Source organism: Arachis ipaensis, chromosome B10 (genome assembly GCF_059453495.1).
Source record: "Arachis ipaensis isolate K30076 ecotype BB chromosome B10, ASM5945349v1, whole genome shotgun sequence".
Lineage (NCBI taxonomy): Eukaryota > Viridiplantae > Streptophyta > Magnoliopsida > Fabales > Fabaceae > Arachis > Arachis ipaensis.
Window position 1 is genome coordinate 141,668,979 of NC_142435.1, and position 60,948 is coordinate 141,729,926.

The 60,948-nt window shown below is 39.2% G+C and overlaps 7 protein-coding genes and 1 pseudogene across 12 annotated transcripts; 5 read left to right on the forward strand and 3 right to left on the reverse strand.

Annotated features, from left to right (window-relative positions):
• Nucleotides 1-19,057: 19,057 nt before the first annotated feature.
• LOC148581947 (uncharacterized) lies at nt 19,058-19,900 on the forward strand. Its single transcript, XM_088494616.1, has 2 exons — nt 19,058-19,609; nt 19,703-19,900. Exons 1-2 carry the CDS (start codon nt 19,058-19,060, stop codon nt 19,898-19,900), a joined length of 750 nt encoding a protein of 249 aa, XP_088350742.1.
• Nucleotides 19,901-22,851: 2,951 nt separating this feature from the next.
• Nucleotides 22,852-23,936, reverse strand: LOC148581948 (uncharacterized; annotated as a pseudogene).
• Nucleotides 23,937-25,564: 1,628 nt separating this feature from the next.
• LOC107623138 (uncharacterized) lies at nt 25,565-27,927 on the reverse strand. Its single transcript, XM_016325296.3, has 3 exons — nt 27,814-27,927; nt 27,099-27,373; nt 25,565-26,430 (listed from the first exon to the last, which is right to left on the reverse strand). Exons 2-3 carry the CDS (start codon nt 27,365-27,367, stop codon nt 25,872-25,874), a joined length of 828 nt encoding a protein of 275 aa, XP_016180782.1. The 5' UTR covers nt 27,368-27,373; nt 27,814-27,927; the 3' UTR covers nt 25,565-25,871.
• LOC107623137 (putative mitochondrial saccharopine dehydrogenase-like oxidoreductase At5g39410) lies at nt 27,857-30,256 on the forward strand. Its single transcript, XM_088484461.1, has 2 exons — nt 27,857-28,801; nt 29,075-30,256. Exons 1-2 carry the CDS (start codon nt 28,115-28,117, stop codon nt 29,762-29,764), a joined length of 1,377 nt encoding a protein of 458 aa, XP_088340587.1. The 5' UTR covers nt 27,857-28,114; the 3' UTR covers nt 29,765-30,256.
• Nucleotides 30,257-31,074: 818 nt separating this feature from the next.
• LOC107622835 (U-box domain-containing protein) lies at nt 31,075-37,115 on the reverse strand. The gene is made up of 16 exons (XM_088484458.1): nt 36,190-37,115; nt 35,495-35,699; nt 35,269-35,420; nt 34,899-35,181; nt 34,592-34,744; nt 33,786-33,989; nt 33,576-33,688; nt 33,333-33,447; nt 32,939-33,028; nt 32,629-32,832; nt 32,419-32,514; nt 32,167-32,289; nt 31,963-32,055; nt 31,698-31,862; nt 31,518-31,607; nt 31,075-31,427 (listed from the first exon to the last, which is right to left on the reverse strand). Exons 1-16 carry the CDS (start codon nt 37,038-37,040, stop codon nt 31,248-31,250), a joined length of 3,117 nt encoding a protein of 1,038 aa, XP_088340584.1. The 5' UTR covers nt 37,041-37,115; the 3' UTR covers nt 31,075-31,247.
• A 7,392-nt stretch (nt 37,116-44,507) lies between these two features.
• LOC107621408 (uncharacterized) lies at nt 44,508-45,607 on the forward strand. Its single transcript, XM_016323429.1, has 2 exons — nt 44,508-44,985; nt 45,081-45,607. The coding sequence occupies exons 1-2, from the start codon at nt 44,508-44,510 to the stop codon at nt 45,605-45,607; spliced, it is 1,005 nt and encodes a 334-aa protein (XP_016178915.1).
• Nucleotides 45,608-53,822: 8,215 nt separating this feature from the next.
• LOC107623519 (uncharacterized) lies at nt 53,823-57,187 on the forward strand. Of its 6 annotated transcripts, none has more exons than XM_016325832.3 (3): nt 53,829-53,963; nt 55,171-55,281; nt 55,972-57,187. In XM_016325832.3, the coding sequence occupies exon 3, from the start codon at nt 56,059-56,061 to the stop codon at nt 56,857-56,859; it is 801 nt and encodes a 266-aa protein (XP_016181318.1). In that variant the 5' UTR covers nt 53,829-53,963; nt 55,171-55,281; nt 55,972-56,058; the 3' UTR covers nt 56,860-57,187. The 6 variants fall into 6 exon arrangements, 5 of the variants coding, with proteins under 5 accessions (XP_016181315.1, XP_016181318.1, XP_016181316.1 ...); XM_016325830.3 differs by having other exon boundaries at nt 55,171-55,270; XM_016325834.3 differs by having other exon boundaries at nt 55,171-55,242.
• Nucleotides 57,188-57,919: 732 nt separating this feature from the next.
• Nucleotides 57,920-60,726, forward strand: LOC107623818 (lysine-tRNA ligase). Its single transcript, XM_016326201.3, has 6 exons — nt 57,920-58,279; nt 58,614-58,763; nt 58,930-59,188; nt 59,273-59,491; nt 59,578-59,720; nt 60,232-60,726. The coding sequence occupies exons 1-6, from the start codon at nt 57,968-57,970 to the stop codon at nt 60,529-60,531; spliced, it is 1,383 nt and encodes a 460-aa protein (XP_016181687.1). The 5' UTR covers nt 57,920-57,967; the 3' UTR covers nt 60,532-60,726.
• Nucleotides 60,727-60,948: the final 222 nt, after the last annotated feature.

Sequence of the window (60,948 nt, forward strand, 5' to 3'; positions counted from 1 at the left end):
TCACCAAAACTTAGCACCCAAAGTGCTGTCCTAACTTGGAAAGGAAATCTAGACAGATTCAAACTCACCAAGTGCTAACCCAACTTGGCAAGGAGAACTAATCCTAATTCAACAACTCAATTACATATGAATTCAGTGGCTCTTTTTGCATCACTCTTGCCTTTTCTCTCTTGACTTTTACAACTCACATGTTTAGTCTTTTCTCAATACAAAAGATGACACAAGACAGCCATAACAATAAAAATCAGAAATTAAGCTTGAGTAGAAGAAAAAGATTTCAGCTCAATAGTTGAGATGATACTCTGAATTTTTGCTCTCTTTTTCTTATCTTTAAACTGTTGGAATGAGGTCTCTTTTATATCTTCATCTTTCTTCTCCAATTTGCCTCTTCCATTTCCTTGTACCAACTGTCCGTTGGAATTGTCTCAGCTGGCATGCAGTCTTTCTTTATAATGCATCCCCTAACTCTGCTGGTTGAGGAGCCTGACCACCACTGCTGTTGTCCTTTGCTTTGCTTTCTTCCTTGGCATGCACTTCTTTTTCATTTTGCTCTATTACCCATGCTGCTACTACTTTTTGCAAGTTTGTGTTTTGCTCAACCATGATCCAAATATTGCTCTACTGATGTCCTTGGATTAGTGGGGTGTCCTTATGTCCTTCTTGCTTTACTAGAGCTACATCTATCCTTGCTTTGTCCAGCTGTCCTCTCATTTCATTTAACAAATACATAACCTTCTAATTGTTGAACGGTGCTATGATGAGAGGTTTTGGACTTGTTTATTTTCTTGAAACACTAAAGAACAAATGAGCTGCATTCTTTTAGCTCTGGTAGAAAATAATAGACTTAAGTATTAGAGCTGTAGCACTTTGAGTTGCTGAAGCATTACTAGAATAGGCTAAAATAACATTTGATTAGGCTTGCATCACTTGACACACACATTAAACACATTTGAGCTTTAATCCAAGAGATATTTATCATCATTTGTAAAATTTAAAATCAAACTAAGCTTAACATGAACAAATTATATACTCTAGAATAAAATCAACGTACACAATAAATTGGAATATACTTTTATTACTATCAATGTTGAAAATATACTTATGACAAATTTAAAAGGAAAACAAAATATTATTAATGTCAATTAAATTATATTGATCCATTAGTCTTCAAAGCAATTATCCTATTGATATTCATCCAATTAAATTCGCGACAAATTAATACTTAATCTATTGAAATAGGAGGTATTGTCAAAAAACCAAAAAAAGAAAAACAAAAAAAGCTTTGATTTTTATTCAATTTAATACAAGTAAAAGGAAAAAAGTTCTTTAATTCACTTTTCTGTTGAGTTTCTTTTGTTTAAAAAAAAAAATAACTTTAGTTATATAACTTAATCGGATGTTGATTTATATAAGAATTCAGGGTGATAAACGGTGTGTATCTTCTCAATTTATGACAAATCATAAATGATTCTCACAAATGTCTTTGAGGGTGTGTTTGTTTTTTAAGATTTATATAGTAATCCTATCGATTTGATACCATAGAGCACTTGATAAGTTGTTTAATTTAAAAGGTTCTTATTGAAAAGTTAAAAACTTTATACTTTTTATGAAATTACATACAATTGTTAAAGAAATTACAAAATTTATCATTAGTAATATATTTACTAACAAATATCTTTTGTGACCCCTTTTAGATGGAATTTTTATGTTAAACTTAGAAATAAAAAAGAAAATTTTAACAAGATTTAAATTAGAAAGTTTAATTATATATATTAGATAATAGATATATTAATATTATATAAGTTATCCAAATTAATAGCAACCCTATTATAATTAAATTAATTTAATTATTATGTGTTCTAATGTAATTTAAATAATATAAACTCATAAATATTGTTATAAAAATACTTTTAAAAGTGTGGTTGCTAATTGAGAAAAAGGAATAATATAATTTTATAATTTAATTTAAAATAAAAAATTTTACTCATTAGTTAACGTATCTAAATTAGTATTAATCAATTAATAAGGTTATTTATGTGTTAAATTCCTCAAAATTTACATGTCCACGATGTAAACAAATGCCAACCTATTTTAATTTTTAGCAAAGGTAAAATCTTCCTTTATCATTCTCACGCCTTAGGAAATCCCATCTACCCCATTCCTCTAGCCAATTTTTTATCCATCTAAATCTATTAAACAATTTGACAAGAGATCTTCTTTATCTTATGTCATCTCTGCAGCATCATGTGCACACATTGACGGATCGAGTGTAACGCCCTAACTTTTAGCACGTCATGATTGTACTAAAAGTAAGGTGTTACGGACCTGATTTCTTTTATTATAAATTTACTATTGAGCCTTTACATCGATATCGCGTTTCCGTTTTTAAGAAAATTTCAAAAAATAGATTTTAGTACTTAAAATCACATAACAAAAGGTCTTCGAATAACAATAATCACATAATTATTAATAATAATAAATGCCATACAATTAAATTCAATGTAAAACTTAAATACAATACATATCCCTCTGGATAAAATAAAAATCCTAAAGCAACAAGGACGAGGGAACTCTATAAAAATAACAGGAATCACAAGTAAATCTACGAATCGTCTGCAACTTCTTACTAAATCTCCGAACCTGTGTCACTGAAAGGGTGAAAGATTTGGGGTGAGAACAAACCACACGTTCTCAGTAGGGAATGGGAATGCCGTAAAAGTAATGGAATAAAATGCAAATAATTAACTTTACTCATTAAAAATATATTTTTATCAAACCCTTTGAAAATACTCTTGGTTCTACTTTAGATAATTAATTACCTCCTTTTAAAATCTCTTAACTCAAAACAAATCTTAAATATAAAACTAGTCACATTTTCTGTCTCTCAGCCACATAGTTAATTCTCAGTCAAATGTCAACTCGTAATCACTTTAATACACTCACAAACAAATAGTGCAAGCAAGAGATTCAATTCAATGTACAAGCAAGTTACAACAAGACAAACAATACAATCACAAAGTAATAAGACAAGCAAGCGCAATCAAATGCAAATGTGCAAACAACATGATGCATGTCTATCCCTAACGCAGGCCATGAGCTCATGTGTCGGTTGCCTACCCGTTCCCGATATTACCCGGGCACAAGTCCCAGATATGGCTTTCCAGATGCATCAGTGTGCTTATAAGTTGTACGGCTAGGCCGCATCAGTGTGACTTTCCAAATCAATAAGCGTACATCTGGAAAACAGTTCTCAGTGTGTGGGCGTCCCCACTTTACATTTGGCACTAAGACCCAAACAATATCACATCTGCTCTCCTGTGGCAGACACTTCATTAATTAATATATTTTTTAAATCCTTGTTCTCTGCTCTCCTGTGGCAGAGATTCCTTTTCTTAATAAACCGAGCTCAAATCTTTACTTAAAACAAAATCTTTCCTTAAAAGATTGGGTTTAAAACATTATATTTTTCTTAATAAATCAAACTTTAAAATAGAATAAATCTTTTCTTAACTAAATATATTTTAAATAGTTTAATTTTTCCAAAACCAAATCTTTTAAAATAGTATTTCAAACAAAACCTTAATTTCATCAAAATTTCGGCGACATTTCCTCTAAAATTCAGACTAAACCACCCTTACGGGTTCTCTATTCCTCAACAATTCTCAAATCAGCGTAACTCTTAATAATCAGAAACAGTCACATTCACAGCAATAATTCACACTCAATAACATTACTATTATTAATATATATATATATATATAGTTATATATATAGTTATATTTGTAATTATCCAATTAACTTTGTAGGCATTCTCATTCCCTACTGAGAACGTGTGGTTTGTTCTCACCCCAAATCTTCTACTCTTTCAGTGACACAGGTTCGGAGATTCAGTAAGAAGTTGCAGACGATTCGTAGATTTACTTGTGATTCCTGTTATTTTTATAGAGTTCCCTCGTCCTTGTTGCTTTAGGGTTTTTATTTTATCCAGAGGGATAGGTATTGTATTTAAATTTTACATTGAATTTAATTGTATGGCATCTATTATTATTAATAATTATGTGATTATTGTTATTCGAAGACCTTTTGTTATGTGATTTTAAGTACTAAAATCTATTTTCTGAAATTTTCTTAAAAACGGAAACGCGATATCGACATAAAGGCTCAATAGTAAATTTATAATAAAGGAAATCAGGTCCGTAACGCCTTACTTTTGGTACGATCATGACGTGCTAAAAGTTAGGGTGTTACATCCAGAAAATTTTAATAGTAGGGCAAAATATATATAACATAATAATAATTTTTATAATAAAAATATTATGTTTATATGAAATATTAGTTATCAAATTATCTACTATAAATTTGTGTATAAATACATATATCATTTAACTTATTTTTAATGTGTATTTTATATTTTAAAATTTGTATTGTAAGATTTATTCTGTACAAATAATTATTTTATGTATACGTAGCATAATTATTGTTATAATTATATTTTGTTATTATAAAATATGATTAGATTTTAAAATATTTAATTACAAATTAAAATACTAAAATATTAATCTAAATAATAACATATAATTTAAAATTTAATTTTTTATATTTCATATTTTAAAACTGTGACAATATAATTAAAATATCTTTTTTTTGTATATGTCGTTAAACAATCATTTAAAACTCAATTTTCATACAATTAACTCTTGATGATATTCATAGTTGAAAAAGTTCATTTAATTAGTGTAGTTTTTTTGGAAAAAACTAAAGCTAATTTTAAAAGAAGAAATACAAATGGATAGATAATATTCTTTCGAGTCGATTTCTAAGAAAGAACATCAATCTTATTTAAATTTGAAACTTGATCATTATAATAGACATCTAATATGAAATTCTCAAATTGGCTATCAAGTGTCGAAAGTTGAATAAAAAATTATTGTGGGGTCAAATTTAATAATTTAATGGGGACAAAAAAATATTATTATTATATACTACTCAATAAAATTTTAAATTGTAGTGGGGCGCTTGCTTCCACACCATAAAAAGTGGATCCGTCCCTGTGTACACATGTCACTTAGAATGGGACTAAAAAAAATTTGTAAAATCTATACAGATTTAAATATGTACCTTATAATTTATCTTATTATAATATTTTTAAATTTAAAAATTATTTATCAAATATAATTATTGTTATTTATATTTGTTAAAAATTATTTTTAATTTGATCTACTAAATATAGATACGATAAGTTTTAAAAAATTATATTTTAAAAGTTAATTTTTATAAATTATTTTAAATACTAAAAATTAAATTTTATCAAACTAAGTTATGCTTTTCTTTCATATACTTTTTTTTAAGGTAAAATATCATTTTGGTTAATTTTTTTTTCTTAAAATTAAAATCATTCTCATTTTTAAAAAATATTTGCGAGTAATTGAGTTTGTTTAGTTATTTCGTTGTTGGCATTTTTTTTTTCTCATAGTTAAGTTGGTTGTCTTACTCATATCCAGGCTTATGTGGTTAATTCTCTACACTATCATAACTGTTATGAAGGTCTAATGATTCATCTGAACTAGACAATGTCACATTGTCCTTGTCATGACTTGGGCCTCTTTACCATTAAGAAATGATCTTCTTAGAGTGTCATTAGCATCTGTTCTTGTTAAGAGCTTCCTAATATGTGTTACTACATTTTTTTTTTGAAAGTCAAAACAAGCTCAACACATTTGATAGAGCATACAAATAGATAATAGATTCGAAACAATTTCTATGTTATCTCCGGTATAGCCATCAATTAGTTTCACACCATTTTTTGGAGTTACAAAACAATCTAGCAATGCATTCTACCACAACCGTTGTCTTATTCTAGAAAATGAATTTATTTCTACACAGTCAGATATTCCATATAATTGAGAACCCCACTAACCATCTTTTACGCTCATCTTTTTTCATAGGCATCGTCTTCCAACTCTCAAAATGTACTCTTATGGATCCCGGGATGCACCAGGCCCAACCCACATGAGCGATCCATGCGCACCATACCTGCTAAGCAAACTCACACGTAACAAACAAGTGTTGGACAGTTTCAACTTCCTTGTTGCACATCACACAAACATTATCATTCTGAGCAATGATGCCGAATCTACTCAAGCGATCATTTGTATTAACTCGACCTACTAGTACAAACCAATTAAACAACTCAACTCTAGGGGGTACCAGTCCTTTCCAGATACCATTGGTGAACTTGTAGCTAAGGATGTCATCTGTCAGAGTCTGTTCCTGCAAAACCTGCACAAATGAGTTAGTAGTATAAACGCCTTCTTTGTCAAACTTCCACACCACTCTATCTTGTACACCTGCTATCAATCTCACAGCGTGCAAGATATCAAGCATTTGATTCAGACTGTCAATCTCCCATTGGCGGAGTTCTCTCCTCCATTGGAAGTTCCACACTCACTCTATCCCATCCCAAAATGCACAGTCCCCAATTACGGATCCTTTGTTATTTGAAACTAAAAAAAGCTTCGGAAAGGAGTCTTTCAACTTCTCCGACTATAGCCATGTATCCTCCCAAAATATGGTTGATCTACCATCACCTACTTCCATAGCAAGTCCATCAATCATCTTTTGTCTGACAATTTGCTCTTTTATTTGCAGGTTACATATATCTTTCCACGGGCTCCCTTTTGCTGGTAAAGCTTGAGTAGACAGTAACTGGCTAGGGTTCAGATTATTGCAGGAGTACGCAATCTTCTTCCACAGTGGACAATCTTCCTTAGAAAATCTCCACCACCACTTGAATAATAAGGCAGTGTTATGAACCATTGCATCTTCCACACCTAGCCCTTCTAGTTTCTTCGGTGCCTGTATCATCTCCCACTTTACAAGAGCCAACCCAGGTCTTCCATCCTCCTTTTCCCAAAAGAACCTCCGCTGTAGTAAAATTAATTTTTTCGCCACCGCAGTTAGCATTTTATACAAGCTGAGATAATAAATAGGTAGACTATTGATAACTGACTTGATGAGGACCAGCTTTCCTGCTTTATTGAGAACCTTTACTTTCCACAAACTAAGTTTCTCCTCCACCTTATCTATTACCAGCTTCCGTGTTTTTACCAGTCTTGGGTTTGCTCCAAGATTAATACCCAGATACTTCACCGGTAGAGTTGCCACCTGGCACCCTAGTAGTCCGCACATCCGATTCCCGGTATCAAGCTAAACTTTTCAAAATTAATGCTCAATTTGGACATCACTTCAAAACACCGCAATAGTCTCTTGTAATTTCTCACTGTTTCCTCCTCTGGTGGACAGAACAATATAGTGTCATCAGCAAATTGCAGGTGTGATAACTCTATATTATCCCTACCGACTAAAAGAAGAGCTATTCTCCTATTTCTAACCACCTCCCCAATCATCCTATTCAACACATCTACAATAAAAACAAACAGAAACGGTGATAAAGGATCACCTTGTTGCAGCCCTCTTTCCATCTTGAACGGTATCGAAGGTGACCCGTTAACCATTATGGAAATAGATGCTGACCTGATACACTCTGTAACCCATGTCCTCCATCTTTTACCGAACTCCATCTTTTCTAGTACAATATCAAGAAAGTTTCACTTGACTTTGTCATAGGCTTTTTAAAAGTCCAATTTGATGATTGTTGACGCCCTTCTTTTCTACTACATTTTTTCTATCTAAATATTTCTTTTTGGTGGATCAAACTTCTTAACTCCTTTTGGGTTGGACCTACTAACAGGTTTTGCAATGAGTTAGACCTATTAGTGAAAATTGTAATGGGTTAGGTCTTTAGTATAGGTTTAATATAGGTCCTGGACTGAATTTACTACTAGACTTTGTTGTGAGATTAATTTTAAGGTGAAGCTACTCACGTGTAGGTTGAAAATAGGCAATTCTAAATTTTTTCTTTGTCACCAAGTTATCCTCTAAGACCATCAACTCTTCACTTTTTAGGTATTGGTTCTTCTTCTTTGTTAAAAACAAGTTTATAGACTCCATGTTCATAATATACATGAATAACTTGCTTGTTCTTTTGAGCATGAAAATGCATTTTCATAATCACTTTATCATGTGTAATAATTTGGAGGCCACTCTTCAAAGATCTATTAGAAGCCAACCACTATCATTGAGTCAGTTTGTCACAAGCAATAGCCAATATACTTGTGATAGTTTGAATATGAGAAAATATGTATATCTACATCACTTTCAGATAATTCAAAAATTTGTCCATTTTTGTAAGACATACTTCCATTTTACTTTATGGTAATCATGGTTCTGAAAATCGGACCGGATTGGTCGGTTGAACTGGTCCAACCGGGAACCAGTGCTGTAAACGATTCGGTCCAGCACTAAAAACCGCTCATGATAGAACTGGAAAGGAACTGTTGAACCGGTCGAGAACTGGTCGATTGGACCGGACCGGTAACCGGCCGGTTTGCCTAATGCTACGTCGTTTTGAGAGGAAAAAAAAGAAAGAAAGAAGAACACGCGTTGTGTCTTTTCGTTCCTTTCTTACTTTCATTCGTTCCTTCACCCAAAGAAAATAAAAAGGGAAAACCTAGCTAGCCTCCGCCGCCGCTGAACTCAGTGACCCGCTACCACCGTCCGTGGCCATTCGAGGAGTCTCTCTTCGTACTGTCGGTGTTATCCAAGTCGAACCCCCGTTCTCTATCTTCTTCCTCGCTCGGCGCCCATCCTCCATCAGATTCGTCCTGCTCGTGGTCGTCTTGTTGCCGTCACCGTCATCTCGTCGCCCTCTCGAAGGTCAGTGGCTTTAGTGTGCACTTGTTCTTGTTTTATTCCCTGACTCTTTGTTCATAAATTAACAAATCATTGAATGATTATAGGATTTTGTATTTTTGTTCAAATCATTGATTTGCTCTGGATTTGGTTTGCTACTGTGGGTTCTGGGTGTGCTGTTGTATGTTTTGTGGCTCTGTTGTGCTGGGGTGTGTTTTGTGGCTCTGCTGTGCTGTTGCTGCTTGGTGTTTTTGTTGAAATCATTGAATGATTATTTGTTAAATTTTTTTAGTCAATTGTTAATGTGCTTTGAACTAGCTAGTTGCTGGCCATTAGGTACCCATTTCGCATTATGTTGCCATGTCACATGCTTGTAATTACTTTATATTCAGTTAGGTCTCAGTTTTACTTAAGCATTACTTGCTTGGTCGAGTAAGTATGCTCTCTGGTTCCCTAGAGTAAACAGTTTGTGAATTCATAAATATTATAATGTTTCTTGGAGACAAATCCACGAGGGAGTATTGCATAATCTCATGTTAACAACAGAGACAAAAAGTTCACCTCACTACACTATATAAACATGCATCCAGGCTCAGATATATTTCCAGTTAGTTTGTAGTTTTGTACTATAAGTGATTTGTACATATCATCGTAAAAGGAAAAAATAACATTGATTACATTGTTTGTTGAAAATGTGCAAACTTAAGTCATGAAAGTTGCTTGTATAATGTGAGATCTCAATGAATAAGTAGCTTTGTATTGTATTCAATGATTATTTGAACCTTTAGTGTTGTCTTCTTATCTATTTCTATGCTATTAATTCATCTCTATAGGTTGCTTGAGGTATTCTAAAATAGATCAAAAGACACTCTTATGTCATGTCTTACCTATTTGTCAAGTATATTAGTATATTTTGTAATATTAATGTATTTATGCAATGAATTCCTATTATTTGTAATATTAAAGAGATAGATTCACCATTAATATGTACAAGGTTGGTTCAATTTGTTTGATCTTTTTTATTCTTTGCATTAGGAAAGAGACGAAATAGATATTGTTGTCTGAATGACAGTGTTGTCATGAGACAAAAAGTGGGCTGAGTTAGCTACACCTAAAACCACACACTTTGATATACATGCTTGATTATTTATCTTTTAGTCAATGAATTTATAGAAACCACTGCAAGAAATTTAAGCCACTAAGAGTTAAGAAGAGGGGTATTTATGTAATGTTTTAAAATTTGAAAAATATTTTTAGATTTATATTATATTATAATTGTATTTTAGAATGTTTATTTATAATTTATTTATTATTTTATTTTAAAACAGTTTTTTCAATTAAATTACGGTTAAACCGGTTGGACCAATAAACTAATAAATCAGTGACTAGAGTAGTTCGATGATCGATTCGATTCTCAAAATCTTGATGGTAATTGATCCTCCATGATAATATATGATAGTAATGAGAGGAACATTTATCTATAAATAAAAAAAGGTTAAGTACTGAAATCGTTCCTAAGGTCTTGGTGAAAATCAAAATCGTCCCCGACCTTTTTTTGTTATTAAAATCATCCTCAACGTTACAAAACGTTATAAAATCGTCCTTTTCCACTTCAATTTTATTTTTTTTACCATATTACCCTTCATTATTAATAAAAATAATTAAAACAAACTTACCCCCCCCTTCTTTTTCCCTTCCCCTCCCGTAACTCCATGACTCCCGCACCCCACTCCCCTCACTCACCCTCCCTCACCCCCTCAGCCCACTCCCTCGGCCCACTCCCTCACCCCCAACCCCTCACTCCGTCATCCCATTCCCTCACTCACCCTCCCGTAACCCCCTCAACCCACTCCCTCACCCCCCACCCCTCACTCCCTCAAAGAAGAAGAACAATGCTAACAACAATAACAACAATCACCACGGCACAAACGGCGAAGACACGGTGCTTATAACGCCGGTGCCAAGGTTTCCGGACAAGAGCGACGACACGGCGGAGATGAAGATCTGCCTCTCGAAGGTGTACAAGGCGGAGAAGGTTGAGCTGAGTGAGGACCGAATGGTGGCAGGGAGCACGAAGGGCTACAGAATGGTGAGGCCAACGAGAGGGGTGGTTGAAGGAGCGTGGTACTTCGAAATTAGGGTTTTGCATTTGGGGGAAACAGGGCACACACGGTTGGGGTGGTCCACTGAGAAAGGTGACTTGCAGGCACCGGTTGGTTATGATGGGAATAGTTTTGGGTATAGGGATATTGATGGGAGTAAGGTGCATAAGGCTCTGAGGGAGAAGATTTTTCTTCTCGCCGCCGCCGCCGCCCTACTTATTCGTTTCTAGGGTTCGCCGCCGCCGCCGCCGTCGCATGGTCATCGGGAGGGGGACCCCGCCGGCGCTGCTTCTTCTTCTGTGACTGCCTTTACTTCTTGTTTTGTGACTGCCTCTGCTTCTTCCTCTGCTCTCCTTGAACGTCTGCATCTGAAATTGTAACTTGATGATTATTGAACTTTTGGATCTGAAAACTGAAATTATAGTTCATGATTATTGAATTATTGTTTATTGAAATTGATGTGATTTTTGTGTTGATTTTTGTTTTGTGAATGTTGCTGTTGATTTTTGTTTTGTGTTGCCTCTGCTTCTTCCTCTGACTTTTGTGTTGATTTATTTTATTTTGTGAATGTTGCTGTTAATTTGTTTTGTTATGAGTAATGAATGACTATGGTGGCAGTGGTGATGGTGGTGAGAAAAAGGAGAGGGAGGAGGTGGAAGGAGATTGGGTGAGTGAGGGAGTGGGGTGAGGGGGTGGGCTGGGGGTTACGGGAGGGTGAGTGAGGGAGTGGGGTGAGAGAGTGAGGGAGTGGGGTGGGCTGAGGGGGTGAGGGAGGGTGAGTGAGGGGAGTGGGGTGCGGGAGTCATGGAGTTACGGGAGGGGAAGGGAAAAAGAGGGGGTAAGTTTGTTTTAATTTTTTTAATATTATTTTTAATTATTTTTATTAATAATGAAGGGTAATATGATAAAAAAAATAAAATTGAAGTGGAAAAGGACGGTTTTATAACACGTTGAGGATGATTTTAATAACAAAAAAAGGTCGGGGATGATTTTGATTTTCACCCCAGACCTTAGGGACGATTTCAGTACTTAACCCATAAAAAAATGAATGATTAAACTCAGTATCTTTAACATTATCAACAAGTAAAATATAAACCTCTTTATTCAACATCAAATGCATTCAACTCTAAACAACATTACCATTAACACATCAAAATTAGGGGTGGGCATGGTTTGGATTTTTATAAATCCAAACTGGATCCATTTCAGAACTAGTTTTATGGTTCATAAAACCAAACCAGAATGGGATTGAAGAGAAAAACCAGTTCTAAATCGGTTTAAAAAAATAAAAACCAGTTTTAGAATTTAAATCCGGTTTTACTTACAAACCGGTTTTAAATCCAGTTTTACGTATAAAACTGGTTTTAAATCCAGTTTTACATATAAAACCGGTTTTAAATCCGATTTTTTTAAATCCAGATTTTTTTTTTTAAAATCCAAATCTAAAATCCAATTTTTTTTATAAAATCCAGTTTTAAAACCAGATTTTTTAACCAAAAATTCAGTTTTAAAACCAATTTTTGAAAATCCAGTTTTAAAATCAGTTTCTTTAAACAAAAATCCAATTTTAAAACTAGTTTTTAAAAATCCAATTTTCAAACCAGATATTTTAAAAAAAATCCACTTTTAAAAATAATGTGCACTAGGTATCAATGTACTAATATAGACATGCAACAAAGAAACGGATAGTAATTTTCTTTGCAACCTATTGGTTAATCCAATAAGGTAACTCAATTTAAAATATTTCTATTTCTTCCTAAACATTTTCTTATTAACATGAATTTGCACGTCAAGTAGTTATTGTCACCACATTGCAGATCAACAACATTAAGACTGTTTATTAAGTAAGCCATGCAAAGCAAACTTGAGCAGTAGCATAAAAGTGAAGATTGGATCAGAACAAGAGAAAAAATTGGATATGATAGAATGCAGGGTATAGTAGCGAATTTCAGAATATTGATTTGAAAATTACAAAACTTGCATTAACCACATACTTGGTGCTCTGTTTTGGAACCATCAAAGGGCACTTCAAGCCGGTGCCTCAAATTTCTTAGTCTTTCTTCCTACAAAAGGAATAAATAACAAAGAACAATAAGCAACATGTTACATAACAAATAATATATAAACTACAAACGATAGATAAAATTCTACAAAATACAATAAGATGTCATTCTTCAACATATACTAATATAAAAGATAGGCACACTCCAAAAATAAGACAGTGAAGGAATCAAAATACTGATGAATTATAAGTTTGAATATATTTATTAAGGCTTGCTTTTATCATGTGATAAATTTACATTAATATTTCAACAAAATACACATAATCAGTTCTAAATAAACATCCACTGCCTGCCTACGTCTTTACAAACAATACCTCAGACATTCAAGACACTGAGTCGCAATATCAAACTAACTCCAGTGATGAGACCATACAAGCGTATACAATGACAATCTTTTCATATTAGATTGAGTCGGCTACATATACAATGACAAAATTGTGCTATCTTAATTATCCTGAAGCTTCTTCACTTACTGAACCTCCTAATTGATGTGCACCCTTTAGTTTTCAAATGACAATAGTCGGCTAAGTTGGGGTTGGTGGGCATTGATTCAAAAGGCATGATAAAAAAAAGTCTGTTAAATTCATAGCTTATCAATTGAATTTTCACCTAGGATTCCAAAATATGTGGGGTTTAGAGAGAATATTCAAAAGCAAAAGCATTTGAATCTATTTGCCAAAGGATCAAGGTCTTGATCACTTGATTTACAAAACGATAAGTACATGATAATTCAAAATACAATAACACTACACATACCTGCAGAGAGCTAAGAGAAAGAGGATGCATCCTATTGTTTGGCACATTTAGAGCAGTAGAAGGTAAAGATAGAATACGCCCGATAAGTGATCCAGATCCTAGTACAATGTTAGCTGCAAATGCAATATGAATAATTAGTTACAGATCACTAAATCATTTGTGCACTAGAAAAGCTAATTTTTACAGAAAGCATGCATACAACCGAATGTCTACTATTTCATAGTAAAGCTTCATATGTTTTCCCCAAGCACTAAAATGGAGCTATTAGAAATATAAAAAGATAAATCATCATAATCCTATAAAAATAGGAAAATAAAAAAAATAATAAAGAAAACCATAGAAAAGTGGCATTAACACAAACACTTGATATGCATAACAGCATAAGCAATCAAACCTTGTTCAGTTTTTCAAATTGATGGAATGGAACAGAACAGAAAAGAACATGGAAGCACCTTTGGCAATTTCAACTATATAATCACAAATGTAGTAAATCCCTATCTACCACTCAATTCCTTTTCTCAGATGATAGATTCACTCTGTGGTTCTTCTCTATTGCTTCACAACATTTCAATCTACCAAATTAATTACTTAATGGTAAACCTATCTAACCTTGAGCATACCCAGAGAACGGAGAAGAACAGAGCTGGGTCACGGCGAGAAAAGGCGGACGGCGGAACCGCGGATGGTGGAACAGAGCAGTGCCGCGACGCGCTTGTGGTGGTGGTGGCAGCTACGAAACTGCAGTGCCAGTTGCCTGCTCCAGTGCGGCGGTGCTGGCTGCGGGCGAAGGAGAAAAGGATTCGTGCGAGTTAAAACTAGTTCACCAAATCAGAAATGAAGAATTAGGGTGTTTTTGAGATTTGGATTTTAATCTGGATCTGGATCTGGATCCAGATTTAAAACCATTTAAATGGATTGGATTTAAAACCAAATTATAAAATAAATTTGGTTTGGTTTGTATTTTTTTTATTTAAAATTGGTTTTTTTTTAATGGTTTGGTTTAGATTTGGTTTAAAATCCAAATTTTGGATTTTTTTGCCTACCCCTAAACAGCATAACAAGCAAAGCTCCAAAAATTTTGGGATAATAATTATGAAGGAATGGAACAAAAATAGGAAACCAGTCAAAGAATAATGATGAAAAATCAGTCTAAACCTCGCAAGAACAGGTCAACCATAATACAAAAGTGTCAAGGTTCAGATGAAACAATTGCAAATCAAGGTTTCGAATTTGAAGCAAAAATGGCATATTACCAGTTGAATTAACAACACATAACAGTAGCAACTTAGATATAAAATTTGAGACTAAAACCCCAAAGTGGTCCCTGAGATTGGGCGAGTTACCCATAGTTGTCCCTGACTTTCAAAATTCACTAAAAGCATCCCTGACATTTTGCTCCGGGACCCATAGTTGCCCTTCAACCCTTTCCGGCGCCAAGTCAGCAAACGGAGGGATGATCTGGCACCTCCAATGCCACGCTGGAGCTAAGTGAAATGACGTAGTATCGATTTGGCACCCAATGAAGAAGTAAACGACGTCGTTCATAAGCTCCATCCCTTGAAAACAGTTTGCCTTCAGTCCCATATTTGTTTGAACACTCTCACACTTCCTCTCCTCTCCTCCACGCTCAGTCTTCGTCTTCTCATTCTCTCATCAATGGCAGCGACCTAGCTTCGTCTTCCCCATCTCCTCCACTGTCACACCTAGTTTGAAGAGTTTGGTGTTCCTTAGTCAAGTGGTTTCTCTGTCTTCTGCGTTGTTGAAGGTATGTGTTGGTTGAAATAATTTTCGAATTTATTTCATGAATAAAATTATGATGAAGGTGTATGATTGCCTTGTTACTGTGTTGGGTTATCCTAGAGTTTCATGGCTGCATTACCTTAAAGGATCGTATTTAAGGATTTTTGTTAGGGCAAAGGGTTTGATGTGTATATGCTCTGTTTTTTGGCAATAAAACAGAGGTTTTTTCAATAGTGGGTTAATGCATGGTGGCGACTGTGATATTAATGTATAGGGATTTTAATCGATGTTGAAGTCGTGTGATATGATTGTGTGAGTTTTAATGGTTTTGATTTGTTGGTGCAGATGGATGTGTTGTTGGATATAATGTTTCATCATGGAGGAAACTTTGAGAAAGATGATGAAGGAAAACTGAGATATACCCCTGATAACTTAACCTGCCTAGGTGATCTGGATGAGGATACCTTGGACGTTTTCTTCATAAGGAATTATTACAAGGAGTTAGGCTATGACAAGATCCTTCATTGTTGGTGGTTAGTCCCCGGGAGGACGTTAGAAACAGGATTAAGGAATCTAAACAGTGACAACGAGCTTAGGGAGATGTGTTTCCTTGCTCACAAGAATAATGGAATGGTGGATGTGTATTTTGAGCATGGGGTGTCATCTCCAGATTATTTACAAGATGAGGAGAAAAAGGCGGCCATGGAAAATATAGGAGTGGTTGTTGCAGAAGAAGAAGGTGCTATGGTGACTCCTAATGACAAAACGAGGAACCCCAGCAGTGAATCCCCCCAAAATAAGCCAACGCCTGTCAACACCATTGACATTCCTAACCCTCCAATTAATCTGACTCCTCCTACTAATCCAACACCTCCAAGTATGCCAGAATCTGTCACGAATCCAACACAAGCAAGTCAGGAGAAGTCTCTTGCCAATTCAAATGATCAATCTCAGGCAAAGCCAAAACCTCCCACTAATCCACAGCCGGAGCCTCCTACTAGTCAAAAGCCAAAACCTCCCACTAATCCACAGCCGAAACCTCCTACTAATCAAAAGCCAAAGCCTCCTACTACTTCAAAGTCGAAGCCTCCTACCAAGCCAATTCTCCCCAAAAGTGTGCCAACTGCAACATCCAACTCCACACTAAAATCCAACTTAAAGAAGAAAACGACAACAACCACCCATAATTTTAGGCCTTGTACGAGGAGTGTTGCTAAGGGAAAGGCGGTGTTGCAAGCAGGACAGGAGGGAGGTGATGCACTATCCTCTGATTCATATGATAGTGACGAAGATAGTTTGTATAAGCCAAGGATCGAAGATAGTTCTTCGTCTGATGATGATGATTATGATAGTGATGTTTGTAAGGCTAACACTGTTAAAAAAGACGTCAGATTTAAACATGCTCCTGCTGCTGCGTTTGCTAAGGATAAAGAGCAAGTTACTATTGAGGATGATGCATTTGTTGAGGAGGTCTCAGATGGGGATGTGGACCTATGCTTTGTGGGTGGAACAGGGGATGATGCATATAATGCATATGATCCAGGGGCTGACTCAGACGGGGCAAATTCATGGCATTCTGAAGAAATGAAGACTCCCCCCAATTCAGAGGATGAGGGGGCAGATGAGGAGTCCGAAGATTTTTGTCCTGTGTTCAGAGAAGGTATAAGGTTTGGAGAACTGCAACTGGAAGTTGGCATGAAATTCAACACAAAATGGGACTTTAAGGAGGCTGTTAGGGAGTTCACAATCCAAGAAGGTAGACGGATTAGGTTCAGGAAGAATGACAACATCAGGATGAGGGCTACATGTCAGGTGAAAGGATGTCCATGGGTGGTGTATGCATCAAGGGATCATGAAGATACTTGTTGGAAAATAAAGACATTCCTTAATGATCATACATGCCCAAGGGAAGATAAGAACATGGCAGCTAACAGAAATTGGGTGGCAAGTAAACTAGTCAAGAAGGTTAGGAAGTACCCCAATTTTAAGCATTGTGATGCTGCCACTTACTTCAAGTCAAGGTTTGACTTGACCTTGAACAAGAACTCAATATCAAGGGCCCTCTTTGATGCACGAAATGCTGTGTTCAGGGATGAAAAGGAACAATACAAAATGCTGAGGGATTATGGTCTTACACTTCTCAAGACTAATCCTGGATCAACAGTTGAAATTTGTTGCACTCCCCAACCTGAATCTGATCCAGTATTTGATAAAATGTATGTGTGCTTGAGTGGTTGCAAGAGTGGTTTCAAAGCCGGATGCCGACCGTTGATTGGACTGGACGGTGCTTTCTTGAAAACTCAATTTGGTGGACAAATTCTTTCGGCAGTGGGCCAGGATGCTAATCACCATATCTACATCATAGCGTGGGCAATTGTTGGCATAGAAAACAAGGAGAATTGGAAGTGGTTTCTTGAGTTGCTACACCAGGACCTTGGAGACTATAGGCAAAATGGGTGGTGCTTTATCTCTGACATGCAGAAGGTATTCTCTAATTCATGAGTATCTTAGAAAATAGTGGATTGTTAGTCATGAGTGGATATGAAAATTGTATGCTTTGTTATATGTTCTATGCGTTGAACATCCATGCTGTTTATTCATCAGGGAGTTGTATGCTTTGTGTATATTATTAGTTATGAGTAGAGATGAAAATTTTCTGCTGTTTCTATGCTAAATTTTAAATTTTTAATAATGTTGATAAGCCCCGATAGATATGATGGACTTACATGAGTATCATTTCTCAAAAACAGGGACTATTATGTGTAAATTGTTAGAAGTCAGGGACTATTATGGTTACATTTTTAGAAGTCAGGGACTGTTATGGTGAGCGTCAATGAGAGTCAGGGTCTATTATGGTGATATGGTATTTGGTTTTGTGCACAGGGTTTGTTGCCGGCAATGGAAGAGGTGATGCCCCGTGTTCATCACCGCTTTTGTGTTTGGCACTTGTGGCAGAATTTTAACAAGCAATGGAAGGATTTACAACTAAGATCCTTGCTGTGGGAATGTGCACGAGCCACCACGTATCAAGAGTTCAAAGATAATATGAACAAGATCAAGATTATCAACGAGGATGCATGGGCATATCTATCAAAGTGGGGAGGAGAACACTGGACCAGGAGTCAATTCAGTCACAGGCCTAAATTGGATAGCATATGTAATAATGCGTGCGAGGTATTTAACTCAAAAATTAAAGAGGCCAGGACCAAGCCAATCATTACTTTGCTTGAAGGTGTGAGAATGTTTGTCATGAGAACAATAGCTAAGAACAAGGTAAAATTAGCTAATCATGTGGGTAAGTTGCCGCCAGTAATTCACAGTCGTCTGGAGAAAGTGAGAAAGGAGTCAAAACATTGGCACCCAATATGGACAGGTGATACTGGTTATGAGAAATTTGAGGTACATGGTTACCCAGCCAACCATGTTATTGATCTAGGAAAACACCTTTGCACATGTCAATTTTGGATGCTGACAGGTGAATTTTATTTTGTCCAAAGTAACATTCATTCATATATTACTACCTAACACTAAGTACTAACTTGATTCATTGCTGTTTCGGATGTAGGAATACCCTGTGTGCATGCCTGTGCTGCACTAGCTAGGGTGAACAAAAATCCAGAGAATTTTTGCCACAAACTAGTTACTATGGACTCATATAGGGAGACATATCAGCATCATATTAATTCCATTCCTGGGCAGACTTTCTGGGAGGTTTCAGAATCTCTTAAGCCCCAACCTCCAAAGGTTAAGAGGGGGCCAGGTAAGTTACAACAAAAAAGGCGGATGGACACAGATGAAGCTAAAGGTGGCCACAAGAAATCCAAACCCACTTCCACCAAGGACAGCACAAACCTAAAGAAGCAGCTTGCACCATTCACATGCAGCTACTGTGGGGAGAAAGGCCACACCAAAAGGGGTTGTAAAAAGAAGAAACTAGCAGATGCTGCTGCTGCTGAAGCTGCTACTGCTGCAAAAGCAAAAGCTGCTACTAAGAAAACAAGTGGAGCTGAAGTCAATGTTGTTGAAGATGGTTCGAATGCTGCTGATCCTGACCCTACTCCTCAACCTGATCGAAATGCTGCTGATGACGCCAATGTTGGTAAAGATGCTCCAGCTGACTCTATAAACACTAATGTCCAACCAGTAGAAGTTGAGCTTTCTCAACCAATTTACTCTGAACCAGAGGAGTCTCAGCAGGTAATCAACTTATCTTTCATCTAATAACAACTAGTAAACCGTTTAGTCTTATGTAATTATAAGGCATCCTCTCATATACTACAATTCTTGTAGGCTGCTGAAGTATGTACTATCACTAACTCAAGATCGGATAAGCTGCCACCTAAGAGAAAATCATCTATTTCACCAACTTCTGTCAATGCGCCAATTAATCCCATGCAAGGTGCTAGCTCAGGAACAGCTACAAGACTTGGCAGTATCCTCAAGTTCATTCCCACTCCGGGATTCAAGGCACCTAGGAAGAAAGATTGAAGAATTTTCTATAACATGCTTCTTGTATTGGGAGTTATTTTGTATAAGACAATGTGAAAGTAATTTGGTTTAACATGGTGTTCAGTTAGGTTCACTTTGTGTTTCATGAGTATTTTGTTACCAAACATATGGTTATGTTTATTTTGTTAGCAGCACCTTGCTTATGGCTTTGTAAGGCAGTCAGAACTTAAGACTCATGATTTTGTTGATTTAAAATGATGAATATATTTTGCTATTGCTATATTTTGCTATTGCTAAGCATCCAGATTACCTTGAGTGGTACAAAAAGTAGTTAATATCTCCAACAGCTTGGCTAACACAGTTAGATGTTCATCAACTTTTTTTCATTCATGCAAATATTACACATATGAACTCAATCACATCATCACTCAACATTGAGAACAAAGTTTCCAAAATACCACTACTAACAACAACAGCATTACAGAAACAACCAAAAACAATAATTTGATCATAAACTTTTGACTCCTAACAACTGATTCTAATTTTTCTAGCCTCCAATCTTCTGTCATCATATGTTCATCATTATAGTTAACACTTTCTGATTTTGCAGGCACAGCCTCTTCCCAACATCTGCCCAAACAAACAAACCACATCATCTTTTACCATTTGTCTGCAATCAACGAATGTTTCAATAACCAAATTAGAATTTGGAAAACGAATGAAAAATTAGGAAAAATCAACAATTACAACTAACATTATAATTTGGGCACCCAAAAAATGGCTTATTTGGGTTGGAATTTATCCCAGACCACCGGAGCACAGGTCGGCAGCCGCAACCACACCATTCTGGTACACGCGTAGCCCTGCTATGAGTTTGGATCTTCGCCCTATATCCATTGCTTGTTGACCGTATCGAGCTCCTACTAGCTTGCCCTTCACCTCCAAACATTGCTTCAGAGAGCTTCAGTAGAATCTCTGTTACATGACAATGGTGGACCAGAACTTTGGGACGAAGGAGAGGGGAAGAAGAGATACTAATTATAATGATTATTAGCTTTTAGGGTTTTAATGGCATTAGGACCACATTGGGTACAAAATAATGATTTGCCACATCAGCTGGCCGTCGCTGGCTCCAGCATGGCAAGGGAGGTGCCAGATCATCCCTCCATTTGCTGACTTGGCGCCGGAAAGGGTTGAAGGGCAACTATGGGTCCCGGAGCAAAATGTCAGGGATGCTTTTAGTGAATTTTGAAAGTCAGGGACAACTATGGGTAACTCGCCCAATCTCAGGGACCACTTTGGGGTTTTAGTCTAAAATTTGATTATTCAGTTCTGGAATGAGAAATAGTTGAAGTTCCAGAGTTCCTCTTACCAACAGATCGGGATGGCAACGATGTTCACTGCGCTTGAAGCATCAGGGAACGACAACGATGTTCTTCGCGGTTGTGGTGCTCGGCGGGGAGCCTGGTCAATGGCTGATGGTGCCGTCACAGCGATCTGCCGAAGCTGTGGGATGTAAAAATGAATCGGTGGGGGAGCGTTCCGCCTTAGAGGAAAGGATCCGCGCAAGCAACGGTTGACGAAGCGGAAGCGAGAATGTTGGCTTGAGTAACGCAAACGTTGGTGAGAATCCAATGCCTCGAAAACCTAAGAGTTCCTCCGCAAGGTTCGTCCACGGAGGGCGAGGTCAGGGCCTAAGATCAGGCCAAAAGGCGTAGTCGATGGACAACAGGTGAATATTCCTGTACTACCCCTTGTTGGTCCCGAGGGACGGAGGAGGCTAGGTACTGCACATGGAAGGTGGCAGCCAGCAGCGACGGATGTCAGGAGGTAATGACCATGAGTGGCACGGAAGAGAGAAGAGAGCGAATTTGCAGCAAAAACAGGGCAGCGGCAGAGGGGCACAGAAATTGTGCTTGTGAACCCCGCGGATTAGAAAAATCGGTAATATAAAAAAAAGAGAAACTCTTGGGACAGCAATTTTTAATATTTTTTGTTATTATTTAATTAGTATAAATACTAAATTATTATTTTATTAATTTATGTGTGTAAGTTTTGAAAAATTTTAGTGCAAATTGTGACTAAAACCCCAAAGTGATCCCTGAGATTGGGCGAGTTACCCATAATTGTCCTTGACTTTTAAAATTCCCTAACAACATCCCTCACATTCAGCTCCGGGACTCATAGTTGTCCTGCAACCCTTTCCGGCGCCAAGTCAGCAAACGGAGGGATGATCTGGCACCTCCAATGCCACGCTGGAGCCAGCAGCGGCTAGCTAATGTGGCAAATCTGAATTTTGTACCCAATGTGGTCCCTGGTCCCATTAAAACCCTAAAAGCTAAGAATCGTTATTATAACTAGTATCTCTTCTTCTCTCTTTCATCCCATAATTCTGGTCCACCATTGAAGCTCTGAACTACCTTCTGTACAATCAAGTGAATTAACACTTCTCCTGTGAATCATGAGTTAATTTGTATCACATAATAACACCAACAGAATTGCAAAGCACCATAAAAGCAACTTGACATAGCATGTATGATGCATGAAATTTCTTGTATAGAAATCCAAGACTTAGCATTACATCCATAATTCATTATATCCCATTCTCATGAATAAAGCATTATGTCTTGTATAGTTAAATGGGCCATTTCTTCAACTTTCATAAAATGCATAGTATTAGAACCACTATGGAAAATTATACTCTAGGTGCACCAGCTCAAAACTAATATCACAACAGAAAAGCATATATTAGAGTAACAGACATTTGAACAACTGAAACACATGATTATGATATGCTGTTAGTAAAACTTTACAAATTCAGCCAGAGTCATGCTCTAGATTAGTTGGAAGCTGGAAGTCTCAGCAAGCATAGATTTGAATAAGGTGGACATAAAGCAGTTCAAAAGTCAAAAGATATCAGCTCAGTGTGAACATTCTAAGATTAGTACCAAAACACAGTCATTTCTATCTCTGTTCATCCAATGTCTAAACTAGAGCAAATCACTTGCAAGTGAGTGATGAAACTGTCCCACTTTTGGTTTGAAGGATGACATGGTTTCTGTTATCCTTGAAATCTCATTCAGATCTCTAGCAAATGCCTCCTTGCATGCAGCCTCTTGTTCACAAATCGCTCGAATCCTTGCTTCAAGTGCCATTTTCTCTGTTTCACATTCTTCCAGCTCTTCCTCTCTTGCTTCAACGGCTCTCCGGATGCTTTCTCGCTTCTCTTTCAACACGCAACATTGTGTCATAATCCTGCTCGCTTCGAGAACATCTTGGAGTCTCTGAAGAAGCCAACCAACTCCAATCTTATATTCTTAAATTCTTTGACAAGGCCAATCATATCTTGCAGGTAATCTTGGTCGATTCTACCTAAATCCTTGTCCTGCAACTCTCGGATTATGTCGATTATCATCCCCAGGTACATCGAACAAGACATTTTCCCTGTTAGTGTACAATCCTTAGCAATGTCTCCATATTTGGCAAGAATTTTTTTCAATATTGGCATTGATTCCTCCTTCACTTTGTATCCGCTTTGAATATATTCATTCTCGTTTTTTATCTTGAAGGTGATTCTTGAGCATAAGGTGGAGCCTGACATGCCTACAATTAGGTAATTAAACATAAACTAGAGCTAATTAACAACGATCCTAACATCCGATTCTAATTTTTCCAACCTCCAACCTTCTGTCATCTTCTGCTCATCATTATAGTTAAGACTTTCTGATTTTGCAGGCACAGCCTCTTGCCCAACATCTGCCCAAACAAACAAACCACACCATCTTTTACCAATTGTCTGCAATCAACGAATGTTTCAATAACCAAATTAGAAGTTGGAGAATGAATGAAAAATCAGGGAAAACCAACAATTACAGCTAACATTATAATTTGGACATCCAAAAAAGGGCTTATTTGGGTTGGAATATGTCCCAGACCACTGGAGCACAGGTCGGCAGCCGCAACCACACCATTCTGGTACACGCGTAGCCCTGCTACGATTTTGGGTCTTCGTCCTGTATCCATTGCTTGTTGACCGTATCGAGCTCCCACTGGCTTGCCCTTCACCTCCAAACATTACTTCAGAGCTTCAATGGTGGATCAGAATTATGGGACGAAAGAGAGAAGAGATACTAGTTATAATAATGATTCTTAGCTTTTAAGGTTTTAATGGGACCAGGGACCACATTGGGTACAAAATTCAGATTTGCCACATCAGCTAGCCGTTGCTGGCTCCAGCATGGCATTGGAGGTGCCAGATCATCCCTCCGTTCGCTGACTTGGCGCCGGAAAGGGTTGCAGGACAACTATGGGTCCCGAAGCTGAATGTGAGGGATGCTGTTAGGGAATTTTGAAAGTCAAGGACAAATATGGGTAACTTGCCCAATCTCAGGGACCACTTTGGGGTTTTAGTCGCAAATTGTATTGATTTATGGGTATAAAATGTATTAATTCATGTGTACAAAACTCTAGTAAATATAGGTGCAAATTATATATTTTTTGTATGCAAAACGTCTGTAAATATGGGTGCAAATTATTGCTGTTTAAGTGCTGGTCAAAAATGACAATATTTGCTGGCCATGTAGCATTACTTTAATAAAATAAACATCACCCATACTATCCAGAATAACCATCCGGATACTAGGGATAATAAACATCTCATGTCATAAAACTATTTATCCCAAAAGCTTAAACTAATTTTGGGGTTCACCAAGGATCAAACTCTTGACCTTTCGGATCTAGAACTCTAATACCATATCATGAAACCACTCATCCCAAAAGCGTAATCTGATAGGACAATGTAACACTAATGGTCATATCTCTAATATTTCCTAATCCTCCATTGTACACATTGTACGCTTAGGCTATTGGCTCCCTATACTTATTCAAAAATAAATAAAATCAATAATGAAAGTTTATATATGTTTCTACTTTCTACAGCAAAGGCCGAGATGGCCTATGATTTTTCACAAATATTATTACAGATTACAAAATGCTTAAGCTTATACACCACAGATCAATTCATAACCATACTTCTATTGGGTTAATGTATATATTTCTCATGGATTTATCACTTAAAATTTTAGAACTATTTTCTTTCTTCTTGCAAGTGTTGATGATTGATTAACAATTTTTAAATTGGTTTGACTTCTTTTTCACTGCCATTTTGCTAATTACTTGAAAATTGAAATAGAACACAATTTTGATACATACACCATGTGAGAATACAAAATGAATTTTGATACACTTTGCCAAGTTGTAATTTGTAGTAAAAAAATTCAAGTCAAAGAATGATGCTTAATTGCTTATGCATGTTATCAAATTGGAATTTGATATAAGGTGCTACTATGTACCTAAGGAAAGCAAAGATAAATTTGATATGGTTACCATTACGGCATTACCACTTAGCATGAGGCTTTATCTTCTCTCCATTTTTGCCTTCAAATTCTAACAATGAACGGAATAAAAAAAATTATTACTCCATATTTCACGTCTCAAATGCACCAACCACCAAACCTTAGAATTTATGGCCACGAGTATTATACTAATATATTACCTCTCTTATACCAAATTAGGAGAAAGAAATGGAGAGGAAGGACTTAGAGAGAAATAAAATTCATCTCCATTGTGAACATTAAAACAACAACCTAGCCATCCCATTTTATTCCCCAATTTCCCGTCTATTTTGAACTCAGAATCACCTTCAAGATACAAAAATATCATAGCTATTATTAAACTATTGCTCCTCACTCGGGCTTGAACTCAGAATCACCTTCAAGATACAAAAATATCATAGCTATTATCAAACTATTGCTCCTCACTCGGGCAAAGTACACTGCCGGAGAAGAAAAAAAAAAGGAAAATAAAAAAAGATCTATTGGCAGATCTATTAATATCCATAGAAAATAAAATTTCTCCATAGAAAACAATTAGAAAGTGCAACTCTAGCAGAGGAAATAATGACCTCCAAGCAAGAGAACCAACTTGATAACAAAATTTATAACTTCCCTACTTATAAAAGGAATGGGATTTTCAAATTAGCATCATCACTGTTGTCGTGGTCATTGCTCTGCACAAGTTTCTTTAAGCTAGTCCATGATCTTTTCCGTTTTTTGCTTGCTGTGCCCTGAGTTTTCGATGCTTCTGATTTAACAGATGCACTTGAAGCTTCAAGTGTCTTCTTAGACTTTCTTTTCTTTGAGGTTGTGGCACTTACACTTGATGGGGTGGCTGGACTATCTACAACGGAGACATCTTTATCTGTAACTGATGAAGCAGATGCATCTGCTTCTTTGGTGTTGTCTTCACCTATAATGCCTTTCCCCGATTTTGAAGACTCATGTGTAATGGGTTTTGTTGCTGGTGTTGATACCGATGACGTTTTGGTTTTAGATGGACATAGTCCTTTCATATGTCCCTTAGGAGTCCCCCTCTTCACATTCTGATGCAAACAGAAATGGCACTTGTATACTACATTGTTTTGACTGTGTTTATGCTTGCCCCTGTGCTTTGATCTATTCTTCTCAATTCTCACAGTTGAATTGATGCCAGGATGAAGAACAGTTTCACATCTATAAAGCAGTCAAATTACTTGATGTTATGATATTTTACATGAAAACTGTATATTGGTAACCTAGGAAATCGATGCATTAAAGGTTCAAACAAATAAATAACCCAAAGCATATGTCTGCCAGATTTTGTGACAAACAAGAGTAACATGTTTCTTTTCCGTGGGGGGGGAGAACCCAGTTATTGTTATCATTCCAAAACAAAGTCTAAGCATTTTTGGGGTACTGGAGACCCCATGGTCTCTGATTCTGCCAAAATAGATAAATGAGGACAAAGTGCTTCAATTTATACGATAACAGATGCTGATATTAGCATTTAGTTTTTGTGAATAAATATATAGTAAGTAGAGCAACGTGTAAATTAATTTATCTTAAAACTACTAACATAGCACACATCAATACTGGAAGAAGGAATACACACTATTGCAAACAAGTGGCAGTTTCACAAAGTGAATTGTTAATTTGAAGCTTGGTTCATCACAGTGACAATGTGGCTTATTGTGTTTTACTTGATGGCTCTCAAATCTTGAAATTTAATCAAATGGTCAAGTTCTAAAATCTTAAAAAAAAGGCATGGAAACACTGACAATATGACAAATAACCCAGATGGAAAACAAAATCCCTAAGCAAAACCTTTTCTTAAAAGGAAAAGGAGGGTATAGAATCAAAACCTATGGCAAGTTATCAAAGAAGAATCAGGCGTTATTCCATTGGCCTCGGCAACAGTGGCCAAACGCTGCCCATAGAAGGCTCCTAAAGACGGTATCTGAGCCTCATGAGAGGCCCAAACTGCAATCTTTTCCAAGTGCTCAACCTCCACTAATGACCTGGTGGTGGCTCTTGGCTTTTTATGTATTTTTCCTGTGGCTTCTTCCCTGAGTGATACAGGATTGTGAGGCTGACAAGCCGGGTTTTTAGTTCCTCCTCCTTGCTTCCCCATGCCTTACTGGAGATGAAGCATGAACGGTAGCAAAAATTATAAGTAAAATATTTTAAAGATAAAAATGGTAGACGTCAGAGCAAACATCAAGCATAGTTCTTATAGGAACTTTAAACCATGAAAAATTGACACACGCCTGATTAATTAATTCAAATATACATGAACAAAAGTATTCAGTATACATAACAGCAATTCAAAATCAAATTCTAAAAATGTTGAAACAAGAATCAACTATAACAAACCACCCATAATCAAAGAAATATTTTTACTCTAGCCACTAAAAAATTTAGTTCCCATCAAACCCTTGCACAAAGTGCAGAACAATGATATGCATACCCACATAATAAACCACAACTAATCCTATTTAACTACTTAAAAAAATAAATTAACAAGATTAATAAAAAAACAAAGCATCTCCTATGGCTAGACAAATCCTTTTTGCTTACCTTAGAAAAAATTTTCTTTGAACACACTCACTCAACGATGATGATAACAAAGCCGACGGTGGAGATCAGTCCTTTTTGAAGGGAGTCGCTCCAACGAGAGCATTTCGAGCAGCGCCTGTGAAGAGTAACAATGAGAAGAAAGGGTCTCTGTTTGTAACTTTGTGTTTTGAAAGGGAGAGAAAAGGTTGGATTAACATTGAGAGGGTTTTATTTTATGTAAGCCAATAAAACGACGTCGTAACTTGGGATACCAGCATACCACTAATACTCCTTCCACAAGCTCCAGCATAGGGCAATAGCTATGGCTTCTTCATCTTCAACTCCAATGCCACAAAACCCACAACTCTTCGACCTCGTAATCCTTGGAGCATCAGGCTTCACAGGCAAGCACGTCCTCAAACAAGCCCTCAAATTCCTCAAAGCCCCATCCTCGCCGCTCCGCTCCATAGCCTTAGCGGGCCGAAGCCCATCTAACCTCTCCCGGGCCATCCAATGGGCTTCCAGGCCCAACTCCCCGCCCACCGACATCCCCCTCCTCACGGCCGACACCTCCGACCCGGACTCCCTCCGCGCAGTCTGTTCCCGCACCCGCCTCCTCCTCAACTGCGTTGGTCCCTTCCGCCGCCACGGGGATCCCGTCGTGGCGGCATGCGCCGCCTCCGGGTGCGACTACCTGGACATCACCGGCGAGGCGGAGTTCATGGAGCGGATGGAGGCGAGGTACCACGAGAGTGCCGTGGAGTCCGGGTCACTGGTGGTGTGCGCGTGCGGGTTTGACTCGGTGCCGGCTGAGTTGGGAGTGCTGTTCAACTCGGTGCAGTGGGTTGGTGAGAGCTCGCCGTACAGGGTGGTTGGTTACCTTACCGCGGAATCGGAGAGGAGAATCGTTGGGAACTTCGGAACCTTCGAATCTGCTGTTCTTGCGGTGGAGAGTGTTAAGGATTTGGAGGACTTGAGACGGTCCACGCCCGCGCGAACCAGGCCCGCGGTAAGAGAATCTAACATCTCATATGTTCAAAGTTTGTTAGGACGCAATTCTGATGATTCCATTAACACGTCTATTATCATGGAATAGTCCTCATTCCTTAAATGGCAGACAAATCTCTTCAATTGAACATTACTGACCCTTCTTTCCAGGTTCATCCACAATGAAGCTAAGTTAAACCGATAATCAGTATTTTTGTTGTGCTTACTTTCTTGAGCTTTATATTTTTTGGATTCAATGTTATGTTATAAACTTGTTGCCTTTGCATGGTTGCAGATTCCTGGACCACCTCCTAAAGGAGCACTAATAGAACACCAGAAGAAAATTGGCCTCTGGGGAGTAGTGCTACCATCAGCGGATTCAACCCTCGTTGGAAGAACATTTTCAACTCTAACTGAAAACCCTTACGGTCTCCCTGGGAGAAATGAGACTGCCGAGATGGTTGAGAAAAGGAAAGCCTTCTGGTCATCTGTGAAGCCTACTCATTTCGAAGTAAAACTCGGCTCAAAACATTTATTGAGCATTTTTGTGTATATTATCATTGGAATTTTCATTGGCCTTTTAGGAAAAACATCATTCGGAAGATGGCTTCTTTTGAAATATCCTTCTGTATTTACATTCGGTGGGTTCAGTAAGAATGGTCCGTCGGAAGAGGAGGTGGAAAGCGCCTCGTTCAAGATGTGGTTTGTTGGACATGGATATAGCAAGAAGAATGTTGCCACAGAGAGAAACAGAAAACCTGACATGGAAATCATAACAAGAGTAATGGGACCTGAAATGGGTTATGTAACCACCCCAATAATTCTCATTCAGTGTGCACTCGTTCTTCTAAGCCAACGAGACAACCTACCAAAGGGAGGAGTTTACACCCCAGGGATTGTGTTTGGTGCAACTGATCTTAGGGATAGACTTCAACAAAATGGATTGTCATTTGATGTCATCACGAAAAGCAAACTTTCTTCTTGACTGATAATAGTCATATCCTTTTTGGTTGGAAAAGAATACTGGATGGATAAGAAAACTGAATTGTAGCAGACCGAGTTATTCAAGTTTATATCTGGGGTGAGTTCTGTTTCGATCCTACTATTGCACTTATTTGTGAGACTGACTGAATCTTTGTGGAGCTGTTTGAATTTTTCTTTTGGCTACTGCTGGGTGTCTTAGAACTGTAGAACATTTTCTCAAAATTAGTTTTTCTAATTTATGTATCCGATTCCATAGGGTGGAATATGCTTTGTTGTCATAGGTCTGAAAACTAGTTTTTCTCGATATGTAAAGAGGAAGAGGGCTAAATCTTTGTGATTTTGTAGTCTATGACAATATTTCGTGTATTTGGTTGGAACAGCATAGTCAGAGACTTTTAGCTTCGAGACATTTGCTTCTCTTTGTTGTCAAACCTTTTTTTTTCTAAAGTGATTTCCCCCTCAAATATGTTGAAAAATTGAAGAGCTTCACCAATTTTTTGTTCTGATTTCTTCCTCTTGGATTCCTAATCTTTGTTTTCTTCTCTTCTTTATTACTTGTAGTGGTAGAGATGTAATTAAGGCATAACTCGCTCGAAATGTTTTTGGTTTTTGACATTGGCACATTTTTTTCCCCTTTCTGTACATGCTTAAAGATGGAGAATTGCAGATTTACGAAAGTATTCTGACCGAAAATTAAAAAGGAACCATAATTGCATTGCATGATTTCTTGTGTACACTTTTTTTAGCGTGAAACAATCTCTTTATGATTATTTTATATTTTATCAATTATTTTTAATATCAAAAGTGAAAGATAAACAGACAAATAATACTTACATATTTTTCAAAAATAAAAAAGTGAAACAAAGTGCAACTCTCAATTTTATTAGAGCAAAGTTTCATTGATTAGTAGACAACTATTTTTAGTTATTTGATTCGTAAGTATCAATCAACCGTCAATGACTAATTCTTAATCTTATTGGAGTCATGTATTGGTGAGTAAAAAAATTGATCATGAAATTGACTATATAAGTATATATACACTGGCCCTAAAGATGGAATTTGAAACATGATGCTTAAGTAATTTATTATTAGTATTTTGATTTTTTTTTTAAGTTATTTTATACTCCAAAGAATATTTTCTTGTTGGCACTATCTTAACAAAATTCTTGCTATTATGTATTTAGCGGAAAAATTGAGAAAAATAGGTAATTAATATATTATAACCACTTAAAAAACATGTTAGACAGAAAACTCGATCCACTCTAACCAAATATTATCTAAACGTTTGAGATACCAAACACACACTGCAACTTGTAGTTTGAAGCTCTATGCTGCCATTATACGAAGAAGCTCATTGAAACGATAAGATTCAATTTCCTACAAATAGGATACACCTAAAACTTGTATGAAATAAGATACATCATAGTAATCAATCTGGCGACCTTACATTATCGGAAATTTATGAAAGTTGAATATTTATTTACCTAGTCGATCAACATTTCCCCATTTGTTGTCTGAATCGTGTCCTTGGTGCTCTGTATGCTTATACCTTCACTACGTTTCTTCATTTCCTGGGACTTGACAAACTCCTCTATTCTTGCTTTGAGTTCAGTATCAGGAATCAACATGTCGGCGGTAAGATGGGATCGGTTGAATGGGTCGGACTGCACACAAAAAACCAAATAGAAAAAGCATAAACCCGAGAACCTGTAATCTGATAAGAACATCAATAATGAGAACAAGAGGTTTCATACGCTATCACTAAGAAGGTGCCTCTGTATGACAGGTCGATCAACTACGATTCTTGAAGAAGGTAAGATGACAGGATCCTTCATTAAAGTGTACTGCAAAATAATAGTGAAGCTTCTTTAACCCTAGTTATCATAAAACTTAAAATAGTAATTCTTTGTTAATCAAAGTTTTAGAAATGTTACTTGAATTGGATCAAGGAATTCATCTGGAATTTCTCCCAAGGTAGCTTCAGTATCCATGGCTTCAGAAGCTGCAACTTTTGCCTTAGCACCGAGTTGAATGAATTCTTGTATGATTCTCCCATCCTCACCTATTATATGAAGAACCTCTGCTGCAGCACTAAACAACTGCAGTGAATTCTCAGTCAGATTGCACGGCTTCTGGTAATGTGGAACAAAGACAATTTTTGAAGAACAGTCTGCTACATATTAGAAGTCTGAAACTTACCTGATCATTGTATGATCGACCATCCTTGGAGATGGCAGCTGGGAAGATGGAATTTGAATCACCTCTTGCCAGGTGAACATATACGTGCACAATCTTCAAATGAATAATTTAAAGTTTAGCCGTTTACTTTTTTATTACAATCACAATTTTGATACAACATAATGTATTTAGTAATTTCTTTTTTCAGAAGAGTTAAACTCCAACCTGTTTAAGCAAATGCTTTGGCCGAAATTCATATTTCTCAGGATCTTTCAGACTAAGGGATTTTCTTTGGGGACCCACTAGTTGCAGCAGAAAGTAATTGAGCATACTAGCCACTCTTTCAACCTTAAAAAAAGAGAAAGGGGGGGGGGGGTGAGAATTAAGCAGACAATAGCAAATATATTATCTAGCCACTAAAACTGTTTCAGGAGATGAAAAGATGAATAACAGAAAAAGGTGGAAAAGAGAGAATACCATCTCTGGAAGTAGGAATGGAGCAGTAATCTGCTCTGATGTAAATGCAAGCATACTCACATCTTCATTTGCCAACTTCATATCTATCCGAATAATCTACAACATTCTCCAATATTATAAGTTTCATTAGGTAGTACATTTTTATTTGTAAATTATTTTTGAAAAAAAGGAAAAAGGAAGATATCAATTAGCCCGAAATGTATGACAGACATTTTCTTGAGAATGGAATAACCGTGTCCTCTCCTGCCTCTCTTGAAGTGGCCGTCGTTCCCACTCAGCTGTATTTGACATTTCAGCCTCCAACTCTTTTAGCTCAAGAATTTTGTTGAGACTTTCATCAAGAAGATAAATACTATCATTAATCAGGAAGTTTAAGAAATTCAGATAAACACCCTTTTCCTCTTCCTTAGCAATCTGAAAGAAGATTAAATTCAGGGGGGGGGGAATGAGAAACATTGGTGTATGAATTGAGATTAAGAATTGATGAAAAGAATCCCTCAAAATGTATCTCATCAACTACCTGTCTCCAAGCATTACGATGACTAGGGACCTGCCACAGGTATTCAAGGAGTTCGGCTATATTATGGCGGATATTAAATTTGTCATAGAACTGCAGTGAAAAGGGGACAAGTGAGAAACTTGGCCAGGCATTCTTGTACTTAACAGCACGGAAAGATCAATTGTTTTATGGTGGTGCTTGGAATGTTATATAATTTATGTATATCAATAATATCAACAAGTGTTTTGTATAGGAAACAGTTTGAAATTAAATTCATAAGGTCCCCCCCCCCCCCCCCGGGCCGGGGGAACACTGTCAATACCATATTTAGGATTACATTAATGTTTGTTTGTAAACAGTTAGCTATTCAAATATCAACCTAACAAGATAGCCTTGAATCAAAATGCAGACTGACCTGCGTGTGAGACCCGGTGAACTCAATGTCAACATAGAGTTTTAGAAGATTCCTCACAAGATACTCCAGAGACAGTTGGTGGCCTTCAAATAAAGTAGCTGTGGCAGATGAACCGCTGTGAAAAGGGAATAGGGAACACATTGCCTATTATTAGCTTTATGAAGTCAAGCAAATACTTAGCAATATGAAAATATTAGTAACAACCTAAATTTCTAACTCTACACAACACAGACACCAAATTACCTCCTACGGGGCATCCAACAGTTCAAGACTTCGACCATCTTTGCTCTTAAATATGGGTTTTTGATGAATTCAGGGCTAGCCATAAACATAATTATGAAGTTCATAAACTCATCCTGCAGAATCCAGAATAGATACATGATCATGCATAAGTAAAAGAAGTCGGAAGACAAATGATTAATCTCAGAAAAAGCACTTGGAGGTGAAGTATACCAGCACAACTCCATCCAAGGCCTTGGGAATCCGGGAAGCAAATATTAGAAGTTCCATGGCATCTTCTACAAAATGCTCAGGCATAGTGGCAAATTCCATTGGGCAAGTCGATGGTAGAGGCATCTTAAATCCACCAACCAAGCTAACCAACCAAACAATCATCAAACGGTAGAAGGATAGTGCATTCTGAATAAGCGTGTTATCCTGAGGAAATAAAATTGAGATGAATATATTGAATCTTTTATGCTAAAAGGACTTTAACAACTTGTAAGAAAATAATATAATGAGTCGTTAAGCAAGGGTTTTGTACTCATTAGCCATAAAACATATTTTCTTCCATTTCCCATGCTATTGTCAGAACCAATAATAAATCCCTATGTTGGATCAAGTTATCAATCATCCATGATTTTGACACACATGGAAGTAGTGATAGAAAAGTTTGTACAATAGACTGATTGCACCAAGAATAGATCAGGTCATAGCATATATAATAATTTATCCAATTTAAATCATTAATGCAATCATAATTCATAAGTGGATGTATATAACTACTTAATTAGTCCGCATACAATGTAATTTATATTGAAGCAATTAAAAAAAAATTCCCTAAAGTTCTTGGATCCATTATCAAGTATTACATCTAGAACTAGAAAGCTATTCAACATTATGAAATAACTGAAACACCTAAGAGGCAGGAACCAGGAAGCAGAGGAGCAACTTATTTAATTTTGGTATATATTACTTGTAATTCAATTTACAAAGATAAGAAACATGTAACAACAAATGGAGAAAAAAATAAGATTTACCCGCAATATTTGAGCTTCATAACAAAGCTTTTCCTGTGAGTACGATTCCAATTCTTTCTCAAGTCTAGTTATATCCAATTGCAATTGGGGGGTGGGAGATTGCTCTTGCATGGCTTTTAGTGTTGAAAGAGCATCTTCACATCTAGAAATATCCTGGAAAGAATATGACTCCTGACTTTAGATTTTACAAACTTGGATGTAATCATTCAAAGGTTTACAATTCAAAGCAAATAAGAAATAGGGGAATATTTAATATTTAAAGTTAAAAGAGTCCATAAAACAATAGTAATTCCCCAACATGTGTTACCTGAACTAAGTGTTTGAAATCAGAAAATGCTTTTAAAAGGCCCAAGTTGAGCACTCTTGCAGTCATAAAGAAGCATTCACAAATGAAATGATATTCCGTCTTTTCACCATGTCCAGAAATTTCATTTGAAAGCTCACCAGCATTACTACCAGAACTACTTGCTTCTTGAGATTGCTCCAAGCGTTTCTGGCCATCATTATTTTGATTGTTTCCATTAGCCCGTTTATTGCTATTAAGCCATTCAGTAACTTCTTCCGATGATGCATGTAGAGCAGTCAACCCACTAAATAGGATTATACCAAAAGTTATTTAAAGAGGGTGACATGAAACTTCCACAAGGAACTTGGCATTTACTATATATGAGCCTCACCTTAGCTTCAAACGGTTGGAGTAGTGTACATATTTTGGATCAATTTTATTCCTTTTGGTTAAATTTGCATCCAAAAATGGCTCACAAAGATGAAGCATGACAGCACTGAGATTTACAAACATGCCTGAACTTGCACAAGTTATAGGGTCAACCTGTTTTTCAAAGGAATAAAAAAGGCATAAGTATTCTCACAATACATAAAACATAAATTAAGGAAGAAATTTACCTGTATATGAGCCCTGGATGCATTTATATTGATCACCTCGGCGAGATACTCAAGTACACTATCACGAGTATCTTTACTCTTAAGGAGAATGAAGAGAACTTCATACAGGCCATCATACAAATTATTCATGACAGTTTTGATAGTCGAGAATGAAGATAATAAATCTGCTGGTCGTCGAGTTGATGCATCAGAAAAGCACTGTTGTCTGGATTTTAAAGGAGGTTAAAAGAAATTGTTAAAATATATGAACCCAATTCAATACCCCACCTGAAAACTGAAAAAAGAGATCCAAACTATGGTACTTGGAATAAATAGATAGACTTCAAAATGAAAGATAATATAGTGAAACCTAGAGTATGGCTGAAAATAAAGATCAACACCTAACAGATAGGGGGCTGCGTAACACTTCGGCATTGTGTTTACTGAACATCTTGGTCTTTTCTCAACGGGAATATACATGTTCATAAATCTAATCCATCAAACACTACTAAAAGGTTATTTATTACTTAGTAAACATTCTATCAGTTGTCTTCTCCAAATAGTTGAACTGTCAAAACTAGTTAGTGCTACTCTCCATTGTTTTCTAACTATGAGAAAAGCAAGCCTACAACATAATCCCCTAGGCTGCGTTTGTTTTTGTTCCCTACTGAACTTAGAAAGATACGAAAAACACACAAACAAGAATCAAGACTCACCCAACGTCAGGCTGGCTCCTGAAAAAGGTTTGATCAGGAAGAGCACTAATGTGAAAGAAGGGACCCAAAATGCTGGTCATCTCAATGGCACGGCCATTCATATAAACCCCTTTGGGAATCCACCACTCGTGGCTCACAAGTGACTTTGCACCAACAGGGAATCTCACCAAGAACAACAAAGCCCTCAAAGAGTCCTGAAAGTTCCCAAGAGCAGAAACCTTCATCACACTTCCTCTCAGCTCCTCATACAGTCCTTTCAAGATTGGGTCCAGGCTGTCAAAATCCGAGTCCCTAAAGAACTCCTCAAGAAACCCCGGTGGACTCTTTGGCCCTCCGCCACCACTGCTACCTCCGAACGCGTCGATGCCACCGCCAACCTCCGCGAATATCAGTGGCAGCAGAGGCGACGCGGTTCCCGAACCGGAACTTTGATTCCGGTTCTGAAACAGCTCCGGATTGCCGAGGTGAATCCTGCAGTATGAGACGCACAGTTTCTTGGCCTGTTTCACCACCGCCTCCATCTCCGACCTGAGGGTTTTGTCCTTCATGTTGGCGATTTTCTTTGCCTCCTCATGCGCGCGGTGGTAGCAACCGGTGAGGTACTGGAACGGGGATTCTCCGACGCCGGGAAAGTCGCCGGATAGTCGATCAATGAGGACTCGCTCCATCAAATCGCGCGAGAGGCGGAGGTCCTTGCCTTCGCTAAGAATCTCCGCCGCTGTGAGCTCCAAATAGACGTTTCTGGAATCGGCGTTAGTCGCGGCGGAATCGGTGATCGACACGAGAAAGATTTTGCGGATGATTATGTCCTCCACTTCCTGTGGAGTCCTCTGAGGTTTTGCGGCAGCCATGGTCGATCGAATTTGAGTTTGAGTTCAAGAGTTTTCTTCGATAAAATTGGAAAAAAGAAATGGGAGAGGGTTTTTATTTTCTCGAGAAACAAACGAAAAATAAGAGAGAGAGAGAGAGAGAGAGAGAGAGAGAGAGAGAGAGAGAGAGAGATTATTCAGAATGAGGGGAGTGAATGAGATTAAGTGAAAGTGAGAAGGGAAGAGGTTAGCAACTTAGCATGGTTTTGGAGAAAGGAACCTTGTCCGGGGAATGCTGTTGCTGAGTTCAATCAAATTGGGATTGTTTTGAGCTTAAGCTTAAAAACACTTCTTAAATGTTAATAAAACATTATCGATAAAATAATTTAGTGTGGTCTCTAAAATTACATTCGATTTTTTTTTTTTTGAAAGGAAGAAGTTAACATAATAAATGAAGCATAACAACAAACATAAAATATCAACGATTAAAAAGAAAGCAACCAAAGCAATTACACTAGAAGATATCTTGTTGTCATTTTCGGTATTGCCATTAACAATAAAAGGGATCTACACCTAGCCACTCCCTGTAGTTCATAAAGGACCAATGGATAATATCCTCAACTCCTTTTTCTTTATTCTAGAAAATTCTTTCATTCCTTTTCAACCAAATATTTCAGATAATTGCACAGAAACACACTATCTATCTCTTTCGCTCCTCCTTTCGAGTTGGTAACTCAGTCCAAGTTTGAAAATATTCCTTTAGCGTCCCCAAACACGACCATTGCCTACCAACAAAAGACAACCATGCACACCAAACCTGCCAAGAAAATTCACAACCAATAAACAAGCGGTGACCATCTTCAACTCCTTTACTACATAACACACATACAACATCTTCCTGGTTCACCACCCCTAGCCGACTTAGCCTCTCTTTTGTATTGACCTTTCCAGTTAGAGCAAACCAGACGAACAGTTCAATTCTTGGTGGAACTAGGCCTTTCCAAACTGTCCTAGTAAAGCTGTAACTCGCTATGTCCTCCGGAATTATTTCTGCCTGCAGCACCTGCACAAAGGAGTTAGTAGAAAATAAACCTTGTTTATCAAATTTTTATACAACTCTATTCTCTCTGTCATAAGCAAGATTTATCACTCTCAAAGTATCATGCATCTGGTTCAGTAGATCCAACTCCCATTGGAATAGCTCTCGCCTCCATTGGAAGTTCCATCTCCACTCTAGCCCATCCCAAAACCCACAATCCCCTATCACGGATCCTATTTGGGTTGAAACCGAGAAGAGCCTAGGATATTGATCTTTCAGAGAGCCGCTACGCAGCCATACATCCTTCCAAAATCGCGTTCTTCTACCATCACCGATCTCAATAAACAACTCAGTAATCATTTTCTGTTTAACTTGTTGATCCTTAAACTGTAAATGGCAGATATCCTTCCACGGCCCCCCTCGGGAAGGTAATGCCTGGGATGACAGCATCACATTTGGGTTTAGGTTATTACAAGAGCAAACCACCTTCTTCTATAAGGGGCAATCCTCCTTTGAAAAACGCCACCACCACTTAAATAGGAGGGCTGTGTTCCGCACCATGGCATCCCCGACGCCTAACCCGCCAAACTTTTTGGGAGCCTGCACCACCTCCCACCTGACCATGGCCATGCCATTCCTTCCATCCTCCTTGCTCCAGAGAAACCTTTTCTATAAAGAAATCAACTTCTCTGCAACCGCCTTTGACATTTTATAGAAACTCAAGTAATAGACAGGAAGACTGTTCAATACAGATTTAATCAACACCAACTTACTGGCTTTATTGAGAACCTTGGCTTTCCACATGCTTAGTTTATCCTCCAATTTATCTATGATGGGCTTCCAAGTCTTTACCAACCTCGGATTAGCTCCTAGCGAAATTTCCAAGTACTTCACTGGAAAAGATGCTACCTTACAGCCCAGTACGTTACACATTTGTTGCACCCATTGATCCTCGCAGTTGATTGGAATCAGGCTAGATTTATCAAAGTTGATGCTTAGTCCCGACATCACTTCAAAGCAGCGAAGGATCCTCTTATAACTCCTGATGGTCTCTTCCTCTGGGGGCAAAACAGAACGGTATCATCCGCAAACTGAAGATGCGACAGCTCAATATGGTCTCTACCAACCAGTAGCAGTGATATGCGCCCATTTCTTACCGCCTCACTGAACATCCTATGTAGAACATCAGCGACAAGTACGAACAGAAATGGAGATAGTGGATCGCCTTGTCTCAGGCCCCTTTCCATCTTAAACGGCTTAAAAGGCGACCCGTTTATCAGTACTGACATAGAACACGTGCTTACACACTCCATAACCCAACTCCTCCATCTCCGTCCAAAGCCCATTTTTTGCAACACCATGTCTACAAAGCTCCACTTGACTCTATCATATGCTTTTTGGAAGTCTAGCTTTATTATAACAGCTTCATTCTTCCTCAACTTAATCCATTGAACAGTTTCGCATGCAATAGGAGCCCCGTCATGAATCTTCCGCCCCTTAACAAAAGCACTCTGAGTCTCCCCTACTAGCCGTGGCATTATTGCTCGCATCCTCCTAACCAGAATTTTTTATATGACTTTATACACACAGCCTACCATACTAATCGGCCTCAGGTCTTTGATTTCCTTAGCCCCAGTAAACTTAGGGGCCAGCGCCACCCAGGTAAGATTAGCATCTGCCGGTAACTTAGACGTTATGAAAAAATCCAACACCGTTGTCGTAAAATCAGAGCCAATTTCGTTCCAGCACCTCTTTATGAAGTTCATGTTGTACCCATCATTTCCTTGTGCCTTAGAAGATTCACAGTCCCATACTGCTTCTCTAACCTCCTCAGGAGTCGATTGCACCTCCAAAGCCAAAGCATCCTCTTCACCAATCATTTCCACCAGACCATCCCTGAACCCCACCAAAGGAGACTCTTCCTGATGATAAAATTTCTTATAAAAGTCCCTAATCTCAATCTTAATTCTAGTTTGATTCTTTATTAATCTTCCATTAACAAGTAACGCATCAATCCTATTGTTCTTCCTCCTCATAGAAGCTAAGCTGTGAAGTACCTCGTGTTCTTATCAATGTCCCTCGCATGTCTAGAGCGAGACATTCGCTTCCAATGTAGTTCTTAATTACATTCGAGTTTTAATGTATTCTTTAAAATTTTAATTATTTCAATTTAGTTCTTAAATTTTTTAAATTTTAATCACGTTAGTTCCTGCAATGATTTTCATCACAAAATTAATTAAAAAGTTTAAGAACTAAATTAAAACAATTAAAATTTTAAAAACTAAATTAAGGTTAGAATGTAATTTCAGAGACTAAATTAAATATTTTTTAACACTCTACCACACAGAGCTTTACGCTTAAGCCGTAAAACAGAGGTGGTGTGGTATTACGACCTCTAAATATAATATATACATATAATAGCAGAAAGAATATAATATACGATGAGCCTTAAAAAAATAGGTGAAACAAAATCGCAAAAATAAAAAAGCAACGCTCAAGAAACGGGATTACTTGCGTATTAAGAAACCTAAAGATCATAGGTATAAGTAAACAGAAAGTAAGATTAGAGAGTCAAGGATATAGAATAACTAGCTCCTGATGCAGCTTGTGAAGCCAAAGCTGGTCGGAGAATATTTACATATATATATATATATATATATATATATATATATATATATGTCCAAAATCCAAATTTACATAAACAAAACCCTATTTCTCCATAAGCCTCTAAGAGGATCAAAAGAACAGGTTGTCCAGAGAGGAAACTAAGTACATATATACATAAATATACATCAAAAGGAAACCCAGTAACCACTTTGCTTCAGAAGTCCAGACGCCTAGCGAGGTGCCTCTCAACCTGCATTTGAAAAATAACAACATAGTATGGGATGGGAACCAGAGTATCTCAGTATGGTAAAGGTGCCACGCATATAAGATATAAGGTCTTGGGAATGCTAGAGGCAATCATAGAACGCCGACACTCAGATGTAAAGCTTAAGGAACTAAAAACAGAAGCCATAAATAGGTGGTCGTCTAAACATTCTCAACCTAACTAAACTTAACCTATATGCTGAACTTTCCCCACCTTTCCTCCGTAACTCCGTCTCCCATGATTTGCACAGACAAACAAGCAAAATAAGGCAAACGCAAGTAGTTCACAAGTAGTACAGATAACAATTATGACAAATAGCAGGCTATAGTCACATAGGCAATCCCACATAGTTCATAAACAAGCAAATCAAACAATATGCACATGATGCATACTTGTCCTATGGCTGATGAGTCTCATCTGTCGGTTATCAAGCCAACCCGACAAGTCCGGTTTGCTAAACCCTTGGACTGTCCCCTGTTGCGCATCCCCATGAGTCTATGATAGCTTTTTCTCTTTCATTCATAAATCATACATTCATTTTTACTCAATGAGGGTTACCATTCCCGGGAATTTATACGTGTCTAGTCATTCTTACGACGTAGGGTCAACAGAGTATCGAGTTTCAACCTGGAACACGTGGTGGCAAGTCACGGTTATGTATATCCAGGGAAACTCGTATCTCAGATAACATAAAAATTCATAAGCCATATGCTGTTCATAACCATCCATATTTGTTTCATAATCATTCGTCATAGCCATGGCATCTTATAGCTCTCATACATACACATTCTCCTCATATGATTTATCACTTTTAACCTTTACTTCATCCCCAAGTTATCTATATTTTCTAACTCCGTTTAATTACTAGACTCATTACTTATGATTTAAGATTGAAAGAACGAAAATAGAGGTTTAGAAGTTTGAAAATTAGGTTTAAAACTCAAAAACCCATATTTGCTAAAATAGAGGCCACGCGTACGCGTGGGCGTACGAAAAGACCAGCTCGCGTACGCATCCTCTCATCATGCGTACGCGTACATATGTACCTCATGTCACACGTACGCTTGGGCCTCGCTAACGCTTGGACGTGCATCCTGGCCCATTTCGCGTACGCATAGGTCTACTCGCATACGCGTATAAAAGGGGCAGTGATGATAGTCCGCGAATGAAGTGCATGCGTATGTGAAAATTCTAAGCCACGCGTACGCGTGGGCGTACGTTTCTCCAAAAAAATTTAATGAAGTTAAAAAGCTGCAGAATTCCATATTTCTGACCCAAACTTCTGACGCGCATAACTTATTTGTTTTAAATTATTTTTCATCCGTTCTTCGAATGGCATAAACTTCATAAACCCAATTTTCATTTAAGACAAGTGTAAAACCATTTGGGGGTCTAGAAGCCGGGTTATGGCTCGCCGAAGTTGGGCCAAAATCAATATTTCATAAAAACTTTTAAACCTCAATTTCATTAAGCCAATCTCAATCCCAGCATTACATATATAACATTCAGCTCCCAACCTACTAATCATAACACCATAACCACCACAAGTTACCAAATGCAACCATTTCTCAAGTTAACAACCATATGCATAATCTCTCAACAATATCAACAAGAATCATCAATATAGCACCACCATTTTTTTACCTATTCACATTACCTCTATTAACCCATCACCTAACAATATAATATCATCATAACCAACAATCATTTAGCAAATCATACTCAATCAATAATAACAATATCATCAATAATACTAATCATTTCATGTCATTCAAACATTTCAATCTACTCTATGGTTATCTAGCCTAAGTTTTCACAGAACATTATATATTAAATGCAAGAAATCTAAACCATACCTTAGCCGATTTCAACATATTAACCAAGGCAATCCACAAGGCAAAGAGGGCAAGGCTTTAATCACCAAAAATCAATTCTAACCCCCACCAAGTTCTCAAGTCAAGCTTCCAATGGTTCCAAGGACTCCACATCATTCATATATACATACCTAACATATACATAACACATATATACCCAAAATTTAAGTCTCAATACACTAAATCAAGAGATTGGATAGGGTTAGTGATACTTACTACATCCTAGGACCGAATAAACCAAACACAATAAGTTTCGTGAGCTAAAACAAACCTAAAATACCAAAATCAACAAAATCTCAATGTGAATTCTCACCAAATTTTGAAATTTAAGGAGTAGAGAAACTGAGATGAGTTTGTGGCTTACCTATGAAATTGTTCCAGTAGAATCGTAGAGCTCGACGCGGTGGTCGGGTGACCGTAAACGGTGCGACAATCGAAACTCAGATGGAGGAGATATGGTGGTTGGAAGTTGGAACAAGGGTTAGGGATTGGATAAGTTTCTTCTTCTTCCCCGGTATGTGTTTCAGTGTGCTCCTTGCTGAATTGGGGAGAAGATGAGCTTCGGCTCATTTAAGTGATGGGCCGATTGGGCCCACAGGTCCAGTTTGGGATCGGTTCAATCGATTCAGCTCGTTTAGCCCAATCTTGGGCCGAATTCTTTGAAATTAGTGTCAAAATTCTCGTTTTGATGAGCTCTATCCTAATTTAATACAATAGTCACATTTATAATTTCTTTTATCAAAATTTAATTTATTGGCTAATTATTTACTAATTTAACAGGGTTTATAATTATAATAAAGATATTTTCTTAAATTAGTATAATTATGCATTACTCATTAAATATGTTACGGCCCAGCCTAACTGAGCATGGTTACCGCCCGACCCGCAACTGACCGGCCTACACAACCGGGTCGGCGCTTGCAATCCGCCCAAACTCAGAACCCGAACACGCGTCCTGACTGACAGCTGCTTGACAGCTGGGGGAAGCGAAACTTCCTGGAAGGAGGCATCCCCTCGCGGGGCCCACCCACTGACAAGGTATATAAGAGGAGGGTCCTACCCCTCCCCAAGGTATGTCACCCTACTCCAAATTCTCGCATCACCTATACACTCTACTGACTTGGGCGTCGGAGTGTCATTGCAGGTGACACCCCCCTCAATTCATCAAGAGCTCGGCAGATCGGCAGCCAACGCAAACCATTCCCAGAGTCCAGACCGAGGTAGAGACCCATCTTCACATCCAACCTACAACCCGAACCGTCTGGTAACACGGCTTACCGAACATTGGCGCCGTCTGTGGGAACTCCAGCCAACATGGATTTTGTTTTAGTTTCTGGCATGGCCAACGGCTGGGCCGGGACCCACAGGGAGGGGATAGATCCCTGAGGCAGTGGGGTAGCCGCCGGAGCCCCCGTTCGTGAAGGCAGCAGATCTCCCCCGCGACACACAAAGGGACAACCCTTTGGAGGGACAGGCAGTGACAGCGCCAGGATAATACAAGAATTGTGCCACAGGGTACAGAACTTAGAGCAAAATATAACCAACCGTGAAAGTCGTCAGCCTACTCCTAGCCAGGAGCCTTTTCGATCCACTCAAAGGGGAGAACGGAGTCTCCGGAGGAGTCGCCCAGGCGCACCTCAAGCCCCCGGACAGAATCAAAAAGCCAGGAGAGCAAAGAAATGCCAAGGAGAAGACGAGACTTGCTGGTCTACAACAGATCACCAATGAGAGACACCAAAGAAGAAGACTGGGAAAGCGACAGAGGACGAAGAAGAAGAAGCCAACCACCGCAAGTGCACCACCGAAAAAGGACAAAGAGAGGCCGGCCTAACAGAGAACATGGCAGGGAAAGGCAACCGGTGGTCATGGGGGCAACCCCTTTCCACCACTCGATCCTTGGAGTACGACTACCAAAGCACTTTGACAAGCCGACAAATATGAGGTACGACGGTACCCAAGATCCCCAGGAACATCTAACGGCCTTCGAGGCCAGGATGAACCTGGAAGGGGTAGGCGACGAAGTGAGATGCCGGGCTTTCTCGGTAACCTTAGCTGGGCCGGCGATTCGTTGGTTTAATGCCCTCCCCCAGGGCTCCATAACCACATTTGCTGACATCAGTCGTTCTTTCTTGGCCCAGTTCACCACGCGCATCGCCAAAGCAAAACAACCGATTAACCTGCTAGGGGTGACGCAGCGAAACGGTGAGCTGACCAGAAAATAGCTGGACAGATTCAACGATGAGTGCCTTGAGATAGATGGCTTAACTGATTCGGTGGCCAGCTTATGCTTGACCAAGGTTTGCTAAATGAAGATTTCCGAAAACACCTCACCACCAAGCCCATATGGACAATGCAGGAAATTCAGAACGTAGCCAGGGAATACATTAATGATGAAGAGGTAAGTCAGGTCGTGGCAGCCAATAAACGGCAGCCAGCATACCCTAGTGTCCGCCCATCCGGTGGCAGTGAGAGGTCCAAGGAACACTCCAGAGACGGAGGAACAGCCAAGACTTTCAAACCCTTTTCCCGTGTTGGGAAGTTCACCAACTACACCCCCCTAGCGGCTCCAATCGTCGAGGTTTATCAGCAAATCACCGACAAGGGCATCTTGTCAAAGCCCCGACAACTCAGGGACAGGACGGGAGGAAACAAGAACCTCTATTGTGATTATCACAAGGGATATGGCCACAAGATCCAAGACTGCTTTGACCTGAAGGACGCCTTGGAGCAGGCCATCCGAAAAGGAAAGCTAGCCGAGTTCGCCCACCTAATAAGGAACCTAGGAGGAGGGACCGGTCAACCGAGGACAAAAGCTGCGCCATAAAGTAGAGACGGGAACCCGAGGAGGACGCGGAGCGTTCCCTCACCGTGGTGAATGTGGTGATTGGAAGGGATGTCCCTCTCAGGTCGAAGTCGGCTAGTAAGAAGGACGCCAAGGTTCTAGCTATGTCCTCTAGCCCCGCACTGACCTCTCGCAGGTTGCCCTTGATATCTTTCGGCCCCGAGGATCAATGGTTCGATGAGGTTGCGGAGAGTCCGCCGATGGTGATCACGGCTAGGGTGGGCCCCGGCCTAGTAAAGCGGATCTTGGTGGACACAGGAGCTGATTTCAATATCATGTTCGCAATGTATTTGACGCCTTGGGCTTATGAGACGCCGACCTCAGAGGTCACCAACACGGCGTGGTAGGCCTAGGTGATAACTTCATCAAGCCAAACGGCGTAATTTTCCTCCCGGTCTCCATAGGCGGAGGCAGGGGGAAGAGGTCGCTAATGGCGTAGTTCTAGGTCTTAAGAGACTCGACGGCCTACAACCTCATCATGGGGAGGAAGACCATCAAAGAATTTGGGACGGTGATCTCCACCAAGCTATTGCTAATAAAGTTTGTAGCTGATGATGGATCAGTTGGGACCATCAGGGGAGACCTAGAGACGGCAGTCGTAGGCGACAACGCCAGCCTCTCCCTGAGAAAGAAGTCTAAAGAAGCATCTGGTGTCTTTCTTGCTGACCTAGACGCCAGGGTTGATGACAAACCCAGGCCGGAACCAGAGAGAGATCTTGAAAAGTTCAGGGTCGGCGATTCAAATGAGAAGTTTACCTTTGTAAACAGGAATCTGCCCCATGACCTGAAAGAACCCCTCATAGAGATGATCAGAGCCAACAGCGACTTGTTTGCCTGGACGCCGGCCGACATACCGGGTATAGACCCCCAGTTCATGTCACACCAGCTGGCCGTGAGACCAGAGGCAAAGCCAGTGGCCCAAAGGAGGAGAAAAATGTCCCAAGAAAGGGCAGAAGAGGTGGTCAAACAGACGGTCAGCCTACTGGAAGCGGGCTTCATTCAGGAACTCGATTACTCGACTTGGCTTGCAAACGTGGTCCTGGTTAAAAAGCCTAGCGGGAAATGGAGAATGTGCGTGGATTACTCCGACCTTAACAAAGCATGTCCCAAAGATTCCTTCCCCCTACCGAACATCGATGCTCTTGTCGACGCGGCGGCGGTTTACCGATATCTGAGCTTCATGGATGCCTATTCTGGGTATAATCAGATACCGATGCACCCGCCAGATGAAGAGAAAACGGCATTCATAATGACGGGAGGGACATATTGCTACAAAGTCATGCCGTTCGGGCTGAAAAATGCGGGGGGCCACATACCAAAGGCTGATGAACAAGGTCTTCAGGGACCTCATCGGCAAGACGGTAGAGGTATACGTAGACGACATCTTGGTCAAGACCGCCAGGCCCGAGCCCTTTTAAGTGACCTGGAAAGCGTCTTCGCGTCTCTTCGACAGCACGGAATGAGGCTCAATCCGCTGAAGTGTGCCTTCGCCGTCGAAGTCGGTAAGTTCTTGGGGTTTATGATAACCCAACGAGGGGTGGAGGCCAACTCAGAAAAATGCGATGCAATCCTTCAGATGAAGAGCCCGGGAAGCGTGAAAGATGTCGAAAGGTTGGCGGACAGACTCACAGCACTATCCCGTTTCCTCGGCGCGTCGGCGGCAAAAGCTCTACCTTTCTTTAACCTAATGAAGAAGGGAATCGCATTCGAGTGGACCCGGGCATGTGAAGAAGCTTTCAAGAAATTCAAACAAATAGTCTCGGCACCACCCATCCTCGCAAGACCTAAGAAGGGAGAAATGCTATACTTGTACTTGGCAGTAACCGACGAGGCCTTGGCGGTGGTCTTGGTGCGAGAAGAGGGAAAGACTCAAAAACCAATATATTTTGTGAGTAAAGCACTACAAGGAGCAGAGCTAAGGTATAGCAAGCTGGAGAAAGTGGCGTATGCGCTCCTGACATCGTCGGGCAGGCTACGGCAGTACTTTCAAGGACACCAAGTAATCATCAGGACGGATCAGGCAATCCGGCAAGTACTCCAGAAACCCGACTTGGCGGGTAGAATGATGACTTGGACTGTCGAACTCTCCCAGTATGACTTACAGTATGAACCCAGGCACGCGATCAAGGCTCAAGCCATGGCTCATTTCCTGGTAGAAGTAACAGGGGACCCAAACGGGGCGCCGAGCACACGGTGGAAGCTCCACGTTAACGGAGCATCCAACCAAACGTTCGGAGGAGCAGGAATCATCCTGGAGAACCCAGCTGGAGTTATATACGAGCAGTCAGTCAAATTCGACTTCCTGGTGTCAAACAACCAAGCGGAATATGAGGATCTGGTGGGCGGCCTAGCCCTAGCAAGGGAAGTCAGAGCCACAAGACTGGAAGTGTGTAATGACTCGCAGGTCGTTGCTTCTCAGATCAATGGGACCTACCAAGCCAGAGACTCACTGTTACAGAAGTACCTGGAGAAAGTCAAAGAATTGAGCAAGCAGTTTGAGGAGGTCACGATCCAACACGTTCTAAGAGGAAGGAACACACGGACAGACCTCCTGTCCAAGCTAGCAAGCACAAAGCCAGAGATTGGCAACCGATCCCTCATTCAAGGTTTGATGAAAGAACAAGCAGTGGTGCTACAGCTAACCCAGTTAGAACCTTGTTGGATGGACCCGATCATCGAATTCCTGGAAAAGGCCAGGCTCCCCAGCGACGAGCAGGCGGCCAAAACAATAAGATGAGAGGCGTACAAGTATGCAATCATACAGGGCTAGTTGTTTAAAAAAGGACTTAGCCAACCACTGCTGAAATGCCTGCGCCCCGACCAAACGGAGTACGTCCTCCGGGAAGTCCATGAAGGATGCTGCAGTCACCACATTGGAGGGAAGGCCCTAGCTAGGAAGCTCATCAGAGCCGGATACTACTGACCCTCCCTGATGGCGGACTCTAAGGAGTTCGTGAGAAGGTGCAAGAGATGCCAGGAAAACTCCAACTTCCACAAAGCGCCAGCAACCGAACTTAGCTTTCTCACGACTTCCCGGCCTTTCTCACAATGGGGAATTGACCTATTAGGACCCTTCCCGGTCGGGCCAGGACAAGTCAAGTACCTGATAATGGCGATTGACTACTATACAAAGTAGATAGAGGCAGAGTCGTTGGCCAGCATATCCTCAGCGAATTGTCGAAAGTTCGTATGGAGACAGATAATAGCAAGATTCGGCATCCCAGAAGCCGTCATCTCAGACAACGGGACGCAGTTTGCTGATAAAAAATTTGGAGAGTTCCTTGCCGGTTTGGGGATAAAGCAAAAGTTTTCGTCAGTAGAGCACCCCCAGACCAATGGACAAGTGGAGGCTGCAAACAAGATCATCCTACAGGGCCTCAAGAGGCGACTCGACCAGAAGAAGGGAGCGTGGGCGGATGAGCTGGCCTCGGTCCTCTGGTCTTACCGCACAACCCAACAATCGGCCACCGGGAAAACGTCTTTCCGACTCACGTAAGGGGTAGAGGCAATAATACCTGTGGAAGTCGGGGAGCCGAGCCCACGGTTGCTTTTAGGGGGAGTCGAAGAGGCCGTGGAAAAGGACTTGGTGGATGAAGCAAGGGAGATGGCCCATCTATCAGAAATGGCGCTAAAGCAAAGAATGACCCTGCGCTACAATGCCAAGGTGCTCAAAAGAGACTTTGAGCGGGATGCCCTAGTCTTAAGGCGCAATGATGTTAGGGTCCCGACACCCGAGGAAGGAAAGTTGACGGCTAACTGGAAAGGCCCTTACAGGGTGAAAGAGGTGATTGGTAAGGGCGCCTACAAGTTAGAACGGTTAGACGGCAGGGAAATCCCGAGAACGTGGAACGCGAGTAACTTGAGAAGATTCTACTCATAGAATAGACTTGCCAATTTAGTAAGAATGCTTTATGACGAATTACTTGTCAATTTTTACTTGTCATATTTGCTATCATGTTACATTTAAATCAGTTACCATTGCTACTCGCCATCCCTTTATTATTATTATTTGCTTTTAACACTGCTTGTTATTAAGTAAGGCACCATAACGAATAAACGGTCTCGGGGCTGATCACCCCGAGAACCACAAAAGCGACAAACGCCACAACATACGGCTGCTAAAACGGTAAAGGCCATAACCCGGCTCCACGAATTACCAACTAAACGACGAAACGTTCATGAACAAATAAGCTAATGCCAACAAACGGTAAAGAAAATAAGGAAAAGTAAACGCCGACAAAACGGGAAATAAGCACTCGTCAAACCAACGACGAACAAATTCAAACAGTTTGACAAGATTGTAAGGAAAGACTACAAGTCACAAAAGTACATGAGTTACAAAAGTACATAAATCACTTCTTCGGTATATCAACAATTTTGCCATCCCGGATGGTCTTGAAAACGCCAACGGCGGAGGTGTCAAACTCGGGAGCCAGGAGCTTTACCTGTGCCTTTAGAGCTTCCTCGGTCATCAAGATAGCATTCTTCCCCTGCTTAACGGTGTCCTTATACTTCTTCTTGAACTCAGCAGCTTCATTCTGAGCAGTCTTGGCTGAAGAGAGAGCCTCATCGCGCTCCTTCTCTAAGGTGACCACCCGACCCTGAGCAACATTCAGCTGACTTTCTAAAGTAAGCTCTCGCTCGGTGAGACGCACCACGGAAGCGTCAACAGTCTTCACCTTTTCCTCAGCAGTCTCGGCTTCCTCCTTAGCGGCCTTAGCCTTCTCCTCGGCGGTAGCCAATTGCTTCCGAAGTAGTTTCACTTCATCCCTATACTTGGAGTTGGCCTTGACTGAAGACTCAAGCTTCGTTTTCAGAGTTCGCGCCCCCGCTAAGGCAGATTCCACCTTCCTCGCAATCGCAGCACCTCGAAGCAAGCAGCGATACATCCACCTCGCCTGCGAAGCAAGGTCCCCACCAAAGAAGAAGTCCTCCGTGCCGGGAAGCAGCTGGAAATCGATAAAGTTCCCGGCATCAAAGTTCTTCTCCATGACGGTAAGAACCCCCTCCGGGCTGGAAGACGGTCTCTTGTACCTTGACTCCTCAATTATTTCAAATTCGGGGCTGGCGTAAGTTTTCCTTTTCTTTGGATTGTCACCTTCCTCCTTAGCCCTGTCAGGTCGTGAGCCTGAGCCATCCCCCGCCTCCAGCCGAGGACCCAAGGAGGCATTGGCCTCCGGCCCCTCCGCCTGTGTCGACTGGGATTAGACCTCCGGCTCAACGACGTCGTCAGTAGGGGTCTCCTGATCAGGAGTAGCAGAATCATCGTCACTACCGGCCAAGAAGGTGTTGTACAAACTCTCCAGCCCAGTCACCTCGGTAGACATTGACACTGCAGCAAAACACAGAAAGAAACTATGAGTCAAATCAGGCAGATAAACCAAAACAACATGCAAGGAAAAACAAGTCGCTAGACAAGCAAGACAATTACTCACGAATATAATTCCTGGCCATGTCCTGGTCACCCATTAGAAGATGAGGGTTGACAAGGTTTTTTCCGAAAATGGCCAACAAGACATCGGCAACCCTTTGTATGTTACCTTGGTAAAAGCGTTGGCCCCTGCCTCAAAACTCCAGTACATCGGTATGCGACGTTCCCCCTCTAGAGTCAACCAAAAGGGGTGCCGACCTTCAGCTGGGCAGACCTTGAAGTACTTATCCTTAAAACCGTGGTAAGAATCTTCAAACACACCAAAAATTCGTCAGCTTTGGGCCGCCGAAAAAGACATATAGCCTTTCATAGCCTTCCCCTGTTTGGAGAGGTTTGTAAGAGTAAAAAGGAAAAAAAACACTTCTACGGATACCGGCAGCTCCAGGTACTCGCACACCATCTCGAAGCAGCGGATGAAAGCCCAGCTGTTCGGATGCAATTGGGACGCGCTACGTCACAACGGTTGAGTAGCGCCATCTGAAAAAGGGAGAAGGGAAGGCGAACTCCCAAGCGAGTGAACATGGCCTTATACAACTAGATCCAATCGGGGACCTGGAGAGAGTGCAGATTTAATTCATATATGCGCTCGTTAACGGCAGGGACGAAGGCTGCGTAGTTAGCTTCCTCGTCGGTTCCCCCGCAAAAGTAGTCGGCCCGTCGTAACTCGTCAAGTTCCTCCAGGGACATTTGGTTTGGGGTCTCCTTTATGTCTGACGTCACCCAGGCGTACCGGTCGTATGGAGCCGGCCTCACGACCCTCACGACACGACGCTGATCCATACCTACAGTGGGGCACCACTCAAAATCAGTCTATAAGGCCGAGAGGCTGGAAGTACTACCAGAAAGCTACGACACCACCAGAAAACTATAGATTGACTATCCATCAGTCATAATCCTCAAAATGAGAAGGCCGAAAAAACAAAATCCTAAAATGGTAACCCCCTACAGTACCTACCTAATGCTAAAACACAAGAAGATACGCAATCCACATCAATCAGTTCATACCAAACGCGCATGCAAAGCGAAAAATAAACACCAATACTAAGAAAAAGGACAGGAAGCTTACCAGAATAGGGATGATGATGAAAAGGGATTGAAGAACTGATAAGAATCTGGACGAAGCAGGAGTTTACGATGGGGGTTCTTACAATATAGAGGAAAGAGCAATGAAAATGTAGTGAAACTGAAACAAAACCAAATGGAAACTGTAAAGGAAACCAACCATGAGAAGTACGAAAGGCAGGGGTATAATGGTCTTTTCTCGCAGGATTTTGAACTGCCATTAAGAGCAATAAATGCTCGGCGCGGTAAACGAGGCGACAAAGGACGCACCCCACAACGAACAGGTCTGTACACGTGTAGGAGGCGTCTCCCCATCACGAGGGACTGGCAAGACGACGACTGGACAAAAGGAGAGAGGGAACGTGCCATGCACGGCGCTTACGTCTGCATCTGGCGCGTTGGGGGCACTGTTACGGCCCAACCCAGCTGAGCAGGGTTACCGCCCGACCCGCAACTGACCGGCCTACACGGCTGGGTCGGCGCTTGCATTCCGCCCGAACCCAGGACCCGAACACGCGTCCTGACTGACAGCTGGGGGAAGCGAAACTTCCTGGAAGGAGGCCTCCCCTCGCGGGGCCCACCCACTGACAAGGTATATAAGGGGAGGGTCCTACCCCTCCCCAAGGTACGTCACCCTACTCCAAATTCTCGCATCACCTATACACTCTACTGACTTGGGCGTCGAAGTGTCATTGCAGGTGACACCCCCTCAATTCATCAAGAGCTCGGCAGATCGGCAGCCAACGCAAACCATTCCCAGAGTTCAGATCGAGGCAGAGACCCATCTTCACATCCAACCTACAACCCGAACCGTCTGGTAACACGGCTTATCGAACAAAATACATTCATTTTGGAGAGAAAATGAGTTCATGAGGAATTGACACATCACTTACATTAGTTGGAAGAAAATCTAATTTTAGTATATTAAGGAGATAGATAAATAAATTTGAACTGTTGGTTATCGAAAAACTATCGGAATGAATTAAATTCAATTATTCATTAATTTCTTCTATTTAATTTTTTTGGCGTTATTTTGATATTGTTGTTCCCAAAATAAAATTAGTACAAAAATAATACGTTTAATGTATTTCTTTACTAAATGTCAATGACAAGAGGTTGTGGTGCAATAATTTATATAAAAATTGTAAATCGTGTCAATTTATAACGATTTATATGAAAACAAAATGAGACAAAAATATAACAATTGAAATAAAGAAATTTACGTAAATTTTTTTCTCAAATAATATTGTTTTAAGTAATATATCCTTTACATACTTATTTAATTAGAGTTATGCTGATAATTTTCAAAATAATGAGTTTGAACAATTTAATTCTTTTTATATTACTATATAAAAAAGTTTAGGATACTTTTATTAAAATTTGACCAACATTTAATCAGCAAAAAAAATAAATAATCTCTACATTATTAAATGAAATCTCGTACCATTATAAATACTATTAATAATTAATTAATTACTACAAATCACAAAACTTGCTAAATCCTAACACTTTTTTTATTATATTACACTTTCTTGCCATCTAAGCTTAATCAGATTCAGATGACATCAAAATTCAAATAGACTAGTGACACAGTCACAAATTAATGGTCCAACCGGCCATTGACAAAAAATAAATAAAATAAAATAAAAATAAAATCAAAGGGTTGAGAATTTGAGATGAATTAGAAGCAAACGGGGGCCTACGAACACGACGCGGTGTAATTGCGAGTAGGTTGAAATCGAATTGAATCAAATCACGTTTCTCACCTCCTTCCGCTTACTGCCACTCCTTTCTCTTCTGCTCTCTGCTCTGATTTCCTCTTTCTCTACTTTTGCGCCTGATACGGTATCTTCTTTTTCTTCAAATCCAATTTGATTTCTGTTTTTTTTTTTTTTAATTTATTTACCGTATCTTATTTTGATTACGCCTTTCTTTTTTGTTTGTTTGTTCTTTTACAATTTGCAATTCATTTTGTTAATTGATCAGTTAATGGACTAATTCAGTTTCCACGTTTAAATAAGTTCCTTTTTTTTGTGTACTTGTAGCTTATATGTTTTTCCATCACATCGTTGATAGTTGCACTACACGAATCTAATTTGTATAAGGGAGTTCATAAGAAATAGTTTGAAGAGGGGGCAAAATTACGTTTTCTGCTATGAAGTTATTGGTTAGTAGGTTGGACTTAACTGTTAGCTAATTGAGGAATCGATTGCTTTGATTGGATTAGTTTGGTTTGGTTTGGTCTCTTCATGCTTTGCATCTAGTATCTTCATTTCTAGGTGGTGGTATGTGTCTTCTGATGCTTAGGACTTAGGAGTGTGCCAGCTACTCAAATACTCCCTCCGCAACACCGCAAAAATCTGGTACATCCTTTGATCAAATAAAAAGGAACGGATGTATGTTTCTACTTGTTAATAATTGAGATGGAAAGGCAACAAATTAGAGTCTCTGATTCACCTATTTCCATGGTGCTTTCAGTGCTGTACGTTGCCAATAACAATTGAGAGCTGAGATTCTGGCATTGGCCTTCAATATCTATCAGGCTTTGCATTCAGATGTTCCTATACTTTCGATGATGTATTCAAACTTATATAAAAAAACTAATTGAACTAGCTGATATATGAAACGTTATTTCTCTCTTCCCTTCCCTTTCCACCAATACCCTCCATCCTTGGGTGTGGATCGCCAGTTAAGTGGTGATTGATTTCTGACGCTACTATGGCTACTAGTTATGTTCGACAGTTGAGTCCATTCAGATGTGAATGCTTGTCAAACATATTTATTCACATTTCTAGTTGTTAATTGGATTGAGCAGTTGAGCTATTTTTAGTTCTCTTCCATCAACTTGATGTTCTTTATTTGAACAAGCTCCATAATCATACTCCAGTTTTGAATAGTGAATAATCTGTGCGTAATTAGGCATTCTTGCTGTCTGGAAATTTTCTACCTTACTTGATGCTTTTCTGAGACAATTTGATTGAGTTCCTCTGTTCCTTGATGCTTTTTTGAGACAATTTGATTGAGTTCCTCTGTTCCCTTGGTTGTTATGTAGGTAGGATTAAGGAACGATTTTAAGCAGTCTTAATTAAATCCTGATTATGCTGAAAGCTCTCCTTCAATCATGGTGGAGTTATTTAAGCACAATGCTACAAGTATTGAATTCGTAGGCCATCATCTTGTTTGATTGTTATCTCTGTGATCCAACATAAAAATAACTGAACCATTCTATCTTGTATTTAGGGAAAAATAAATGCAGATTATAGTATTTAGCTCTTTTTTTAACGATAATGTTTAGAGAAGTTATTAATCAAATGAATGAGGGAGCCTACGATGAGCTGTATGTTGATCTATCACTCCCAAAGGAAAAGTCGGGGGGGGGGGGGGTTGGTGTTTTGGCAACTGACAGAGTGGCACATATGGATGATACCAATTGTGGTGTACTAAATAAATGCATGTACTAGGATCTTTCACCATGGAAGAACATGGCCCCTTGCTTGAAAATGAATTAGAAAGGACTTTTGTTACATGTTTGTTTTGTTATTTATAGTAAAATCGGAGAGGAAGACATGTATTATGAGCATCTTTTATAGCTAATAGAATGTGTATCAGATGCATGAATTAGATTAATATTATTGGTGTATTGCATATGATCATTGCTTAGCAAGATGCGTATATAATATTTACTTCTAATGTATGTTTGGTTTTCTATTCCTCCAACATGATTTAGTTTTGAGGGAAGATGTTATTGTGGTTAATGTTCTTTCTTTTGTTTTTTTTTTTTCTCCCTGAAAATAACTTTTCTAGGTTTTACCCGGCTACACTTATGTGACTCTGTCCTGTTTGGCTTTTTCAGATTGGATGCCTAGAGTGGACCACTAATGATCCCATTGAAGTCCAAATGATCCGTTATGCTTGGTCATTTTACCTATTGTGATTGAGAATGTGGAACTTTGCTTCAAACTGTATTGCTGGAAGTGTGCGGCAGAAAAATGATTCCACAAAGCCAACTCATTCTGCATCGGAATGTTCTGATGATGAGAATTCGGTTGTTGGGAGAGAAGAAGGGCTGGAATGCCCAATATGCTGGGAATCTTTCAACATTGTTGAAAATGTGCCCTATGTATTGTGGTGTGGCCACACCCTTTGTAAAAATTGTATCCTGGGACTGCAATGGGCCGTTGTGAAGTTCCCAACGCTGCCAATTCAACTTCCTCTCTTTATCTCCTGCCCGTGGTGCAACCTTCTATCTTTCCGTCTGGTTTATCAAGGGAATATTAAATTCCCTCGCAAGAACTACTTTCTTCTTTGGATGGTTGAGAGCATGAATGGTGATAGAGGGAAATCACACTCAAATTGTGGTGGTGATAATCAACAACATTGGCCAATTAAAGACAATTTAACCATGGGAAGCTATGTAAGCCATGGAAATGCCCGGAGGAGCCAAGTTCACCACCCAGAGACATCTGGTTCTGGCCCTTATCATGGCAATACCGGCGATTATCTCAGGATGGAAAGGCTGCATGCTTCTCTTCGGAAGTCGCTGGTTTTTGTTGTCCAATTGACAGCTAAGTTCCCATTGGTCATTATATTTCTTTTGATCATCTTATATGCGATACCAGCTAGTGCTGCCATCTTGGCTCTGTATATACTTGTTACGATTCTCTTTGCTCTCCCGTCATTTCTCATCTTATACTTCTCATATCCTAGTTTGGATTGGCTTATCAGAGAAATTGTCACTTGAAACCGTGAAGCAGAAAGTGCCAATTTCGCAAGCATTATGACTAATGTTTGCTTCTCCCAGTGGCACCATTTATCTGATATCTTTTACTTTGTAATTAGCGAATTCCTTTTACAGGTTGCATCTTTTCTCTTTTCCATATAGAGCCTCAGTATAATTGAGTATTGATTTTAGCTCTGGTAGAGCTTGGTTCATTTGTAGGTGTGATAAAAATGTTTAGGCCCCATTTTGGTGGCTAATAGTGATTTATCAATACAACTTATACTTTGTACGGACAAATGGATAGTCCTTTCTATACTGTTAAAACTTTTATGTTTGTAAGTTGTAGTTATATCAGTTGTGTTGCTTATATCTGGAAGCATTATTTTGTTAATATTAAAATTAGTGATCTTCCTGCTCTTGGCTGTGCTGGATGGTCGATCTTAAAGTCAGAATCCCTTTACAATGAAAGAAAAGCTAAAGAGGGTGTTTATTTTTGCATCTTTTGTAGTTTTCACTTTTCACAGAAAAAGCAATTTATTGGTCTCATAAGTGAACACTCTCTAAGAGATTTATTGCATAATTATGAGAGATTTACATTTCATGTATGGCTGTAACATTTTGATAAATTTAAAAATACAGACAACTAATTGCATATTGTAATGTTAAACAAAATTACTAATTTTAAAATTATGAATATGGTTAAATTATTATATTAAATTTTTTACATGATAAATTTTTATTTTAATAACAAACTTTTTTTTTCACAAAAATTTCAATTATAGTTGCCAATGTGAATATTGTAGAGCCCTTTAATTTGGAGCAAATAAAACAGAAATTCTAAATAAATAAGCAAAAGAAAGAAAAAACCTACATTGTTCTAGAACAAATAATTCTATCAAAGGTCAAACACAATTCTAGTTAGTCACCAAAAAAAAAAAACACAATTCTAGTTCATTTTCCCCCCATAAGACTTGCATAGTTTAGTTCACCGTTTCCACAATTAAATCTGAGGCTCATAAACATCCACGTGGCAAAAGCAAAGCCAACAGCATCTCCAATTCGGAACACATCCAAACAAAACAAGAGCACCCACTGTTAACACATCAATCAAACCTTGGAAACCAAAAAAATGGTGGCAGCCACCATTGCTGTCTCTTCTCCCAAATCAACCATTTTGCAGAACCCCATTTACCTTGGAGACTCAAGTTCAAGTTTTTATAGAGGATCTTTGAAGGGTCTATTCTTGCATCATGTGAAACCAAGCCAACAACAACAACAAAGAAGAGAGTTAACCAATTTGGTTGTGGCTTCCACAGCCACCCCTACTAGTACTGTAACAAAAAGCAACAGTAATGGAAGTAGTGGCAGGTTTTACTTCAACTTCACTGGCTTCCCTTTCCCACTTGGTCCATTCCTCAACAGGCGCACTATTAGGACTGAGGTCTATCATCTTTGCTTTCTCTGAATTTCATTTGCTTTTGATCTTTTTCATGAATAAACTAAAAATCATCCTGTTTAATTTCTATGCAGTTATTGTGCAATTCTTTTAAGTTGCATTTGGATACGGTCTGAATGTGCAAACCACTATGGCTTCTACATTTTATTGGATTTTGAGTGCATGAACTTTGTTTCAATTTGGAGTCTCATGTAATTAATGCTCAATCATGTCGGTATATATTGCCGAGTGCATAAGAATCTTATTGGAGTCTCGCTAGAAGATGTGTTTTTGAAACACTTTATGATTATTTCTCCCTTTGTTTAAATCATGCTTGTAGGCTGTGAAAGGTTGTATATGGCTATTTGAACAAGAGCAGGCATTAGGCTTCAGCAGTGTTTCCACAAACATAAGAATGACGGTTATCAAACTCAAATCTGGTGGCTTATGGATCCATGCACCAATAGCTCCAACTGATGAATGTATTCAGGTTCATGTTCATTTCCAATTCTCTTTCTTTGATCCAACATATTGCTTGTGTGGAACTAGCTTGACTTCATTTGGTTCATGGGGTGGCCCAATTTTTTGAACCTTTTTGGAATTATGCTTTCTTAACATGTGAACCTTTTTGTGCGTATGTGTGTGTGCGCGCGCAGCTCATTAAGGAATTGGGAGCTCCAGTTGAATATATTGTCCTCCCTACTTTTGCATATGAACACAAAATATTTGTTGGTCCGTTTTCTCGGAAATTCCCCCGTGCTCAGGTATGGGTGGCGCCGAGGCAATGGAGTTGGCCGTTGAACTTGCCATTGGAATTCTTAGGCATTTTTCGTGCTAAAACATTGAAAGACGAGGATTCATCCGCTCCTTGGGCTGGTGAAATAGAGCAAAAAGTTCTAAGCTCACCAGAAGTTGGTAATGATCATCCGCTGTCGCATGTTTTCTAGACATTCTCTTTATAAATCCACAAGTTTTTTCATTTCCTCTCTTATCTATCAGGAATTGGTCCTTACGTCGAAGTAGCTTTCTATCACAAGCCTTCAAGAACACTATTGGTGACAGATGCTGTTATTTTCGTTCCGAGACAGCCACCGGAGTGTATAAACAAAGAATCACTGTTAGCATCTGCTAAAAATGGTTTGGCTGTAAAAATTCTCAGTAAAGGGAAAGAGGTACCGAACGAACCCGTAGTTGACAACAAGACGAACAGGCAAAAAGGTCGGCATCTTTTCCCTCCCACACTTGCAGAATGCATACTACTTTCATTTGAGGTTGAATTTAAATCCTATAGCTTTACTCTGCAGGATGGGAAAGAATGGTTCTACAAATCTTGTTTCTTGGTCCATCGAATCTTTTAGAACCTAATGCTAGCTTTGCACAGATGTCGCAGAAACTGATTGTTTCACCAATTGTGAAGACACTAGTCTTCAGCAAAGTTCCTGAAAAGGTAATTCTCTTTCTGAAGTATCATTTGTTTTATTTGAATATCCTAAATTCTTAATCTTGTTACCTGATATATAGCTACCAATTTATAAACTGCTCAACCTTGTGTTATTTTCTATAGGTGGTTATGATTATGATAGACACATAAATTGAATAGTCTTGATGTTTCAAAAGTATCTTTTACTGGGAAAAAGGTGACTACTCACATGAAGATGTCTTTATGTAAAGATGGTAGTTAAGATGTTGACACGTATTATATTGAGCAGTTTAGTCAAATATAACAAACTATCTATTGGTTTTCAACTATCGTTTTCACATAAAGACATCTTTGTGTGAGTATAAGTATTTGCAATGTAGGGAACCATAGGCAAAGTTCACTCCACCTCCTTTTTACACCCTTGCATTCAGACTCCGACACGTTTGTTGTTGTGACTTGTAAGACAAGTAAGCCTGAGAGATGTGTTTGTTGGTATTTTCGAGTTTTGGATTCAGAACTTGTGTTCACTGTTATCCAGGTTAGAGAGTGGGTTGATAGAATCTCGCGAGATTGGAGGTTCAAGAGAATTATCCCTGCTCATTTTGCAGCTCCAATAAATGCAAGCCGGTCCGATTTCCGGGCGGCGTTCGCATTCTTGGACGAGTTCTTGGTCGATACCAACCCCACTTGGCCATCACTTTCCCTTCTATTCTCTTCAGTCATGGGAAAAGCTGCCAGCTATTTCCCTCCGGACGACATGAGGACCTTATCGTCCCTCGATCAGTTCTTAGTTTCGGTTGGGGCTGTGAAGAAAACCGTTTCAGGCCGGAAACGGTGAAATACCATTGCTAATACTAATACTGGTTAACCTTAAATATATATAGTTTTTCTAAGTTGATTGTTAAGGAAGATGTTAATATTTGAATTTTTGGAATATATAGGAAGATATATTGTAAAATCAGAGATTTTTCTTGCATGAAAATCTTGAAGAGATAAATAGATTTACATGCATGATCATAGTAGGATTTGTTCATTTCATATCAGCATAAACCCAAATATACTAAACACCCAACAGGTTCCATGCATTCTACTTTTCAGTTTTGTGTTTAAAAACTGCACCTCTTCCAACCAATTTGTTTTGGTATAGTGGTTAAGTTCATTAGTCCGATTAAGTCTGTTTTGTGACCTATTGGCCAGCAACAAATTTTTAAAGTTTAATTACTCTGTCGGTATCTATAGTTCTACTAAATTTTTA

Coding starts and splice junctions, on each gene's coding strand:
- LOC107621408 (XM_016323429.1), top strand. CDS start 44,508: ATGAGAGACACCAAAGAAGAAGACTGGGAAAGCGACAGAGGACGAAGA. Junction 44,986..45,080: donor AGGGGTGACGCAGCGAAACG/GTGAGCTGACCA, acceptor TGCTTGACCAAG/GTTTGCTAAATGAAGATTTC.
- LOC107623137 (XM_088484461.1), top strand. CDS start 28,115: ATGGCTTCTTCATCTTCAACTCCAATGCCACAAAACCCACAACTCTTC. Junction 28,802..29,074: donor CCGCGCGAACCAGGCCCGCG/GTAAGAGAATCT, acceptor GCATGGTTGCAG/ATTCCTGGACCACCTCCTAA.
- LOC107623138 (XM_016325296.3), bottom strand. CDS start 27,367: ATGGGGAAGCAAGGAGGAGGAACTAAAAACCCGGCTTGTCAGCCTCAC. Junction 26,431..27,098: donor TCTTTGATAACTTGCCATAG/GTTTTGATTCTA, acceptor ACTGCTTTATAG/ATGTGAAACTGTTCTTCATC.
- LOC148581947 (XM_088494616.1), top strand. CDS start 19,058: ATGGACTCATATAGGGAGACATATCAGCATCATATTAATTCCATTCCT. Junction 19,610..19,702: donor AACCAGAGGAGTCTCAGCAG/GTAATCAACTTA, acceptor CAATTCTTGTAG/GCTGCTGAAGTATGTACTAT.
- LOC107623519 (XM_016325829.3), top strand. CDS start 56,059: ATGTGGAACTTTGCTTCAAACTGTATTGCTGGAAGTGTGCGGCAGAAA.
- LOC107623818 (XM_016326201.3), top strand. CDS start 57,968: ATGGTGGCAGCCACCATTGCTGTCTCTTCTCCCAAATCAACCATTTTG. Junction 58,764..58,929: donor CAACTGATGAATGTATTCAG/GTTCATGTTCAT, acceptor GTGCGCGCGCAG/CTCATTAAGGAATTGGGAGC. Junction 59,721..60,231: donor TCAGCAAAGTTCCTGAAAAG/GTAATTCTCTTT, acceptor ACTGTTATCCAG/GTTAGAGAGTGGGTTGATAG.
- LOC107622835 (XM_088484458.1), bottom strand. CDS start 37,040: ATGGCTGCCGCAAAACCTCAGAGGACTCCACAGGAAGTGGAGGACATA. Junction 35,700..36,189: donor AGGAGCCAGCCTGACGTTGG/GTGAGTCTTGAT, acceptor TTTAAAATCCAG/ACAACAGTGCTTTTCTGATG. Junction 31,428..31,517: donor GGCACCTTCTTAGTGATAGC/GTATGAAACCTC, acceptor TTTTGTGTGCAG/TCCGACCCATTCAACCGATC.